This window comes from Sphaerodactylus townsendi, linkage group LG01 (genome assembly GCF_021028975.2).
Source record: "Sphaerodactylus townsendi isolate TG3544 linkage group LG01, MPM_Stown_v2.3, whole genome shotgun sequence".
Taxonomy (NCBI): domain Eukaryota; kingdom Metazoa; phylum Chordata; class Lepidosauria; order Squamata; family Sphaerodactylidae; genus Sphaerodactylus; species Sphaerodactylus townsendi.
In genome coordinates this window covers 185,928,647-185,996,670 of record NC_059425.1, presented here as the reverse complement: position 1 = coordinate 185,996,670, position 68,024 = coordinate 185,928,647, and the positions used below count along the sequence as shown (strand labels likewise).

General features: G+C 57.5%; 1 protein-coding gene and 1 long non-coding RNA gene across 2 annotated transcripts; both read right to left on the bottom strand.

The window, feature by feature from the left end:
• Window positions 1-35,090: 35,090 nt before the first annotated feature.
• On the bottom strand, window positions 35,091-59,229 carry LOC125435338. The gene is made up of 3 exons (XR_007244880.1): window positions 59,219-59,229; window positions 43,888-43,893; window positions 35,091-36,037 (listed from the first exon to the last, which is right to left on the bottom strand). It is a non-coding gene; the product is annotated as an uncharacterized LOC125435338 (long non-coding RNA).
• Window positions 45,692-64,968, bottom strand: SLC1A4 (solute carrier family 1 member 4). The gene is made up of 7 exons (XM_048501520.1): window positions 64,923-64,968; window positions 62,904-62,966; window positions 56,424-56,590; window positions 50,459-50,692; window positions 48,257-48,451; window positions 47,539-47,673; window positions 45,692-46,491 (listed from the first exon to the last, which is right to left on the bottom strand). The coding sequence occupies exons 3-7, from the start codon at window positions 56,561-56,563 to the stop codon at window positions 46,251-46,253; spliced, it is 945 nt and encodes a 314-aa protein (XP_048357477.1). The 5' UTR covers window positions 56,564-56,590; window positions 62,904-62,966; window positions 64,923-64,968; the 3' UTR covers window positions 45,692-46,250.
• Window positions 64,969-68,024: the final 3,056 nt, after the last annotated feature.

Sequence of the window (68,024 nt, the reverse complement as noted above, 5' to 3'; positions counted from 1 at the left end):
GGGGGGGGGGGGTGGGGGGGGGGGGGGGTGGGGGGGGGGGGGGGTGGGGGGGGGGGGGGGTGGGGGGGGGGGGGGGTGGGGGGGGGGGGGGGTGGGGGGGGGGGGGGGTGGGGGGGGGGGGGGGTGGGGGGGGGGGGGGGTGGGGGGGGGGGGGGGTGGGGGGGGGGGGGGGTGGGGGGGGGGGGGGGTGGGGGGGGGGGGGGGTGGGGGGGGGGGGGGGTGGGGGGGGGGGGGGGTGGGGGGGGGGGGGGGTGGGGGGGGGGGGGGGTGGGGGGGGGGGGGGGTGGGGGGGGGGGGGGGTGGGGGGGGGGGGGGGTGGGGGGGGGGGGGGGTGGGGGGGGGGGGGGGTGGGGGGGGGGGGGGGTGGGGGGGGGGGGGGGTGGGGGGGGGGGGGGGTGGGGGGGGGGGGGGGTGGGGGGGGGGGGGGGTGGGGGGGGGGGGGGGTGGGGGGGGGGGGGGGTGGGGGGGGGGGGGGGTGGGGGGGGGGGGGGGTGGGGGGGGGGGGGGGTGGGGGGGGGGGGGGGTGGGGGGGGGGGGGGGTGGGGGGGGGGGGGGGTGGGGGGGGGGGGGGGTGGGGGGGGGGGGGGGTGGGGGGGGGGGGGGGTGGGGGGGGGGGGGGGTGGGGGGGGGGGGGGGTGGGGGGGGGGGGGGGTGGGGGGGGGGGGGGGTGGGGGGGGGGGGGGGTGGGGGGGGGGGGGGGTGGGGGGGGGGGGGGGTGGGGGGGGGGGGGGGTGGGGGGGGGGGGGGGTGGGGGGGGGGGGGGGTGGGGGGGGGGGGGGGTGGGGGGGGGGGGGGGTGGGGGGGGGGGGGGGTGGGGGGGGGGGGGGGTGGGGGGGGGGGGGGGTGGGGGGGGGGGGGGGTGGGGGGGGGGGGGGGTGGGGGGGGGGGGGGGTGGGGGGGGGGGGGGGTGGGGGGGGGGGGGGGTGGGGGGGGGGGGGGGTGGGGGGGGGGGGGGGTGGGGGGGGGGGGGGGTGGGGGGGGGGGGGGGTGGGGGGGGGGGGGGGTGGGGGGGGGGGGGGGTGGGGGGGGGGGGGGGTGGGGGGGGGGGGGGGTGGGGGGGGGGGGGGGTGGGGGGGGGGGGGGGTGGGGGGGGGGGGGGGTGGGGGGGGGGGGGGGTGGGGGGGGGGGGGGGTGGGGGGGGGGGGGGGTGGGGGGGGGGGGGGGTGGGGGGGGGGGGGGGTGGGGGGGGGGGGGGGTGGGGGGGGGGGGGGGTGGGGGGGGGGGGGGGTGGGGGGGGGGGGGGGTGGGGGGGGGGGGGGGTGGGGGGGGGGGGGGGTGGGGGGGGGGGGGGGTGGGGGGGGGGGGGGGTGGGGGGGGGGGGGGGTGGGGGGGGGGGGGGGTGGGGGGGGGGGGGGGTGGGGGGGGGGGGGGGTGGGGGGGGGGGGGGGTGGGGGGGGGGGGGGGTGGGGGGGGGGGGGGGTGGGGGGGGGGGGGGGTGGGGGGGGGGGGGGGTGGGGGGGGGGGGGGGTGGGGGGGGGGGGGGGTGGGGGGGGGGGGGGGTGGGGGGGGGGGGGGGTGGGGGGGGGGGGGGGTGGGGGGGGGGGGGGGTGGGGGGGGGGGGGGGTGGGGGGGGGGGGGGGTGGGGGGGGGGGGGGGTGGGGGGGGGGGGGGGTGGGGGGGGGGGGGGGTGGGGGGGGGGGGGGGTGGGGGGGGGGGGGGGTGGGGGGGGGGGGGGGTGGGGGGGGGGGGGGGTGGGGGGGGGGGGGGGTGGGGGGGGGGGGGGGTGGGGGGGGGGGGGGGTGGGGGGGGGGGGGGGTGGGGGGGGGGGGGGGTGGGGGGGGGGGGGGGTGGGGGGGGGGGGGGGTGGGGGGGGGGGGGGGTGGGGGGGGGGGGGGGTGGGGGGGGGGGGGGGTGGGGGGGGGGGGGGGTGGGGGGGGGGGGGGGTGGGGGGGGGGGGGGGTGGGGGGGGGGGGGGGTGGGGGGGGGGGGGGGTGGGGGGGGGGGGGGGTGGGGGGGGGGGGGGGTGGGGGGGGGGGGGGGTGGGGGGGGGGGGGGGTGGGGGGGGGGGGGGGTGGGGGGGGGGGGGGGTGGGGGGGGGGGGGGGTGGGGGGGGGGGGGGGTGGGGGGGGGGGGGGGTGGGGGGGGGGGGGGGTGGGGGGGGGGGGGGGTGGGGGGGGGGGGGGGTGGGGGGGGGGGGGGGTGGGGGGGGGGGGGGGTGGGGGGGGGGGGGGGTGGGGGGGGGGGGGGGTGGGGGGGGGGGGGGGTGGGGGGGGGGGGGGGTGGGGGGGGGGGGGGGTGGGGGGGGGGGGGGGTGGGGGGGGGGGGGGGTGGGGGGGGGGGGGGGTGGGGGGGGGGGGGGGTGGGGGGGGGGGGGGGTGGGGGGGGGGGGGGGTGGGGGGGGGGGGGGGTGGGGGGGGGGGGGGGTGGGGGGGGGGGGGGGTGGGGGGGGGGGGGGGTGGGGGGGGGGGGGGGTGGGGGGGGGGGGGGGTGGGGGGGGGGGGGGGTGGGGGGGGGGGGGGGTGGGGGGGGGGGGGGGTGGGGGGGGGGGGGGGTGGGGGGGGGGGGGGGTGGGGGGGGGGGGGGGTGGGGGGGGGGGGGGGTGGGGGGGGGGGGGGGTGGGGGGGGGGGGGGGTGGGGGGGGGGGGGGGTGGGGGGGGGGGGGGGTGGGGGGGGGGGGGGGTGGGGGGGGGGGGGGGTGGGGGGGGGGGGGGGTGGGGGGGGGGGGGGGTGGGGGGGGGGGGGGGTGGGGGGGGGGGGGGGTGGGGGGGGGGGGGGGTGGGGGGGGGGGGGGGTGGGGGGGGGGGGGGGTGGGGGGGGGGGGGGGTGGGGGGGGGGGGGGGTGGGGGGGGGGGGGGGTGGGGGGGGGGGGGGGTGGGGGGGGGGGGGGGTGGGGGGGGGGGGGGGTGGGGGGGGGGGGGGGTGGGGGGGGGGGGGGGTGGGGGGGGGGGGGGGTGGGGGGGGGGGGGGGTGGGGGGGGGGGGGGGTGGGGGGGGGGGGGGGTGGGGGGGGGGGGGGGTGGGGGGGGGGGGGGGTGGGGGGGGGGGGGGGTGGGGGGGGGGGGGGGTGGGGGGGGGGGGGGGTGGGGGGGGGGGGGGGTGGGGGGGGGGGGGGGTGGGGGGGGGGGGGGGTGGGGGGGGGGGGGGGTGGGGGGGGGGGGGGGTGGGGGGGGGGGGGGGTGGGGGGGGGGGGGGGTGGGGGGGGGGGGGGGTGGGGGGGGGGGGGGGTGGGGGGGGGGGGGGGTGGGGGGGGGGGGGGGTGGGGGGGGGGGGGGGTGGGGGGGGGGGGGGGTGGGGGGGGGGGGGGGTGGGGGGGGGGGGGGGTGGGGGGGGGGGGGGGTGGGGGGGGGGGGGGGTGGGGGGGGGGGGGGGTGGGGGGGGGGGGGGGTGGGGGGGGGGGGGGGTGGGGGGGGGGGGGGGTGGGGGGGGGGGGGGGTGGGGGGGGGGGGGGGTGGGGGGGGGGGGGGGTGGGGGGGGGGGGGGGTGGGGGGGGGGGGGGGTGGGGGGGGGGGGGGGTGGGGGGGGGGGGGGGTGGGGGGGGGGGGGGGTGGGGGGGGGGGGGGGTGGGGGGGGGGGGGGGTGGGGGGGGGGGGGGGTGGGGGGGGGGGGGGGTGGGGGGGGGGGGGGGTGGGGGGGGGGGGGGGTGGGGGGGGGGGGGGGTGGGGGGGGGGGGGGGTGGGGGGGGGGGGGGGTGGGGGGGGGGGGGGGTGGGGGGGGGGGGGGGTGGGGGGGGGGGGGGGTGGGGGGGGGGGGGGGTGGGGGGGGGGGGGGGTGGGGGGGGGGGGGGGTGGGGGGGGGGGGGGGTGGGGGGGGGGGGGGGTGGGGGGGGGGGGGGGTGGGGGGGGGGGGGGGTGGGGGGGGGGGGGGGTGGGGGGGGGGGGGGGTGGGGGGGGGGGGGGGTGGGGGGGGGGGGGGGTGGGGGGGGGGGGGGGTGGGGGGGGGGGGGGGTGGGGGGGGGGGGGGGTGGGGGGGGGGGGGGGTGGGGGGGGGGGGGGGTGGGGGGGGGGGGGGGTGGGGGGGGGGGGGGGTGGGGGGGGGGGGGGGTGGGGGGGGGGGGGGGTGGGGGGGGGGGGGGGTGGGGGGGGGGGGGGGTGGGGGGGGGGGGGGGTGGGGGGGGGGGGGGGTGGGGGGGGGGGGGGGTGGGGGGGGGGGGGGGTGGGGGGGGGGGGGGGTGGGGGGGGGGGGGGGTGGGGGGGGGGGGGGGTGGGGGGGGGGGGGGGTGGGGGGGGGGGGGGGTGGGGGGGGGGGGGGGTGGGGGGGGGGGGGGGTGGGGGGGGGGGGGGGTGGGGGGGGGGGGGGGTGGGGGGGGGGGGGGGTGGGGGGGGGGGGGGGTGGGGGGGGGGGGGGGTGGGGGGGGGGGGGGGTGGGGGGGGGGGGGGGTGGGGGGGGGGGGGGGTGGGGGGGGGGGGGGGTGGGGGGGGGGGGGGGTGGGGGGGGGGGGGGGTGGGGGGGGGGGGGGGTGGGGGGGGGGGGGGGTGGGGGGGGGGGGGGGTGGGGGGGGGGGGGGGTGGGGGGGGGGGGGGGTGGGGGGGGGGGGGGGTGGGGGGGGGGGGGGGTGGGGGGGGGGGGGGGTGGGGGGGGGGGGGGGTGGGGGGGGGGGGGGGTGGGGGGGGGGGGGGGTGGGGGGGGGGGGGGGTGGGGGGGGGGGGGGGTGGGGGGGGGGGGGGGTGGGGGGGGGGGGGGGTGGGGGGGGGGGGGGGTGGGGGGGGGGGGGGGTGGGGGGGGGGGGGGGTGGGGGGGGGGGGGGGTGGGGGGGGGGGGGGGTGGGGGGGGGGGGGGGTGGGGGGGGGGGGGGGTGGGGGGGGGGGGGGGTGGGGGGGGGGGGGGGTGGGGGGGGGGGGGGGTGGGGGGGGGGGGGGGTGGGGGGGGGGGGGGGTGGGGGGGGGGGGGGGTGGGGGGGGGGGGGGGTGGGGGGGGGGGGGGGTGGGGGGGGGGGGGGGTGGGGGGGGGGGGGGGTGGGGGGGGGGGGGGGTGGGGGGGGGGGGGGGTGGGGGGGGGGGGGGGTGGGGGGGGGGGGGGGTGGGGGGGGGGGGGGGTGGGGGGGGGGGGGGGTGGGGGGGGGGGGGGGTGGGGGGGGGGGGGGGTGGGGGGGGGGGGGGGTGGGGGGGGGGGGGGGTGGGGGGGGGGGGGGGTGGGGGGGGGGGGGGGTGGGGGGGGGGGGGGGTGGGGGGGGGGGGGGGTGGGGGGGGGGGGGGGTGGGGGGGGGGGGGGGTGGGGGGGGGGGGGGGTGGGGGGGGGGGGGGGTGGGGGGGGGGGGGGGTGGGGGGGGGGGGGGGTGGGGGGGGGGGGGGGTGGGGGGGGGGGGGGGTGGGGGGGGGGGGGGGTGGGGGGGGGGGGGGGTGGGGGGGGGGGGGGGTGGGGGGGGGGGGGGGTGGGGGGGGGGGGGGGTGGGGGGGGGGGGGGGTGGGGGGGGGGGGGGGTGGGGGGGGGGGGGGGTGGGGGGGGGGGGGGGTGGGGGGGGGGGGGGGTGGGGGGGGGGGGGGGTGGGGGGGGGGGGGGGTGGGGGGGGGGGGGGGTGGGGGGGGGGGGGGGTGGGGGGGGGGGGGGGTGGGGGGGGGGGGGGGTGGGGGGGGGGGGGGGTGGGGGGGGGGGGGGGTGGGGGGGGGGGGGGGTGGGGGGGGGGGGGGGTGGGGGGGGGGGGGGGTGGGGGGGGGGGGGGGTGGGGGGGGGGGGGGGTGGGGGGGGGGGGGGGTGGGGGGGGGGGGGGGTGGGGGGGGGGGGGGGTGGGGGGGGGGGGGGGTGGGGGGGGGGGGGGGTGGGGGGGGGGGGGGGTGGGGGGGGGGGGGGGTGGGGGGGGGGGGGGGTGGGGGGGGGGGGGGGTGGGGGGGGGGGGGGGTGGGGGGGGGGGGGGGTGGGGGGGGGGGGGGGTGGGGGGGGGGGGGGGTGGGGGGGGGGGGGGGTGGGGGGGGGGGGGGGTGGGGGGGGGGGGGGGTGGGGGGGGGGGGGGGTGGGGGGGGGGGGGGGTGGGGGGGGGGGGGGGTGGGGGGGGGGGGGGGTGGGGGGGGGGGGGGGTGGGGGGGGGGGGGGGTGGGGGGGGGGGGGGGTGGGGGGGGGGGGGGGTGGGGGGGGGGGGGGGTGGGGGGGGGGGGGGGTGGGGGGGGGGGGGGGTGGGGGGGGGGGGGGGTGGGGGGGGGGGGGGGTGGGGGGGGGGGGGGGTGGGGGGGGGGGGGGGTGGGGGGGGGGGGGGGTGGGGGGGGGGGGGGGTGGGGGGGGGGGGGGGTGGGGGGGGGGGGGGGTGGGGGGGGGGGGGGGTGGGGGGGGGGGGGGGTGGGGGGGGGGGGGGGTGGGGGGGGGGGGGGGTGGGGGGGGGGGGGGGTGGGGGGGGGGGGGGGTGGGGGGGGGGGGGGGTGGGGGGGGGGGGGGGTGGGGGGGGGGGGGGGTGGGGGGGGGGGGGGGTGGGGGGGGGGGGGGGTGGGGGGGGGGGGGGGTGGGGGGGGGGGGGGGTGGGGGGGGGGGGGGGTGGGGGGGGGGGGGGGTGGGGGGGGGGGGGGGTGGGGGGGGGGGGGGGTGGGGGGGGGGGGGGGTGGGGGGGGGGGGGGGTGGGGGGGGGGGGGGGTGGGGGGGGGGGGGGGTGGGGGGGGGGGGGGGTGGGGGGGGGGGGGGGTGGGGGGGGGGGGGGGTGGGGGGGGGGGGGGGTGGGGGGGGGGGGGGGTGGGGGGGGGGGGGGGTGGGGGGGGGGGGGGGTGGGGGGGGGGGGGGGTGGGGGGGGGGGGGGGTGGGGGGGGGGGGGGGTGGGGGGGGGGGGGGGTGGGGGGGGGGGGGGGTGGGGGGGGGGGGGGGTGGGGGGGGGGGGGGGTGGGGGGGGGGGGGGGTGGGGGGGGGGGGGGGTGGGGGGGGGGGGGGGTGGGGGGGGGGGGGGGTGGGGGGGGGGGGGGGTGGGGGGGGGGGGGGGTGGGGGGGGGGGGGGGTGGGGGGGGGGGGGGGTGGGGGGGGGGGGGGGTGGGGGGGGGGGGGGGTGGGGGGGGGGGGGGGTGGGGGGGGGGGGGGGTGGGGGGGGGGGGGGGTGGGGGGGGGGGGGGGTGGGGGGGGGGGGGGGTGGGGGGGGGGGGGGGTGGGGGGGGGGGGGGGTGGGGGGGGGGGGGGGTGGGGGGGGGGGGGGGTGGGGGGGGGGGGGGGTGGGGGGGGGGGGGGGTGGGGGGGGGGGGGGGTGGGGGGGGGGGGGGGTGGGGGGGGGGGGGGGTGGGGGGGGGGGGGGGTGGGGGGGGGGGGGGGTGGGGGGGGGGGGGGGTGGGGGGGGGGGGGGGTGGGGGGGGGGGGGGGTGGGGGGGGGGGGGGGTGGGGGGGGGGGGGGGTGGGGGGGGGGGGGGGTGGGGGGGGGGGGGGGTGGGGGGGGGGGGGGGTGGGGGGGGGGGGGGGTGGGGGGGGGGGGGGGTGGGGGGGGGGGGGGGTGGGGGGGGGGGGGGGTGGGGGGGGGGGGGGGTGGGGGGGGGGGGGGGTGGGGGGGGGGGGGGGTGGGGGGGGGGGGGGGTGGGGGGGGGGGGGGGTGGGGGGGGGGGGGGGTGGGGGGGGGGGGGGGTGGGGGGGGGGGGGGGTGGGGGGGGGGGGGGGTGGGGGGGGGGGGGGGTGGGGGGGGGGGGGGGTGGGGGGGGGGGGGGGTGGGGGGGGGGGGGGGTGGGGGGGGGGGGGGGTGGGGGGGGGGGGGGGTGGGGGGGGGGGGGGGTGGGGGGGGGGGGGGGTGGGGGGGGGGGGGGGTGGGGGGGGGGGGGGGTGGGGGGGGGGGGGGGTGGGGGGGGGGGGGGGTGGGGGGGGGGGGGGGTGGGGGGGGGGGGGGGTGGGGGGGGGGGGGGGTGGGGGGGGGGGGGGGTGGGGGGGGGGGGGGGTGGGGGGGGGGGGGGGTGGGGGGGGGGGGGGGTGGGGGGGGGGGGGGGTGGGGGGGGGGGGGGGTGGGGGGGGGGGGGGGTGGGGGGGGGGGGGGGTGGGGGGGGGGGGGGGTGGGGGGGGGGGGGGGTGGGGGGGGGGGGGGGTGGGGGGGGGGGGGGGTGGGGGGGGGGGGGGGTGGGGGGGGGGGGGGGTGGGGGGGGGGGGGGGTGGGGGGGGGGGGGGGTGGGGGGGGGGGGGGGTGGGGGGGGGGGGGGGTGGGGGGGGGGGGGGGTGGGGGGGGGGGGGGGTGGGGGGGGGGGGGGGTGGGGGGGGGGGGGGGTGGGGGGGGGGGGGGGTGGGGGGGGGGGGGGGTGGGGGGGGGGGGGGGTGGGGGGGGGGGGGGGTGGGGGGGGGGGGGGGTGGGGGGGGGGGGGGGTGGGGGGGGGGGGGGGTGGGGGGGGGGGGGGGTGGGGGGGGGGGGGGGTGGGGGGGGGGGGGGGTGGGGGGGGGGGGGGGTGGGGGGGGGGGGGGGTGGGGGGGGGGGGGGGTGGGGGGGGGGGGGGGTGGGGGGGGGGGGGGGTGGGGGGGGGGGGGGGTGGGGGGGGGGGGGGGTGGGGGGGGGGGGGGGTGGGGGGGGGGGGGGGTGGGGGGGGGGGGGGGTGGGGGGGGGGGGGGGTGGGGGGGGGGGGGGGTGGGGGGGGGGGGGGGTGGGGGGGGGGGGGGGTGGGGGGGGGGGGGGGTGGGGGGGGGGGGGGGTGGGGGGGGGGGGGGGTGGGGGGGGGGGGGGGTGGGGGGGGGGGGGGGTGGGGGGGGGGGGGGGTGGGGGGGGGGGGGGGTGGGGGGGGGGGGGGGTGGGGGGGGGGGGGGGTGGGGGGGGGGGGGGGTGGGGGGGGGGGGGGGTGGGGGGGGGGGGGGGTGGGGGGGGGGGGGGGTGGGGGGGGGGGGGGGTGGGGGGGGGGGGGGGTGGGGGGGGGGGGGGGTGGGGGGGGGGGGGGGTGGGGGGGGGGGGGGGTGGGGGGGGGGGGGGGTGGGGGGGGGGGGGGGTGGGGGGGGGGGGGGGTGGGGGGGGGGGGGGGTGGGGGGGGGGGGGGGTGGGGGGGGGGGGGGGTGGGGGGGGGGGGGGGTGGGGGGGGGGGGGGGTGGGGGGGGGGGGGGGTGGGGGGGGGGGGGGGTGGGGGGGGGGGGGGGTGGGGGGGGGGGGGGGTGGGGGGGGGGGGGGGTGGGGGGGGGGGGGGGTGGGGGGGGGGGGGGGTGGGGGGGGGGGGGGGTGGGGGGGGGGGGGGGTGGGGGGGGGGGGGGGTGGGGGGGGGGGGGGGTGGGGGGGGGGGGGGGTGGGGGGGGGGGGGGGTGGGGGGGGGGGGGGGTGGGGGGGGGGGGGGGTGGGGGGGGGGGGGGGTGGGGGGGGGGGGGGGTGGGGGGGGGGGGGGGTGGGGGGGGGGGGGGGTGGGGGGGGGGGGGGGTGGGGGGGGGGGGGGGTGGGGGGGGGGGGGGGTGGGGGGGGGGGGGGGTGGGGGGGGGGGGGGGTGGGGGGGGGGGGGGGTGGGGGGGGGGGGGGGTGGGGGGGGGGGGGGGTGGGGGGGGGGGGGGGTGGGGGGGGGGGGGGGTGGGGGGGGGGGGGGGTGGGGGGGGGGGGGGGTGGGGGGGGGGGGGGGTGGGGGGGGGGGGGGGTGGGGGGGGGGGGGGGTGGGGGGGGGGGGGGGTGGGGGGGGGGGGGGGTGGGGGGGGGGGGGGGTGGGGGGGGGGGGGGGTGGGGGGGGGGGGGGGTGGGGGGGGGGGGGGGTGGGGGGGGGGGGGGGTGGGGGGGGGGGGGGGTGGGGGGGGGGGGGGGTGGGGGGGGGGGGGGGTGGGGGGGGGGGGGGGTGGGGGGGGGGGGGGGTGGGGGGGGGGGGGGGTGGGGGGGGGGGGGGGTGGGGGGGGGGGGGGGTGGGGGGGGGGGGGGGTGGGGGGGGGGGGGGGTGGGGGGGGGGGGGGGTGGGGGGGGGGGGGGGTGGGGGGGGGGGGGGGTGGGGGGGGGGGGGGGTGGGGGGGGGGGGGGGTGGGGGGGGGGGGGGGTGGGGGGGGGGGGGGGTGGGGGGGGGGGGGGGTGGGGGGGGGGGGGGGTGGGGGGGGGGGGGGGTGGGGGGGGGGGGGGGTGGGGGGGGGGGGGGGTGGGGGGGGGGGGGGGTGGGGGGGGGGGGGGGTGGGGGGGGGGGGGGGTGGGGGGGGGGGGGGGTGGGGGGGGGGGGGGGTGGGGGGGGGGGGGGGTGGGGGGGGGGGGGGGTGGGGGGGGGGGGGGGTGGGGGGGGGGGGGGGTGGGGGGGGGGGGGGGTGGGGGGGGGGGGGGGTGGGGGGGGGGGGGGGTGGGGGGGGGGGGGGGTGGGGGGGGGGGGGGGTGGGGGGGGGGGGGGGTGGGGGGGGGGGGGGGTGGGGGGGGGGGGGGGTGGGGGGGGGGGGGGGTGGGGGGGGGGGGGGGTGGGGGGGGGGGGGGGTGGGGGGGGGGGGGGGTGGGGGGGGGGGGGGGTGGGGGGGGGGGGGGGTGGGGGGGGGGGGGGGTGGGGGGGGGGGGGGGTGGGGGGGGGGGGGGGTGGGGGGGGGGGGGGGTGGGGGGGGGGGGGGGTGGGGGGGGGGGGGGGTGGGGGGGGGGGGGGGTGGGGGGGGGGGGGGGTGGGGGGGGGGGGGGGTGGGGGGGGGGGGGGGTGGGGGGGGGGGGGGGTGGGGGGGGGGGGGGGTGGGGGGGGGGGGGGGTGGGGGGGGGGGGGGGTGGGGGGGGGGGGGGGTGGGGGGGGGGGGGGGTGGGGGGGGGGGGGGGTGGGGGGGGGGGGGGGTGGGGGGGGGGGGGGGTGGGGGGGGGGGGGGGTGGGGGGGGGGGGGGGTGGGGGGGGGGGGGGGTGGGGGGGGGGGGGGGTGGGGGGGGGGGGGGGTGGGGGGGGGGGGGGGTGGGGGGGGGGGGGGGTGGGGGGGGGGGGGGGTGGGGGGGGGGGGGGGTGGGGGGGGGGGGGGGTGGGGGGGGGGGGGGGTGGGGGGGGGGGGGGGTGGGGGGGGGGGGGGGTGGGGGGGGGGGGGGGTGGGGGGGGGGGGGGGTGGGGGGGGGGGGGGGTGGGGGGGGGGGGGGGTGGGGGGGGGGGGGGGTGGGGGGGGGGGGGGGTGGGGGGGGGGGGGGGTGGGGGGGGGGGGGGGTGGGGGGGGGGGGGGGTGGGGGGGGGGGGGGGTGGGGGGGGGGGGGGGTGGGGGGGGGGGGGGGTGGGGGGGGGGGGGGGTGGGGGGGGGGGGGGGTGGGGGGGGGGGGGGGTGGGGGGGGGGGGGGGTGGGGGGGGGGGGGGGTGGGGGGGGGGGGGGGTGGGGGGGGGGGGGGGTGGGGGGGGGGGGGGGTGGGGGGGGGGGGGGGTGGGGGGGGGGGGGGGTGGGGGGGGGGGGGGGTGGGGGGGGGGGGGGGTGGGGGGGGGGGGGGGTGGGGGGGGGGGGGGGTGGGGGGGGGGGGGGGTGGGGGGGGGGGGGGGTGGGGGGGGGGGGGGGTGGGGGGGGGGGGGGGTGGGGGGGGGGGGGGGTGGGGGGGGGGGGGGGTGGGGGGGGGGGGGGGTGGGGGGGGGGGGGGGTGGGGGGGGGGGGGGGTGGGGGGGGGGGGGGGTGGGGGGGGGGGGGGGTGGGGGGGGGGGGGGGTGGGGGGGGGGGGGGGTGGGGGGGGGGGGGGGTGGGGGGGGGGGGGGGTGGGGGGGGGGGGGGGTGGGGGGGGGGGGGGGTGGGGGGGGGGGGGGGTGGGGGGGGGGGGGGGTGGGGGGGGGGGGGGGTGGGGGGGGGGGGGGGTGGGGGGGGGGGGGGGTGGGGGGGGGGGGGGGTGGGGGGGGGGGGGGGTGGGGGGGGGGGGGGGTGGGGGGGGGGGGGGGTGGGGGGGGGGGGGGGTGGGGGGGGGGGGGGGTGGGGGGGGGGGGGGGTGGGGGGGGGGGGGGGTGGGGGGGGGGGGGGGTGGGGGGGGGGGGGGGTGGGGGGGGGGGGGGGTGGGGGGGGGGGGGGGTGGGGGGGGGGGGGGGTGGGGGGGGGGGGGGGTGGGGGGGGGGGGGGGTGGGGGGGGGGGGGGGTGGGGGGGGGGGGGGGTGGGGGGGGGGGGGGGTGGGGGGGGGGGGGGGTGGGGGGGGGGGGGGGTGGGGGGGGGGGGGGGTGGGGGGGGGGGGGGGTGGGGGGGGGGGGGGGTGGGGGGGGGGGGGGGTGGGGGGGGGGGGGGGTGGGGGGGGGGGGGGGTGGGGGGGGGGGGGGGTGGGGGGGGGGGGGGGTGGGGGGGGGGGGGGGTGGGGGGGGGGGGGGGTGGGGGGGGGGGGGGGTGGGGGGGGGGGGGGGTGGGGGGGGGGGGGGGTGGGGGGGGGGGGGGGTGGGGGGGGGGGGGGGTGGGGGGGGGGGGGGGTGGGGGGGGGGGGGGGTGGGGGGGGGGGGGGGTGGGGGGGGGGGGGGGTGGGGGGGGGGGGGGGTGGGGGGGGGGGGGGGTGGGGGGGGGGGGGGGTGGGGGGGGGGGGGGGTGGGGGGGGGGGGGGGTGGGGGGGGGGGGGGGTGGGGGGGGGGGGGGGTGGGGGGGGGGGGGGGTGGGGGGGGGGGGGGGTGGGGGGGGGGGGGGGTGGGGGGGGGGGGGGGTGGGGGGGGGGGGGGGTGGGGGGGGGGGGGGGTGGGGGGGGGGGGGGGTGGGGGGGGGGGGGGGTGGGGGGGGGGGGGGGTGGGGGGGGGGGGGGGTGGGGGGGGGGGGGGGTGGGGGGGGGGGGGGGTGGGGGGGGGGGGGGGTGGGGGGGGGGGGGGGTGGGGGGGGGGGGGGGTGGGGGGGGGGGGGGGTGGGGGGGGGGGGGGGTGGGGGGGGGGGGGGGTGGGGGGGGGGGGGGGTGGGGGGGGGGGGGGGTGGGGGGGGGGGGGGGTGGGGGGGGGGGGGGGTGGGGGGGGGGGGGGGTGGGGGGGGGGGGGGGTGGGGGGGGGGGGGGGTGGGGGGGGGGGGGGGTGGGGGGGGGGGGGGGTGGGGGGGGGGGGGGGTGGGGGGGGGGGGGGGTGGGGGGGGGGGGGGGTGGGGGGGGGGGGGGGTGGGGGGGGGGGGGGGTGGGGGGGGGGGGGGGTGGGGGGGGGGGGGGGTGGGGGGGGGGGGGGGTGGGGGGGGGGGGGGGTGGGGGGGGGGGGGGGTGGGGGGGGGGGGGGGTGGGGGGGGGGGGGGGTGGGGGGGGGGGGGGGTGGGGGGGGGGGGGGGTGGGGGGGGGGGGGGGTGGGGGGGGGGGGGGGTGGGGGGGGGGGGGGGTGGGGGGGGGGGGGGGTGGGGGGGGGGGGGGGTGGGGGGGGGGGGGGGTGGGGGGGGGGGGGGGTGGGGGGGGGGGGGGGTGGGGGGGGGGGGGGGTGGGGGGGGGGGGGGGTGGGGGGGGGGGGGGGTGGGGGGGGGGGGGGGTGGGGGGGGGGGGGGGTGGGGGGGGGGGGGGGTGGGGGGGGGGGGGGGTGGGGGGGGGGGGGGGTGGGGGGGGGGGGGGGTGGGGGGGGGGGGGGGTGGGGGGGGGGGGGGGTGGGGGGGGGGGGGGGTGGGGGGGGGGGGGGGTGGGGGGGGGGGGGGGTGGGGGGGGGGGGGGGTGGGGGGGGGGGGGGGTGGGGGGGGGGGGGGGTGGGGGGGGGGGGGGGTGGGGGGGGGGGGGGGTGGGGGGGGGGGGGGGTGGGGGGGGGGGGGGGTGGGGGGGGGGGGGGGTGGGGGGGGGGGGGGGTGGGGGGGGGGGGGGGTGGGGGGGGGGGGGGGTGGGGGGGGGGGGGGGTGGGGGGGGGGGGGGGTGGGGGGGGGGGGGGGTGGGGGGGGGGGGGGGTGGGGGGGGGGGGGGGTGGGGGGGGGGGGGGGTGGGGGGGGGGGGGGGTGGGGGGGGGGGGGGGTGGGGGGGGGGGGGGGTGGGGGGGGGGGGGGGTGGGGGGGGGGGGGGGTGGGGGGGGGGGGGGGTGGGGGGGGGGGGGGGTGGGGGGGGGGGGGGGTGGGGGGGGGGGGGGGTGGGGGGGGGGGGGGGTGGGGGGGGGGGGGGGTGGGGGGGGGGGGGGGTGGGGGGGGGGGGGGGTGGGGGGGGGGGGGGGTGGGGGGGGGGGGGGGTGGGGGGGGGGGGGGGTGGGGGGGGGGGGGGGTGGGGGGGGGGGGGGGTGGGGGGGGGGGGGGGTGGGGGGGGGGGGGGGTGGGGGGGGGGGGGGGTGGGGGGGGGGGGGGGTGGGGGGGGGGGGGGGTGGGGGGGGGGGGGGGTGGGGGGGGGGGGGGGTGGGGGGGGGGGGGGGTGGGGGGGGGGGGGGGTGGGGGGGGGGGGGGGTGGGGGGGGGGGGGGGTGGGGGGGGGGGGGGGTGGGGGGGGGGGGGGGTGGGGGGGGGGGGGGGTGGGGGGGGGGGGGGGTGGGGGGGGGGGGGGGTGGGGGGGGGGGGGGGTGGGGGGGGGGGGGGGTGGGGGGGGGGGGGGGTGGGGGGGGGGGGGGGTGGGGGGGGGGGGGGGTGGGGGGGGGGGGGGGTGGGGGGGGGGGGGGGTGGGGGGGGGGGGGGGTGGGGGGGGGGGGGGGTGGGGGGGGGGGGGGGTGGGGGGGGGGGGGGGTGGGGGGGGGGGGGGGTGGGGGGGGGGGGGGGTGGGGGGGGGGGGGGGTGGGGGGGGGGGGGGGTGGGGGGGGGGGGGGGTGGGGGGGGGGGGGGGTGGGGGGGGGGGGGGGTGGGGGGGGGGGGGGGTGGGGGGGGGGGGGGGTGGGGGGGGGGGGGGGTGGGGGGGGGGGGGGGTGGGGGGGGGGGGGGGTGGGGGGGGGGGGGGGTGGGGGGGGGGGGGGGTGGGGGGGGGGGGGGGTGGGGGGGGGGGGGGGTGGGGGGGGGGGGGGGTGGGGGGGGGGGGGGGTGGGGGGGGGGGGGGGTGGGGGGGGGGGGGGGTGGGGGGGGGGGGGGGTGGGGGGGGGGGGGGGTGGGGGGGGGGGGGGGTGGGGGGGGGGGGGGGTGGGGGGGGGGGGGGGTGGGGGGGGGGGGGGGTGGGGGGGGGGGGGGGTGGGGGGGGGGGGGGGTGGGGGGGGGGGGGGGTGGGGGGGGGGGGGGGTGGGGGGGGGGGGGGGTGGGGGGGGGGGGGGGTGGGGGGGGGGGGGGGTGGGGGGGGGGGGGGGTGGGGGGGGGGGGGGGTGGGGGGGGGGGGGGGTGGGGGGGGGGGGGGGTGGGGGGGGGGGGGGGTGGGGGGGGGGGGGGGTGGGGGGGGGGGGGGGTGGGGGGGGGGGGGGGTGGGGGGGGGGGGGGGTGGGGGGGGGGGGGGGTGGGGGGGGGGGGGGGTGGGGGGGGGGGGGGGTGGGGGGGGGGGGGGGTGGGGGGGGGGGGGGGTGGGGGGGGGGGGGGGTGGGGGGGGGGGGGGGTGGGGGGGGGGGGGGGTGGGGGGGGGGGGGGGTGGGGGGGGGGGGGGGTGGGGGGGGGGGGGGGTGGGGGGGGGGGGGGGTGGGGGGGGGGGGGGGTGGGGGGGGGGGGGGGTGGGGGGGGGGGGGGGTGGGGGGGGGGGGGGGTGGGGGGGGGGGGGGGTGGGGGGGGGGGGGGGTGGGGGGGGGGGGGGGTGGGGGGGGGGGGGGGTGGGGGGGGGGGGGGGTGGGGGGGGGGGGGGGTGGGGGGGGGGGGGGGTGGGGGGGGGGGGGGGTGGGGGGGGGGGGGGGTGGGGGGGGGGGGGGGTGGGGGGGGGGGGGGGTGGGGGGGGGGGGGGGTGGGGGGGGGGGGGGGTGGGGGGGGGGGGGGGTGGGGGGGGGGGGGGGTGGGGGGGGGGGGGGGTGGGGGGGGGGGGGGGTGGGGGGGGGGGGGGGTGGGGGGGGGGGGGGGTGGGGGGGGGGGGGGGTGGGGGGGGGGGGGGGTGGGGGGGGGGGGGGGTGGGGGGGGGGGGGGGTGGGGGGGGGGGGGGGTGGGGGGGGGGGGGGGTGGGGGGGGGGGGGGGTGGGGGGGGGGGGGGGTGGGGGGGGGGGGGGGTGGGGGGGGGGGGGGGTGGGGGGGGGGGGGGGTGGGGGGGGGGGGGGGTGGGGGGGGGGGGGGGTGGGGGGGGGGGGGGGTGGGGGGGGGGGGGGGTGGGGGGGGGGGGGGGTGGGGGGGGGGGGGGGTGGGGGGGGGGGGGGGTGGGGGGGGGGGGGGGTGGGGGGGGGGGGGGGTGGGGGGGGGGGGGGGTGGGGGGGGGGGGGGGTGGGGGGGGGGGGGGGTGGGGGGGGGGGGGGGTGGGGGGGGGGGGGGGTGGGGGGGGGGGGGGGTGGGGGGGGGGGGGGGTGGGGGGGGGGGGGGGTGGGGGGGGGGGGGGGTGGGGGGGGGGGGGGGTGGGGGGGGGGGGGGGTGGGGGGGGGGGGGGGTGGGGGGGGGGGGGGGTGGGGGGGGGGGGGGGTGGGGGGGGGGGGGGGTGGGGGGGGGGGGGGGTGGGGGGGGGGGGGGGTGGGGGGGGGGGGGGGTGGGGGGGCTCTCCAGATGTTCAGGAACTACAATTCCCATCAGCCTCTGTCAGCATGGCCAATTGGCCATGCTGGTAGGGGCTGATGGGAATTGTAGTTCCTGAACATCTGGAGAGCCGCAGGTTCCCTACCCCTGGGTTAACCTATTTCCTTGCATGCTTTTGCCGTTTGAAAGTATTCTCCTCTGCACCTGACCACAGAGAGACCAAGCAATGATAAGCCAAGCCTTCTGGGACCTTAACATCTAACAAGACTTTTCCTGATACACATTTCTGTGGACTGTTTTAGAAAGACTCTTTTTGAAGTTTGCATGTATCTGCTGTTCATCCAGTTTTCCAACCTCATTACACTTTAGTTCAAAATTTTAAATGTCTAATCATCAGTGGCGTATCTGCCTAGGGACAAGGGGTACCCCTTGTCCCCGGGCGCCACTGTTCTAGTCACGTGGGGGGTGCAAAATCAGCCTCCCACGTGACCAGGAAGTCCTGCTGTCTCATCGTTTTCGCGTGCCTCGACCCCATCCGAGGCACGCAAAAATGACAAGGCAGCAGGACTTCCTGCTGCCTCCAGGTGCCCTCAACCCCACCCTGGACTCCCACCTCCCTTCCCCCTGCCGGCTGGGCTCCCAGCTGGCAGGGGGAGTCTGTTGGGGGGGAGGTGGGCACCCTAGCCCTTGCCCATGTCCATGGTGAAATGGGCGGGTTCTAGGACAGTGGGGGTGGAGCCTGGGGCATCAGGGGCTGAGCTAGGGTGGTGGGGGTAGAGGCGGGCGGCAGAGCCGGGGGGGGCATCCTGGAGACAATTTGTCTCCGGGCGCCATTTATCCCTGGTACGCTTCTGCTAATCATTCATATAAAGTTTAATAATTTCTCATCAATAGTGCCCTTAATGTCTTTAGTTGCCCAGATTGCAGTTTATAAAAATTTATTGTTCACTGATTTATATCATCCAAAAAACAACAACAACAGCCCATTCCATCTGCTCTTGTACTCTGGAGAATTTCGGTTGAATGATCGATAAGCTTGCTTATCCATTCCCTGAGTTCTGGGGTGACGTTCGGCTTTCCGCCTTGTTGCAAGTACAATTCTTGCTGCTGTTGCTATATATTTAAACAATTCATTATATACGCCTGTTACATTATTCAGCACAAGGATGAATAACATACATTTATTATCTGATACAAAATTTGTTTTCAGTATCTTTCGTATCTCGCCAGGAATTATAATCCATTATTTTCTTGCCTTCGGGCATGTCCGCCACATGAAAAAGTACCACCAGTAGTTTGACATTTCCAATGTTATGGCTTAAAACATTTATCTGCTTTAGCTATATCTTCGGCAGCCAAATCCAGAGATGGGGGCGCAGACCTACCTGTGGCACAGCCTTGTCCCAGATTCAATTCCTAGCATCTCCAGCTAAAGAAGAAGAGTTTGGATTTATATCCCCCCTTTCTCTCCTGTAGGAGACTCAAAGGGGCTTACAATCTCCTTGCCCTTCCCCCCTCACAACAAACACCCTGTGAGGTAGGTGGGGCTGAGAGAGCTCCGGGAAGCTGTGACTAGCCCAAGGTCACCCAGCTGGCGTGTGTGGGAGTGTACAGGCTAATCTGACTTCCCCAGATAAGCCTCCACAGCTCAGGCGGCAGAGCTGGGAATCAAACCCGGTTCCTCCAGATTAGATACACGAGCTCTTAACCTCCTATGCCTCTGCTGCTCCAGTAAGTAAGATTCAGTAAGTAGCTAGTGGAAGGCCTCTATCTGAGAATGGCTGTCAGTCTGAGTAGATACTACAGGTCCTGATAGATTTAAGATTCTCTGGGTCCGTAGAAGGCAGCTTCATGGGGGTTACTCATGTGTCAATGCTCAGGGTAAGAGCTGATCTGGAAAAATATTTCTGGCAAGCTGTTCTTTCCTTAGTTTGATTCTTTTTTCTCATCTTCCTTTCTCATGGTTTCCTCCATTCTTCCCTTCTGTCTGGAGGCTTCAGCTGTGGGAAGCTATTTCGTATGAGAAAGGGGAAGCGGATTTTTCCTTGTCCTGTGTGCCTACAATGGGCCACAGCCCTGGGTAGGAAGGAACTCTGCAGGGTATGCTCTGGCTATGAGTAAGAGAGGAAGGGAGCTGAAAGCTAGCTGGGGCAGGAAGTTGAATAATCCGAGATGACTTAGTGAGCCCTGTGGGGCAGAGTGGTCAGCTGCAGCACTGAGTTCGATCCCGACAGAAGTCGGTTTCGGGTAGCCGGCTCAAGGTCGACTCTGCCTTCCATCCTTCTGAGCTTGCCAGGGGTAAAGTATAGATTATTGGAGAAGGTAATGGCAAATCACCCTATTAAGGTAGTCTGCCTAGTAAACATCACAATGTGATGTCACCCCAAGGGTCACTAACAGAGGTGGGATCCAGCAGGTTCTCACAGGTTCCAGAGAGTAGGTTACTAATTATTTGCGTGTGCCGAGAGGGGGTTACTAATGGGTGATTTTGCCACATGATTTTTGCCTTAGTTATGCCCCTCCTCTCAGCAGAAGTGCGCAGAACTTGAAGCAGTCTAGCAGGAGGTACACTGGCGTGCGTGGCAGCCTGCGCCTGCGTGCATTCGTTTCCCACCCAAGGACCGGCGCAGCAGCTGCGTCCTTGCCAGAGCCCCGCCCAGGAATGCCCCGCCCAGGAATGCCCGCCCCCGCCCCCATCATGCCCCGCCCAGCCCCATTGGTGCTACGCCACAGTTTGAATCCCACCACCATGGGAACCTGTTACTGAATTTTTTGGATCCCACCACTGGTCAGTAATGACCCAGTGCTTGTTTAAATGCCAAATAAAGGTTGTTGTTGTTGGACCCAGTGCTTGCAATTATGTTTACCTTTATACTGTTAACCTTTGAGTCTCCTTATGGGAGAGAAAGGGGGGATATAAATCCAACTCTTCTTCTTCTCCCTGCACATTACAGCCCCAATCCAAATTAGGCACCACCACAAAAACGGAGAAGAATTTGCCACTCATATCTGGCGGTTACGAGACTAGGGAACACAAATCCAACTTGTGTTCCCTGGTACGTGTGAATTGTTCACTGCAGTAAACAGTGGGGTCTTGCTTGCCAAACTCCTGTCTTTAATAAGCTACTTTGAACTGTCTTCAGAAGACGTTGAACACTCTCAGGTCTCCAACAGACAACGCCATACTCACTGGGAACAAACTGATTTCTAAATTACGCCCTCGAGCACTAAACACTTCATGCATCCGACAGAGCAGCGGGAAAACGCTGCCACTATCGAGCACGCTCAGTTACCAGTATGAGAAGGCCTGAAAGAGACCTATTAAATGCTTCATAAATTTGACAGCGGTCGCATAATAAGAATATGGCTCAAGACACAGGGACTGGAAACACCGTCGGGGATCGGCAAGCCTCTGGGATCTGATAATCTCTTCATGCACAAATAGTCAAGCGACACAGCCCAATGAGGACCCATTATCACTTCATATGTACACACGCACGAATCACATGGGGACACAATGCAAGAATCGACCCCAAACAGCAGACAGAAATGTGGTGTATCAAAAGGCCTGTGTTTTACTACACAATCGATGAACCGCTGCTACAGTGCCGTTCTAGATCAGCGGCCCCCAACCGTTTTTTCAATGAACGGAGGAGTATTTTTAAAGCATCCTCCTCACACACACTCACACCAGATTTTGAGCTTTCTCCTTGCTGGCTGTCAATTCCCCCACTCAGGCAATAAAACGCTTGTAAGGTTCAAAGGATTTTATCTATTTATTTATCTAGGGAGGGAGGGAGGGAGGGAGGGTGGCTGGGTGGATGGATGGATGGATGGATGGATGGATGGATGGGTTTTTTATACCGCCCTATCCCCGAAGGGCTCTGGGCAGTGCACAGCACAATTTCTACATATAGCATATACAAACAAATCCCATTAAATTAAATTTAAATTTAAAACACAGCGGTAAATTCAACAAAGATGGCGTCAGCAATGAACCCCAATTAAACCCTCCCAAGAAGGGGGGAAGCAGAACAAAAAAGTGGGTCCCCTAGATGGCAAAGGGAACTCCAAACCGGAGGAATGGAAGGGGCACTTCAATCAGCGGCTGGACACTCCAAAAGCCCGGTGGAACAACTCAGTCTTGCAGGCCCTGCGGAATTCACCAAGATCCCGCAGGGCCCGGACAGCTGGAGGAAGAGTGTTCCACCAGGCAGGGGCCAAGGCTGAAAAGGCCCTGGCCCGAGTGGAGGCCAGCCGCATCATTGAGGGACCAGGAAGCACCAGCAAATTGGCCTCTGCTGAACGCAGAGGCCAAGCAGGGACATATGGGGTAATGTGGTCCCGAAGGTACGAGGGTCCCAGGCTGCGTAAGGCAAGTCAGGAACAAGAAAAAGACAGTTCTGGCGAAAGCACACCAGAACGGTTGATAATATGGATAGCACGATCCCCACCCCCAAATGGGAACAACAGAGTTATTAGTGTCCGGCTTGGTGGCTCTTCCCAGCTGCAAACCTCAAGGACAGAACTAGGAGATAATTAGGCACCTGCAAAAGTGAAAGCGCTCCCAGAGAATTCCCCCCTCCCAAATATAGCAACTTGACACCGGCACCCACTTGAGGGCTACATAATACAACTGTTCGGGACTTTCTTCAAATCTGCAAGAAGCTAGCCCATTAAGCAATGTTATCTTCCTCCTCCCAAATAAATGATGTGGGACTCTGTCATGGAAGCTGGCTGGGGGCCCTTGGGCCAGTCATATAATCTCAGACAAACCCACCGCACAGGGTTGTTGTGAGGATAAAGTAGAGAGGATAGCCACACGCCCCTGCGGATAAAGGTTTGTGTGTGGGACGTGTGCATGCGTAAATATATACATACTATTAGTTCAGAGCTAAGGATAGTATTTTTATTGCCTGCAAAGGCCCCCAAACCTTTCCACACTATGAAGTTATTTTGGAAAAACTGAGAAAGAGGGAGGATGGACTGCAGTTGGAAATGGGAGATTACTTTGCGGGGTAAAGGTTCATGCGTAAAGAACATGAAAAATATGCACAGTTGCTCCGTTCACACAAAATGGTGACTTCCCTTATGGAGAGGATTGTGGGTGCCAAGTAAGAGGTTGAAATATCAACTGTGTGGTAACGGAACATGGCTTCAAGGTAAGATAGTTTACACAATGAGAACCATCGTGTGCACTTGTAGTTTTGAAAGACAGATGCTGATAAGGAAGCAAAATGCTCACGGTAATTAAAGCAGACCCCTCAGCACAGTGATGGCGAACCTATGGCCCGGGTGCCAGAGGTGGCACTCAGAGCCCTCTCTGTGGGCACGCGCAAACAGAGTCCCTCCCCCATCTACTGAAGCTCGGCCTACCGGCCGCTGGGCTCGATTATTAGCATTAAACCTAAGACCTAGTTTTGGGGAAGCAGTGTAGGTAATTCTGTTAAACGCTGTTAAACCTCACTGATTTTCATGCGAAGAACTAAAGCACAATCCTTTACCTGGGAGTAAGCTCGGTTGCTGGCAATGGGGCTTGCTTCTGAGTAAACCCTCCTAGGGTCGTGATTCATCATTGGAAGAGTTGCACGGTTGCTTCAAAGCAAAGCCACCGACTACCACCAAGCTTACTCCCGAGTAACACATGCCTCGGAGCCAACCGCTTTTTCTAAACTAAAACCTCAGTATTCAGGTTAATTGCCGCGTTGGCACTTTGCGATAAATAAGTGGGTTTTGGGTTGCAATTTGGACACTCGGTCTCGAAAAGGTTCGCCATCACTGCCTCAGCACCATTAAGGATCATGGAGGCAACTGTGACCTGTGAGAAACGCACAACCTCGTCCAATTCTCACAGGCGAACGCACACTTTGAGCTGAAACAGAGAAACCAACCCACCACCGCCCCGTCCGCCGACTCTGCCTATCAGCCTCATTACTGATTAAAACCTGAACATGATGCCACAACGTAATAATCTTTTGGGCACCCAACATCTTGTTTAAATATGGGCACCCAGCTGTGTTCTGCATGCAACTTCAGTGCGACAGGTATTAGACATGCAAAGTTTTCAGAAATTTCAAAGCCAGGGAGTCATCTTCTATCTGGGAGAGATGACAGAATTTTGGGGGAAGAAGGCATGACTTGCTTGTCAACTCTAAACATGCAAGATTTCCTCATCAAAGCTAAACCTACTGCTTTAACCGCACAAAATGCACAATTTGTATTTTCCCTAACATATAAAAATTGTATTATCTGGCAACTGTGTAGAATTTACAAGGAGAAACACTTGCACCCTATGCTACCTTGGCACATGTATCTCAGTTTTTTTTGCAATCGGTGAGATAAGAAAATAAACAGAAGTTGAAATTAGAAAAAAATTCCACCGTAGCAAAAAAAAAGTGTATTATTGGGACAGAGAACTCTAGTGGGGTTGTGGCGTTAGTTTAATGTAGCAAAACACCTTGTTAGTTTTTATGATGCCCTGTGGTTTCTGTTTTATTGAACAAAACCATTTCATGCCGTCACAATAGATCCAAAGGCATCCCAGCCTTTTTGATCGGGCGCCTGTCTTTAATTTTGCTTGCTCTTAACTTTGTTAAGCAGCAGTGGCGTAGTGGCTAAGAGCAGTGGCTAAGAGCAGGTGCACTCTGATCTGGAGGAACCAGGTTTGATTCCCAGCTCTGCCACTTGAGTTGTGGAGGCTTATCTGGGGAATTCAGATTAGCCTGTGCACTCCCACACACGCCAGCTGGGTGACCTTGGGCTAGTCACAGCTTTGCGGAGCTCTCTCAGCCCCACCTACCTCACAGGGTGTTTGTTGTGAGTGGGGAAGGGCAAGGTGATTGTAAGTCCCTTTGAGTCTCCTACAGGAGAGAAAGGGGGGAATATAAATCCAAACTCTTCTTATTATTATTTAAATTTTAAGCTATTGCTGCTATGGAAATTTGTTTTAATGTGGTTAGTTTTAGTTATGTATTTTATGTGCTGTTATTGGAACAGCTGTATTGTGAGCTGCCGAGGCAGCCTATAAATCTAATAAATAATAATAATAATCTTAAGACTTTGAGTTAAACTCAGCAGCATTGAAAACACTCAGCTCAGTCCTCCAGACCCCAAACAGCCACAGCACTGACAAACTCTGCGCAAATAAAAACACAGTTTAGCCAAGATGCCAGCAGCACATTGGATCCTACAGATGAATTCTCCTTGACCACCAGTCCGGCATTGAAAACAGGCCTCGCATTTGCAAAACCCTGGCTCCAGGCCAATAAGGGACAGCAACCCATTAAACGCGCGGCCTGGTCTAAATTTAAGTATTGTCTTTTTAACGCATTCCAGCGCCAGTCCTCCTAGACTGATGAGCGCCAACACTTTGATGTGCTGGTGCTCAGACTCCTGCTTTTATGTCCTGCTTCTTCAACGTCCTTGAAGCATGCAACTTATCCTGCCGAAACCTGGTGCCAAGCCATACCAGCGGCTCCGGACAGTGTACAGCGAGTTCCGATTGTAGCTTTTTACAGAAGTGCCACAAACCCATATGGAAAGGCAGCAGTTGAAAAAAAGCAATTCAGGATCTGACCACGCTGAGCCACAGTGGTGTAGTGGTTAGTCTAGAGACCCGGTTTCAAATCCCTGCTATGCCTTCGACACTCTGCTCTGGACACTCAGCCTCCCTCACAAGGTTGATGGAATGAGAATGATGGAAAGCGTTCTCTGGGGAGGACGGTGGGGAATTAAGGTGGAATGGGATCTGAGAATCCCAGGTTTGAATCCTCCCCCTGCCATGGGAACTTTGCTAGCGGACCTTGGGCCGGCTGCCCACTCTCAGCCTCGACCCTAGCAAACATTTGGACGGGAGATCTCCAAGGAAGTTTGCGATGGCCTCGTCACAAGCCGGCTGTGAATTGACGGCCAAAAAATTTCCAATCGTTACCAATAATCAATTACTTGGCTAGTTCATGAGGCTGAATCAAGGTCATTGGAACTGTCTCTTCAACATTTGTAAAGTCAAGTGTGCAGAAATCAGCTGGGGGTGGGGGTGGGGATAAAATATAGATCGTCCCTTTGGTCAAAAGCAACAGGTGATGCTAACCTCGCCATTTCCTGAATGTTTGGGGGAGGGGCCTGGGGAAGGGGTTTCCCTACCCATTTTGGAGAGCTTTGCTTTCTATTAAAATAACCCTGCTGTAGCCCAAACACGAACATCCGGGAGGGAAATCCCAAGGGCTGGAATTGATCCTAAGAGCAACCCGAGGAGGAAGGAGACAGAGAAGGCAACCCGACTTACCCTGATGGGGAAGGGGCAGACCCCTGAAGCAGGCTTGGGCTTTGGAGGAGAGGCCTCCTCCGCAGGGCTCCTCGCCACGCAGGGCCCCAGCCGGGCAACGGGTTTGAATGGGCGGCTTTGTTCCCAACAACAGAAGCAAAGGAGGTCAACAAAAGGAAAGGAGGGAGGAAAGGAGGGAGGGAGGGAGGGAGGGGAAAAGCAGGTTTCGTGGCGGAGGGGCCAGAGGGGTGGCGCCCAGCCACTTTGCCGGTTGCAAGCAATGCTGCGGGGAGCAAGAAGCCTGCAATAGCCGGCGGGACCCCTCCCCAAATCCTGCAGCGCCGGGCCCGATCCTGATCTCTCCAGCACTGGGCTCCCGCTTGCAAGCACAGCGAGCCCATTCCGACGGGCCCCGAGGAAGGAAGGGAGGAAGCAAGCAGGACCTACCAGCCGTGGGGCTCCTCGGATCCGGCTCCCGCGGTCTCCTCCGGATCGCCCCCCAAGCGCGGCGGCTGCAGCACAAAAGCAAGCCGATGCTCCCTTTCCCTTCCCAGGCCCGCCGCTCCGACCAATCAACGCCCCCCTGTGGCTGGAATGGATACATTGGGGAGAGCGCGCCGCAACCAATCGAGAGGCCGGAGTGGGTACTTTACAGCGCTCGCCTCAGCCAATCGGAAGGCTGGAATGGAGACATTTGGAAGCGCGCCTCAGCCAATCGGGATCCGCCTCGGCTGTTTCGTGAGCGCTTGCTTGGAATGTTGGCTCCGAGCTGGGGAGGGGAGGGGAGAGAGGGGAGGATTCAACTATGATTGTATGATTTGGACTGAGCAAGCTAGATCAATTGCATACACTCTTTGTGGTATTTATTTCTTCAGTTATTGTCGAAGGCTTTCACGGCCGGAATCACTGGGGTGCTGTGTGGTTTCCGGGCTGTATGGCCGTGTTCTAGCAACATTCTCTCCTGACGTTTCGCCTGCATCTGTGGCTGGCATCTTCAGAGGATCTGATGTTGGGAAAGCGAGTGGAGTATATATATCTGTTGGAGTGTCCAGGGTGGGTGGGGAAACCTTGTCTGTGAGTCACAAAGGCGGCAACCAGGTCAATAGTTGAGGGCATCTGAATAGAAGTATGAGTAACAATGAAGACTATAGCCTGGGAGTAACCCTGTAGATAGCAAGGTCACTGGTGGGAGCATCTGAATAGAAGTATCCTGGCCTTTGTTTCTTTTGTCTATGGTCATCCTGTGTTTGTGTGGAGCTGGTTTGACACAGTCTTGACCCTAGTATTTTTCAACACTGGCAGCCAAGTTCTGTTCATTTTCATAGTTTCTTCCTTCCTGTTAAAATTGTCCATGTGCTTATGGATTTCAATTGCTTCTCTGTGTAGTCTGACGTAGTGGCTTTCAGAGTGGTCCAGAATTTCTGTTTTTTCAAATAATATTCTATGTCCAGGTTGGTTTATCATGTGTTCTGCTATTGCTGATTTTTCTGGCTGAAATAGTCTGCAGTGCCTTTCGTGTTCTTTGATACGTGTCTGTGCGCTCCGTTTGGTGGTTCCTATGTAGACTTGTCCACAGCTGCATGGTATGCGATAGACTCCTGCAGTAGCTAAAGGATCCCTCTTATCCTTTGCTGAACGTAGCATCAACTATTGACCTGGTTGCCGCCTTTGTAACTCACAGACAAGGTTTCCCCACCCACCCTGGACACTCCAACAGATATATACTCCACTCGCTTTCCCAACATCAGATCCTCTGAAGATGCCAGCCACAGATGCAGGCGAAACGTCAGGAGAGAATGTTGCTAGAACATGGCCATACAGCCCGGAAACCACACAGCACCCAAATATTTCTTCAGTTGCTATAAAAGCTTTTACTCTATGTTTGCAAGACTGTTCTTCAACCCATGTTGTTTTCCTGAACACTTACAACCTATTATTTTTGTTGTAATATAACTGCACTTCATTCATTTCCAGTGAGTTTAGAATTATTTCCATTGTTCTTTACTTGTTACCCTAAACTTGCCTTTTGTTTTTTGGGTCCCCCCCCCCCCCAGTTTGGAAACGACTTCTAAATGGCTTGAAAGCTTTGCTTTTACTAGTGAGGAGTCTGATAGAATTGTGGCCAGGGTCAGTCTGGATGATCATGAGGATTCCCATGCCGGACAGACTGATTGGCCTCAGCTCTTATACCTCCAAAAGAGAAGAAGCAAAATGCATTATCATTCAGTCTCCTTGGCAGAATATTTTAGAGCCAAGTGTATCCCCCGGAGACTGAGAATTCAAAAGATGCCGTCCTTATTCACTCAATGTGAAGAGTTTAAAATTAAATGGGCAAACATTCTCAATAAGTGGTCTATGGATTTGATGTGACTGGTAATTGACCTAACTACTCAGGAGAAAGATACTGAATTTAGAAATTGACAAGTTAGAGTCAGATTTAAAGAACACAACCACTACTAATATATTGTCGAAGGCTTTCACGGCTGGATTCAACTGGTTGTTGTGGGTTTTCCGGGCTGTGATCTGGTAGATCTTTTTCCTAATGTTTCGCCTGCATTTGTGGCTGGCATCTTCAGAGGTGTATCACAGATGGAAGTCTGTTGCACTGTGTAACAGAACTTTCCTCTGTGATACACCTCTGAAGATGCCAGCCACAAATGCAGGTGAAATGTTAGGAACATGCTCTACTAGAAGACCATGGCCACACAGCCCGGAAAACCCACAACAAGCACTACAAATATGTTAGAGGATAAACTTCAAAAAATAGAAGCAAGCCTCAGAAGCTTTAATGAGAAACTAAGGGAAATGAAAAACAGGAAATTTACTAGAGATATAAGGGACTATGAGTCTGAGACAAATAATGGTCTATAAATGGTCTAAAGAGGGTAAAAAGAAAAAGGTCACTTGGAAAGATCAAAGTAGAGATTCCTCTGATCTAGAAATAACAGACAGAGATGAATTGGCTACTACCTCCGAGGAGAGGTCAGCACAGGTTTACTCCTGATAGGTGTATTTCAGGCCTCTTCCTCTTCACGTTGACTGCAGGCCCAAATATCTGCTGCTAAGAAGCCTCAAACAAAGCCCATCAAAGCTGGGGGGGGGCCCTTCAAAGCTGTTTGCCCCCCTCCCAGCACATTTTCGAGACTGTTGGACTGTGCCAAAAGCTATGCAAAGAAGTTTGCTCTCCCCACCCCCACCCCGCTCCCCCAGAAGAAAAGAAACCCTAAGTTGCCAGATGTCCTCCGGGCACCCTGCTGGCAGCAAAAGGAGTTTTTCATCCCCAGACAAAAGGATTCAGATAGTTAGCAGCCCACCCACCCCCCACCCACCCCCCACCCCCAACTTCTGCATTCACAAAGCAAACAAAACCACGGAGACCCGGCCCTGCTGCATTCAAGTCTGGGAACCGTGCAGTCACAGCTGGCTCACAATTAGGCATGCATGCGCATGCGCTTAGGGGATCATTACCAGAAGGTGCTTTGCAAATACGGCTACATTTTATACCGTTCGGTAGGGTTGCCAGCTCCAGTGCAGGGAATTCCTGGAGATTTGAGGGGCAACCTTTGATGGGCTCCGGGATTCATCTCAGTTTCTCTGCCCAGGAGGCAAGTGAGACATGGTGTGTGTGAAGGATGCTTGTGCAAATGGGCTGACAATTTAGGGCTGCCAGATGTGGACTGAGAAATTCCAGGAGTTTTGGGGTGTGGAGCCTGTGGGGGGCAGTGGGATGTAACACCACCCTACAAAAGCTGCCATTTTTTTCCTCAGGAACTGATCTCCATAGCCTGGAGATCGACTGTCATTTCAAGCGATTTCCAGATCCCACCTATAGGCCAGCAACTGAATGAGTTTAGGGGTTGTCATGCCCTAAAGTTCCTATTGATGATGATGATGATGATGATGAAGATGAAGAAGATGAAGAAGATGATGATGATGATGATGATGATTTGGATTTCTATCCCCCCTTTTTCTCCTGCAGGAGACTCAAAGGGGTTTACAATCTCCTTGCCCTTCCCCCACAACAAACACCCTGTGAGGTGGGTGGGGCTGAGAGAGCTCCGAGAAGCTGTGACTAGCCCAAGGTCATCCAGCTGGCGTGTGTGGGAGTGCACAGGCTAATCTGAATTCCCCAGATAAGCCTCCACAGCTCAGGTGGCAGAGCTGGGAATCAAACCCGGTTCCTCCAGATTAGATACACGAGCTCTTAACCTCCTACGCCACTGCTGCTCTTAACCTGCTACGCCACTGTTGCAACTGAGAAAAATTAGGGGGCACATTTTATCCTTCTCCCCTTATTGATTTCTATACATTGTAATGTACAAATGTTGAAAAGATATCTCAAGGGAACTTTTATTAAGCATTATTTTTTGCCGTCAAGTCCCAACTGACCTATGGTGACCTGGTAGGTTTTTTAAGGTAAGAGATGTTCACAGGTATTTTGTCGTTGCCTGCCTCCGCCACTAATATTCCATGGAGATCTCCCATCCAAATATTTGCCATGGTCAAGGTTGAGACTTGCTCAAGGCGGCAAGCTTCTATGGCCAAGTAGGGTTTAGAACCTGGGTTTCCCAATGCTGTTCCAACACTTTAACCACTATACAACCCAGCCCTCTTTTTCCCCCTCCCCAGATACTGGTCTCCAGTTTAAAGCACTTTGGTTCTTTCTTACAAACCAGATGTACACGTTTACTTGCAGGTTGTAGACACTGTAACATGTGAACGTTTGATGCCATGCATTAACACTGGCTTAAAAGAGAATTGCTTGACGCTTTCTCCAATTTTTTTTCTGGCTTCGGGTTTGTCTTTTCCTCCAACTGGTTCCAAGATCAGATCAGATCGCGGCAAAAGGGATGAGAAAACACGGGGGAGAGAATCATAAAATTGAATCTGTGGGTGAGAACCTCTCCCATTAAGCAGGAATGTTGCTTCTGCTTGAAGAAACCTTTCTGCTTGGAAATTCAAGAGCAGTACAGAAGCAGACGTCTGGTGTAGTGGTTAGAGCATCCGACTCGGGTCTGGGTGAGCCAGAGTTGAATTCCCATTCAGCCGTGGAAGCTCGGTGGGTGCCCCTGGGCCATTTGCACACTCTCAGCCTAACATATACCTCACAGGGTTGTTGTGAGGAAAGAAGAAGAAGAAGAAGAGGAGGAGGAGGAGGAGTTTGGATTTATATCCCCCCTTTCTCTCCTGCAGGAGACTCAAAGGGGCTTACAATCTCCTTGCCCTTCCCCCCTCACAACAAACACCCTGCGAGGTAGGTGGGGCTGAGAGAGCTCCGAGAAGCTGTGACTAGCCCAAGGTCACCCAGCTGGCGTATGTGGGAGCGTACAGGCTAATCTGAATTCCCCAGATAAGCCTCCACAGCTCAGGCGGCAGAGCTGGGAATCAAACCCGGTTCCTCCAGATTAGATACACGAGCTCTTAACCTCCCACGCCACTGCTTTGGAAGAGGTGAACAGATGTGAATGAAAACAACCCACAAGCAGAATTGCACTTCTGTTGTTTAACCACAAGATGGAAATCTTGCTCTGGCCTTTTCCTTTGGTGCAACTGATTCAGAAGTTGCTCAGACAAGTTGAGAAGTTCAGAAATTATCTCTACATATCAGGTGTGAAAGAGCCCAGGGATTTAGCCTATTGCTCGGTAACCCTCTATAAATACTAAAAATGGAACAAACTTGTAAGATTCTTGCATTTTTATGACAGGAAGGGAGGAAAGCAGGAGGAAAAAAGGCTTGTCTATTTCACAGAAGATTAATGGGGTATTATTTAGTAGGTTACATCAAGTACTTTTATGCCAGTGCAACCCTTACCTAGAAATGGGATGAGCAAGAACGGGGTTGAATCTGTAGAGGAAGGAGGGGGAAGAATGTGTGGAAAGCAGCAGCAGCAGCAGAAGAAGAAGAGTTTGGATTTATATCCTCCCTTTCTCTCCTGTAAGGAGACTCAAAGGGGCTTACACACTTCTTTCCCTTCCCCCCTCACAACAAACACCCTGTGAGGTAGGTGGGGCTGCGAAAGGGAAGGAAAGCTGCCTGGATGGGTGGGAGTTTGAAATGGGTGGGAGTCTGAAATTTAATTATAGGCCCTTAGCACTTAGTTTAAGGTTACTATGATATTTGTATGGCTCCCAGTAGAGTTCCGAATCATCTTCAAGGTGTTGGTGCTGACCTTTAAGGCTTTACACAGCCTGGGACCCTCGTACCTTCGAGACCGCATCACCCCATATGTCCCTACACGGCCTCTCCGCTCGGTTGAGGCCAATCTACTGGTGGTCCCTGGCCCCTCAATGATGCGGCTGGCCTCCACACGGGCCAGGGCCTTTACAGCTCTGGCCCCGGCCTGGTGGAACGCTCTTCTTCCAGCTGTCCAGGACCTTGGCGAGTTCCGCAGGGCCTGTAAGACGGAGTTGTTCCGCCGGGCCTTTGGAGGGACCAGCCGCTGAAGGTGCACCCCCCGCCCCTTCTAGCTCTTAATATCTAGGCTTTTTCCATCAAATGGGACTCGCTGCTCCCTCCCTCCTGGGGAGAATTTAAAATTAGGGATTGTCGGACGCCTCTTGTTATTTTTACTGCTGTTTTTAAAAGGTTTTAATTATATTTATATCTGTACAGAGATTCTATGTTGTACACCGCCCGGAGCCCCTCGGGGATAGGGCGGTATAAAAGTCTCAATAATAAATAAATAAATAAATAAATAAATAAATAAAGGTGGGAAACTTTCATTTTGAATGGCTGATTTTAGAATTGTCGAAGGGTTTCATGGCCGGAATCACTGGGGTGTTGTGGGGGTTTCCGGGCTGTATGGCCGTGTTCTAGCAGCATTCTCTCCTGACGTTTCGCCTGCATCTGTGGCTGGCATCTTCAGAGGATTTTTTTTTTTTTTTGTAAATACTTATTTCTGAACCAAGTTAGCCCTGGTTAGCTCAATTTCATCAGATCTTGGAAGCCAAGCACAGGTGGCATGGGTGAGCACTTGGATGGGAGATCATGAAGGAAGTCCAGGGTTGCTACACAGAGGCAGGCAATTTCAAATCACACCTGCTTTTTTCTTGTCTGAAAAATCACACAGGGCTGTCGTAAGTCAGCTGTGACTTGATGGCATTTTTCACTATCTCTATCTCTATCTCTCTTTTTCTCTCTATCTCTCTCTATCTCTCTTTTTCTCTCTTTCTCTCTCTCTCTCTCTCTCATCCATCCATCCATCCATCCATCATCCATCTATCTATCTCTCTATCTATCTGTCTATCTATCATCTATCTATCTATCATCTACCTACCTACCTACCTACCTACCTATTTTTCTCTCTCCTTGTCAAGTCGCAGCTGACTTATGGCGACCCTGTAGTTTCCAACGCAACAGACATTCCCTCGTGCTTTGCCATTGTCTGCCTCCACATCACGGACCTGGTATTCCTTGGAGGTCTCTCATCCAAATATTTACCAGGGTTGAGGCTGCGAGTGTGTGGTCGTCCAGCAAGTCCATGGTCGTCCAGCAAGAGTCCAGTTCTGTTGAACCAAAAACATTGCTGTCTAGATTACAGCCCGCTGAAAGGGTTTAGGTCAGTCTAGCTTGGTGTAAACTGAAAAGCCTCCACTCACAATGTGATCCTGGTTTATAACCGTTTGGGAGCTGATCCGAAGAATGGATTTCATAACCCCAGGGCTCGCTGTCAAAAAAAGATACATGTTTGGCAGTAAATCTAGACCCACTGTAGTCTCCCATCCATCCTTTTACAGGAGATTTGCTCTCTTTCAGATACCAAGATAAAATCATAGCAATGTTTCATACATTGCGAAGAGACCATTAAAATAAAGGAAAGCAAATATTCTAATCTCAAAGGGCATCTGTCTATCTTGAAGGATTAAAAGCGCTGTTCAGAGAGCAAAACTGGATTACAACTTGTCTTTAATACCTCACCGCAATGTTTTCCTTACTATCAATATGTGTGTGTTGGGGAAGGGGGAGAGGAGAAAGTACCGTTTTTTAAATTATCATATTTGGAGAAGGCTTTGTATGTATGCCTAGCTATAGAGCACATAATAGATATTTCTGTCCAGCCTTTGGAGCACAGCTTGTCTACTAATGGCCTGACTTCAGCTTGGATCCTGCCCATAAAGTGGTATTTTGACATTAAAGCGGCACCATAAAGTATTTTGGTGGTAAAAAGCTTGCTTGCCATTTCACTCACAAGGAGGAAAATGTTTGGGTTGCGAGACAGGCGTTCAAAGCACTCCCGACATATGTTCATCCGTCTTCTGTTTAAAAATCTCCAAAGAAGGAGACTCCACCACTCTCCGAGGCAGTGAAGTCCACTGTCGAACAGCCCTGACAGTCAGGAAGTTCTTCCTAATGTTTAGGTGGAGCAGGTTTAGGGAGCAGCAGTGGCGTAGGAGGTTAAGAGCTCGTGTATCTAATCTGGAGGAACCGGGTGTGATTCCCCGCTCTGCCGCCTGAGCTGTGGAGGCTTATCTGGGGAATTCAGATTAGCCTGTACACTCCCACACACGCCAGCTGGGTGACCTTGGGCTAATCACAGCTTCTCGGAGCTCTCTCGGCCCCACCCACCTCACAGGGTGTTTGTAGTGAGGGGGGAAGGGCAAGGAGATTGTCAGCCCCTTTGAGTCTCCTGCAGGAGAGAAAGGGGGGATATAAATCCAAACTACTCCTCCTCCTCCGCCTCCTCCTCCTCCTCTTCTTCCTCTTCTTCTTCTGCACCTTGAATCCATCACTCCGTGTCCTAGTCTCTGAGGCAGCAGAAAACAAGCTTGCTTGCTCTTCGACATGGTAACCCTTCAAGTATTTAAACATAGCTATTTTATTTTATTTTTTATTTATATTTAAATTTTTAAACCTCCTTCCCCAGAAGGGCTCAGGGCAGTGAACAATAAAAATGCAATAAATTAATTCAAGTATGACACATTCAATCATCATGATTAAAACAGTAACCACAATTAATACTATTAAAAAAACTATACAATGGCAGATGGCAATAACCCCCCCCCCCAACTGTGCCCACAGGTTATCATGTCACCTCTTAACCTTCTCTTCATCAGACTAAACATACCCAGCTGCCTAAGTCTTTCCTCGTAGAGCAGACCTGGGCATTATACGGCCCGCGGGCCACATCTGGCCCACCGGATGACCCTGACTGGCCCCTGCAATGTTGGGAGCGAGAGACTCTACAGAAGCCGTTGCCTTGGCTGGCCGGATTCTGTGGGCTTTCTAAAGCCAGCTCGTGCTGGGGGGCGGTGATCTTTAAACCCTGAAGCCCGGTTGCCTTGGCTGCGGATTCTCGCGAGACTTTCCGCCTAACCTACTTTGCTGGCCCGGCCCTCCACAATATTTTCTGTTTCTTATGTGGCCCCATGGAAAAAATAATTGCCCATCCGTCGTAGAGCATGGATTCTAGACCTTTTACCATTTTTGTTGCCCTCTTCTGGACCTATTCCAGCTTGTCAATATCCTTCTTGAATTATGGTGCCCAGGACTGTACACAATATTCCAGGTGAGGTCTAACCAATGCAGAGTAGAGAGGTGCAATTACATACCTCGATCTTGACACTATACTCCTATTGATACAGCCCAAAATTGCATGGGCTTTCTTGGCCGCTGCATCATAGAGATGACCCTGAAAACAGTACTTTACTGCTATTAGCGATATCACGCTCTATTGAATTGTCTGAAATAAAATATGGCAGGCATATTGTAAGATGGGGAGGGAGAGAGATTTGCAGTTTGCTGTTTTATGGTTCGTTTTAAACTGAAAATGTATTTTACTATTGTTGTAAGCCGCCTTGAAACATGAGGAATGGTGGGATATTAATGTTGTAATAAATATATATCCACATAAGAAAAGGGGGTGCAATTATTAATAATAATAGAACTATTGCACTCTGGCTATAACTAATATTTCAAATACGTATATCTATATACATGAGTTTATATCATTGTTTATATTTTTTATATTTCATTAGTTATAAATACAATCATTTCTTGTCGACTACATCCAACAGGTAAGTTCAACTTATTTTTAACAATTATAACAAATAGATTCAGGGTCATCCGTATTAATTCAGGTAAGTATTTAGTTCATACTCTCCCATCAGAATATTATACATTATAATAATGATAGATTTATTTGAATGTTATTTGAGTTTACCTTTACAGAGTACCCATATGAAGCCAATATAAATACAACCTGTGAGGCTGATGAAGCCATCGAAAAACGCGGATTAGGCGCAATGCGTTTTCCTCCTTGTGTTTAAAAGAATTTGGACTTATGCCTGTGCACAATTTTGGACTTATCATTGAATACGTACAGAATACTTACCTGAGTGGATTCATATAAAATGTTGATGAACCAAGATGGACTGAATATATTTTTGTATATACATGTTTTCGCATTGATTGAATACTTACCTTAAGGATGTTGAACTGATGGGAGAGTATGAACTAAATTTGAAATATTAGTTATAGCCAGAGTGCAACAGTAGTGGTAGTTCTATTATTAGTAATAAATATATAAAAATGTGACACCCTCTTTGTTCTTCAATTCAGGACCCAGACCCATATGGCTAACTTAATCTCTAGGATTGAGAAAACCAGAGTCTGCAGGTCAACCTTGAACCCCTTGGCATACTATCTGACCACAAATGGACGCCGTGTGTTTTTTAAAACACCTTTATGAACATTAATGAATCTTGTTGAGTAAAAAACCAGAAACAGCAACGGATTCAGTCAAAAGTCATTTTATTTCAGATTCAGGGGGAAAAAAACAACCAGTAAATGAAAAAAACAAAGTTGCAATTGGGAGTGAGAGTATTCTTTGTACATCAAATTATCATTCAGCCATCATGACCTGGTCCACCAGACAGGAGCTCCGAGCTCAGGACGGTAAGTGGGAATCAGCTTATGTACAAAAGACGACAAACAAATGAGAATGGTAACATCAGCTGTACAATCACGGAACTACATCTGGCACTACTATCTTTATTTACACATCACACGCACACACTTAAACATGTTCGTGACACTAGCAATCCCAACATGACAGAGCTGCTTAGAAAAATATATTAAAGAAAGTTTTGTGCAGAATCGTGTAAGAAAGGAAACTAAAAAAAATGGAGTGGTTATCTGTGCTGTCGACACAGGTTTTTCAGTGTACCATGATGTATCTGAGAACAACTCCTTTTTTAGGGATAAGCTCAAGATTCCCGTTAAATGGGCTACTGTGGAATGTGTGGGCCAATGTTCATTGGTGTATATCCAACCACACGGTTCCTCACATGGAATGGTATTTTCATTTGAGGAAGAGGGAATGGCAATTGCCATCCAATTCCTACTCCAACTTCAGACTCCCTACTCTTTCCCCTGTGCTGTTGTTGAGATTCCACTGATTCTCCTTTTGTGGGGAGGCCAGAAGGAGGCGAAAGTCCTATTCCATGAAAAATTAGAACAGAGGTCCCAAGACAGTGCCCACTAATACCTTTTCGGGACCCTGTCAAATGTTTTTAGAAAGTAGGCAGCACCAGATAGGACAGCTGAAGATTTGATTTGACTGTGCAGAAGCAAAAAAAAAAAAAGAGTTGGTTTGGCAGTAGCTGCGACCACAGCTCAAGTATCTTTACTGTGTGACTGAAGGGAAGATGTGGCAGCCATTTTGTGGCTGCATTCACCACACTGCATTAGAATTCCAGAGGTGTCCACAGGCTTAAAAAGGTTGGAGATCCCTGTGTTACCGAACTGACCTATGGTGGGTGAGGCTCTGTTTTGAAAGAGCAGCACCTCTACCCATCCTTCCAAACCCTTGGGGTGCCTAGCAGTGCCATGCCAAAGGTCTCTCAGGGTCCAGGCCTTAGAGATCCAACTAGGCCCTTAAAGGTCCCTTATTTCACTGGTACCCTGGTATGTTGATAACTGCAATATCACCAACTGGCCACCTCCAGAGATAGTGCTGTAGAGCGGCAGACAGCAGGTCAACAATTCTCTCATCTGGCAGACTGGTTGGTTATTAGGGTTTTTATTGTTAGAACACCCAATATAAGAGACTACCTGCTCTGAAAAGACAAAGGACTTGTTAATATATTTGCCCCAAGTGTTCCTGCCAGTATTGTACTAATCCAAAAACGTCTTCCGCTAATATTTCTCCAACCACCATTTTATTTACATAGCCAGTGTTTTGCAGCTATGATTGATTCAGCTCACAGCCCACTTCTGGGCAATCCCATTTTAGCCCATTGGGCTAAAACCTCAACCATTAGATTAACGACTCAACACTTAAGGTTGATGTCTGCCTCTTGTCTTTCCCCAGAAAGGCAGAATTTCCCTTTGTCCTGGAAGATTAAGAACAACTCTGCCTAAATCTGATGGTCCCTTTTCCCTATAAGTAGCCCCCTCTCCCAATAGTCAGTGTTCAATATCTCCAGACACCTCTCTGTCTGTTGATATCATCCCTAACACATTGTTCTTTCTTCTGCCAGAGTTAAGCACAGTTCACTCAGCTCTGTTCCTCAGACGTTTCTGCTACAAGATTGTGACTAACTCTTACTCCCTAATTCCCTTAATCGATTCCAAATCTATCCTCTCAACATTGCTTATATCCTAAGACTGTGTGTGTGTTCTGCTGCTTTGATTATTGTATGCTTGTGTACCCTATTATCACTGAATAAAATTATTAAACTTTTTTTGCTCTCGTGTGGATTTCTTGCAAAGCTAACCTTGGTATGCATAGGCAACAAAGATTTTGGGCTTCCCCAACCTTTTGCTAAGCCAAGAGTCTGCTCTCATCAATTCCCCACTCTAAAAGGGACAGACTCCCACCATTTCGGGTGACACCTGTATTAAGATACATACCATTGAAATAAAAAGCTGCATAAATAATTACTTTAAAAATAGTTTGACTCTGTTCTCTCACTAAATGCACCCCAGAGGAGGCAGAAATGTATGTTTACCAGCAAAACAATAAAGATGCCATTCTCCTAGGATACTGGCCCAAGTCATTGTTAGCAACAACAGACATCATTTCCTGTGGTCTTAACTATGATTCTTAGCGAGGATGAAAGTTAAAACGATCAGAGGTGAGCAGGCCAAGGCATCTCCGTATAAAATAAGGCAGGTGGTGTTATAGTTCTGCTTTGAAATCTCAGTGTTGACTCCCTTTTGGTCAAAAATACATCTTTGCACTAACAAGCACTTCACTGCCAGATTAGGAGCACTTTAAGTAAAGAAGTGAATTTTCTCCCCTTAAAACCAATTTTTCAGAAAAGCGGCATTGTTGCATAGAAGGATACAGTGTCTGGAAGATGGTATAGTCGCCTCAATGTTTTAAGGAAGGTACACACATATTTCTTCTGCTGAGGCACAATTAAAGCCTTTTTTTTAAAAAAGGAAAACAACATTCTTTAAGGAGAGCCCCTTACCTACATAGTGCAGGCTAGCCCAATTTCATCAGATCTCGGAAGCTAAGCAGTGGTTCAGCTTTGAAAGGGAGACCTCCAAGAAATACCAGGGCAATGACAGGGAGGCAGGCAAAGGCCAATCACACCCAATGTCTCTTGCCTAGAAAACCCCATGGGGTTGCCATTAGAAGTGCCTTGATGCCAAAAAGAGAGAGGATTTTAACGAGAGGACCACTGATATCATGGTGAGAAGGAAAACCAGGGAGACCTTAGCAATTTGGTAAAATTATAAGGCATGGAAACACTGCTTTGAATCTTAGGATTACACGTCCACCTCTCAAGAAAATGAAAGATAGAACATTATTCCAACATTCGTGAGCTGAGGTGCATTCAATGAAGAAGAAGAGTTGGATTTATATCCCCCCTTTCTCTCCTGTAAGGAGACTCAAAGGGGCTTACAATCTCCTTGCCCATCCCCCCTCATAACAAACACCCTGTGAGATGGGTGGGGCTGAGAGAGCTCCAAAGAACCGTGACTAGCCCAAGGTCACCCAGCTGGCATATGTTGGGAGTGTACAGGCTAATCTGAATTCCCCAGATAAGCCTCCACAGCTCAAGTGGCAGAGCTGGGAATCAAACCCGGTCCCTCCAGATTTTACACGGTCAAAATATCCCAGGGTGAGCACAGAAAATATCCTTTGCAGCCGGGAATTCCGCACGGCTCCCGAAGCTGCACAGAGTCTGCCCTGGTGTCCCCCTGCAATATTTACCATAGCCCGAGATTTTCAAATAGCCAGTTTGGAGGTTCTTTTAAAAAGTCCCAGTGTGACACTTCTTGTGCCTGTGCAGTGCAAAAACCAATCAGGAGCAGGACTGGTTTATTTTTCCTGCCCAGCCGGCTGATCTCCCTGCCTGACATTCATTCAAGCTGCCACTCAAAAACAGCAGCCAATCAGAACGCGGGATACCGAGCAAGCTCACAGGTGCTTGCAGCTGCCACTCAAAAGCAACAGCCAACCAGAAAAATCACTTGGTCTATTTTCCTCAGTACAAGCTTTATTTTAAAACAATCAGCAGACTATTCACTAGTTTTCTCCCTCTGACAGCAAAATCTTATTTTGAAACCATTAAAAACACAGATCAATTTCTTCCATTCCCACAGCACATACACAAAAACATCAACTGGGGGCAGACGAAGTGTATTGTTCCTGCCCAGCCGCCTGATTTCCCTGACACCCATTCAAGCTGCCACTCAAAAGCAACAGCCAATCCGAATGGGGGACACTGGGCATGCTCAGAAATGCTTCCGAAGCAAATACAGAAATCAGGGTCGTGCGGAGCAAACTGGAGCATTACTAACTCTGCTCCTGGGCAGAAGCGGGGAACCGTGCATATACAGAATCCAGGACAAGATAGCCCAGGTACATGTGATCCCAGCTCAACCCCGATGTAATTTTGCCATGCAAAAACGGCCCTGGATCATCCAGGTCATGGCAGAGGTGGTTTATCATTGCCTGCCTCTGCACAGCAACCGTGGTCTTCCTGGGTGATCTCCCATCCAAGTACTAACCAGGGCTGAACCTGCTTACGTTCCAAGTTTGCATGAGATCGGGCTAGAGAAGGCTAAAAAATATAACACATTCTTTCATAAGTCTATTTACCCCTGCACGCGTCTAGTTGTAAGCTCTGGTCTAGGAAGGCTGTGATAGGCACCAATAAAACACTCTTGGAAAAATTGCAGCAAATCGGGAGGGCGGAGGGCTCTGCTCAGAGTTTTCACCGCATGGTTACAACAAATACATGTTAAAGCAGTCCTCTTCTTTACTTAGATAATACAGGTCTGCACCATACCTCCAACAGCTACGCAATATAATATTCTGTCATTAATATTTTTCACAGTTCACAAATACTGATTAACACTGAACACTCCCCCCCCCCATACACTTGCTATTTATACAGCTATCATACAGTTTTTCTACAGCAGCACTCAAGGATGTACACACATGTTTTGTGAACAGCTAAATCTGGGAACTGCAACACTTTAGAGACCAATGAAGGATGCTGAGATTCTTGAAAGCACCCCCCCCCCCCAAAAAAAAATACAGCCGGCCTCAAAGGTGCTACTGGACGTCAGTCTAGTTGTTCTACAGCAGACAGACATAGCTACCCTCTGCAAGGTTTGTTAAGTCTCCCCTGCGTAACTGCCCTTCAGAAAATGTTATTATTATTTATTACATTATAGGTTGCCTTTCCCATCACGGGCCCTTCTCCTTACAGGCTTCTCAGTAGTTTCACAATCTCTCCTATACCGATTTGTCAAGTCAGCGTTGTTGTATGTGTTAGGCTTGTCAGATAATTTCAAATATCAGCAATCCTATTTAAAGGGAGGAGAATGCAAATAAAAAAATTGGCAACACTCATCTAGGTCCACATATCAGGATCAGAGCAGATGCATGCGATTTGTTAATGTGACCAAGGCCCTTTCTGCACAAACTTTTTAAAAAGTTTTGAGGCAGGAAATAAAAGTGTTTCCTCCATGGAGTTCTGCATTGTTTTTCCCCCTCTTACATTCAGAAAATGTTTTATTTCCAGCCTCAAAAAGTTTGAAATGAATCCCCTTTCAAACGATTCTTTGGTTGAAACGTTTTCAAAACGTCTTCAGTTGCTGTGCAATCTATTGACTGGTGTGATCTATTGACTGTGTTTCCCATGCTTCTTTGCTTCCCTGAACTTCCTCCTAAACCAACCAGGTGCATCTGCATCCCCTTAAGTCTCTGTATGACTTTTTTTGTCATAAAATGGTGCTGGGGAACCCAAAAACCTAAGAGGAAATGCATGTGTGTGCATGTCTGAAGTATTCCAAGTCACAGGTCAATTCCGCACTTGTGTTATCGACCTAAATTCGAGCTGCGTTTGACCTAAGTGCTCCGCACAACCACTGGGATTGACGTGGTTTTGTACCAGCTTCGCGCTGTGTAATGATCAAATTTCCGACTCCAGTTGGGAACTACTACTTTTTCAGGGAACCATGCTCGAACTCAGCTCGATTCCAGTAAAGTGCGGAATCTCTGGTGCCAGGAGTCCCCCATTCAGCCAATCACAGCTGAGTGTTTCGGGCACGCGTACAGCTGGCCAATAAAAAATGCCACCTTCGTCCCTCCATTCCTGTGGCAGTTTTTTTATAACGTGTGTGGGGATAGACAGAACACGGCCGTAGAACAGTAGCCAATCGGAACGGAGCGGCGAAGAGGCACAGGATGATTCTGCCCTCTGAGCTGGGATTTTCGACCTAGGTCAGTACCCTTCTCAGGGAACTGGGTCGAACCTATTTTACTCGTGTGCGGAATCGCCCACAGTCAACTTCTGACAACCCTCTCAAGGGGTTTTCAAGCCAAAAGATGTGGTGTGTCATTACCTGCCTCTATGACCCTGGATTTCCTTGGCGGTCTCCCACCCAAGTCCTAAACAGGGCCAACCCTGCTTAGCTTCCAAGATTTGATGAAATCAGGTTAGTCTGGGTGAAAAAGGACTCTGACCAACCTGGAAGATCTTGGACTAACCCCATCCTTTCCAACCAGACACCTAACAGACAAAATAAGGGATGAAAGCAACCTTTCACATTAATGATTGTCTAAACGGAAAGGCAACAGAATTATTTACAGATTTATCAACATTGCAAAAGAGGACACAGCGATTTGTTCTGGCAGCAGTGGGCCTGGCTTTACTGAGATGGTTTTTGCAACTACAATGGTGCTTTTTGTGAATTGGCATATGGGGTTTTTGCTACAGTAGGAGGAAAAGGGTTCGAAGAAGAAGAAGAAGAAGAAGAAGAAGAAGAAGAAGAAGAAGAAGAAGAAGAAGAAGAAGAAGAAGAAGAAGAGGAGGAGGAGGAGGAGGAGGAGGAGGAGGAGGAGGAGGAGGAGGAGGAGGAGGAAGTTTGGATTATATCCCCCCTTTCTCTCCTGCAGGAGACTCAAAAAGGTTTACAATCTCCTTGCCCTTCCCCCCTCACAACAAACACCCTGTGAGGTAGGTGGGGCTGAGAGAGCTCCGAGAAGCTGTGACTAGCCCAAGGTCACCCAGCTGGCATGTGTGGGAGTGTACAGGCTAATCTGAATTCCCCAGATAAGCCTCCACAGCTCAGGCAGCTGTATAGCCGTATAGCTGGAGGGAGGGCACAGAGTGGCCTGTCCTTTGGCTCTGGGCACCATTCAGATGAATTCTAGCTGCTCTGCAGTGCAGGGGATTGTTGGCTGGGACTCAGCACAGCTCTGTGTAGAAAATAAATATAGTGTCTGTCCGTGTCCCTTTTTTTTTAGCAGGAAATTAGATTTTAAAATATGTCGTTCTTTCCGCAAGTCAAGAAGAAAGTACGTGAAAGGAAGAGCATAAAGTCCTCAACTTCCTCACACAAAGGATGAGAAAGTCTGAAACAGTAGGAAAACAATACCCTGTTTCCCCGAATATAAGACATCCCCTGAAAATAAGACGTAGTAGAGGTTTTGCTGAAGTGGGAAATATAAGGCATCCCCCGAAAGTAAGACATAGCAAAGTTTTTGTTTGGAAGCATGCCCGACGAACAGAACACAGAAAAATAAGACATCCCCTGAAAATAAGACATAGCGCATCTTTGGGAGCAAAAATTAATATAAGACACTGTCTTATTTTCGGGGAAACACGGTATATGCACGGGGCCTTTTTCAAAGGTTTGATCTGAAGCAGAGGTGTCCAACTCTGGCGCTTCAGAGGTTCATGGACTACAGTTCCCATTCCCAATTGGCCATGCCAGCAGGGACTGATGGGATTTGTAGTCCATGAACATCTGAAGTGCCAGAATTGGACACCCCGGACCTAAAGTATTGTTGCCACAGAGAGAAACATCTTACCATGACAGGCCTCTGAAGATGCCAACCACAGATGGGGGTGAAAAGGTGGGAGCAAAAACTACCACTCAGCCCGGAAAACTCACAACACCCATTTGACCTAAAGCTTTCTGCTCCGATAACAGAGTACAGTTTTATATATTGGATCTTTTCTACCGTAAAAAAGCAAACAGGAACATGGCCAAGGCTATCTTTGATACACATTTATCAAATGGCTAGGTTGCTATTTTAGATGGCTGAACCTCTGAGTGACTTAAGAATGCTAGTATTTCTCAATAATTGTGTCTGTGCGTGCACATTTTTCCTTCATGAATGGACAGTTTATCTGTAGGCCTGGGGCATTAAATGAGAAATGGTTGGCTGCAGTCTGAATTTAACCTGACCTGAGATTTTGTCAGATCTCCCAAGGTAAGCAGGGTCAGTCCATGGATAGGAGACCACCGAAGAAATCCAGGGTCGTCGTGCACAGACAAGCAATGGCAAAACATCTCTGTTTGTCTCCACTCTGTCCTGGAGAGCCCATGCTAGTCTGATCTGATCAGATCTTGGAAGCTAAGTAGAGTCACTCCTGGTTAGCAGAGACATGTGGGGGAGGGGGAGGAATGGCACCTAGGGCAAAACCTGCTCCTATTGGTTGCCACCGAAGGCCTCCTGGCCCTACCTCTACTAGACTGCTCCTTTGGCTCACATACAAGCATGGCTAAGGGGAGGGGTGTGTGGGGCAACTCTTCACCCCCCACACGACCAGCTGGGGTGTGCCCGGGGACATGTGATCCCCCATGTCCCCGTTGAGTGCTCCGCCTCTGCTGATTAGTACTTGGATGAAAGACCACTAAGGAAGTCCCGGGTTGCTATTGGTAGGCAGATGATGACAACCCATTCCTGAATTTCTTTGGTCTTAAAAATCCTGCAGGGTCACCACAAGTTGTTCGGGCCTCGATGGCAAAAATGTCTGTATTGAATTGTCCTTCAAGCATGCAGCAGCTCTTTTGAGGAACTAATAAAGGGTGAGCCGCTGCAATGCTTATTTATAAGGAATGTATTTGCCTCCAATTTACTAATGGACTTGCAAATAGAACAGGCGCAACAAGAAGACATCGCAGGTATCCTCTTCCTTTCCAAATGCAAACTAAACTTGTCGCGTGGACAACTTGAAGCTTTGGTTTTAGGGGATGCTAACCTATCCTAGGAATAAACAGGACCTAGGAATGTTTTTCAAAGGAAAGTTTGAAGGGCTCTTGTTTAAAACTGGGTCCTAATGCAAAAGGGCACCAGCAGCCTGGGGATGCTACACTGGTCTTTTCTCTACATATAGAGGGAGGAGTTTGGATTTCTGCCCCGCTTTACTTGTAAGGGGCTTACAAACTCCTCTTCTTCTCCCCACAACAGACACCCTGTGAGGTAGGTGGGGCTGAGAGAGTTCTGAGAGAACTGTGACTAGCCCAAGGTCACCCAGCAAAATTGTAGGAGCGTGCAAACAAATTCAGTTCACCAGATAAGATCCCACCGCTCACGTGGAGAGGTGGGGAATCAAATCCGGTTCTCCATAACCCACCTGCTCCTAACCACTACGTCATCCGGGCTCTCTGGATTTCTGTCATCCAGTTGTTCACAAATAACCAAGAGATGGCCAACAGACTGCGGCATATTAGAAGAAACTTGAATGCTATCAATGACATAATGACATGTTCTGGTCAATGATAGGAGGAATGTTAAGTCTGTGGCCATGTCTGATTCACGTCTGTAACATTCTTTTAAAATGCCCAGTTTTCAATGCGTGTGGAGGCTTGGTATGGCTTGGGCTGGGGTGGGGAGGACAAAGCTTAAACAAAACTAGTAACTTTAGATAATTAGGACTAATTAAGAAGAAGAAGAAGAGTTTGGATTTATATCCCCCCTTTCTCTCCTGCAGGAAACTCAAAGGGGCTTACAATCTCCTTGCCCTTCCCCCCTCACAACAAACACCCTGTGAGGTAGGTGGGGCTGAGAGAGCTCTGAGAAGCTGTGACTAGCCCAAGGTCACCCAGCTGGCATGTGTGGGAGTGCACAGACTAATCTGAATTCCCCAGATAAGCCTCCACACCTCAGGCGGCAGAGCTGGGAATCAAACCCGGTTCCTCCAGATTAGATACATGAGCTCTTAACTTCCTATGCCACTGCTGCTCTCTTGGTACCAACATCTCTTGGTACCAACTTGATGCCAACATCTTTCACACAGGTTAGTTCAGTCACAGTCTATATTTCCCAGAGCTCCATGTGCGGGTCAGCAATACAACGCAGCTACTGATCCCGCAGTCTCCACTTTTGCAAAAGTCACTCCCAATTCTTCCTACCACTGCTGGACAATAAGAGACAAAAGGTCTGGAACTTTTTTTTCCCCTCAGAGAAGGGATGGGAATGATTTTTCACCAATACATGGCAGGCAATGAAAAGATTTTAAAAGACTGTCGCTCCACCCTGATCTTGTACTTCAAAACTGCAGCCTCAAAGAAATGGGATCTCCAAACAAACTGGGGAATAAGGACCGAAAGAAACTCGTGACGCACATATGCTGCTCTGTGGCTATATTCTATACATTTTTGATACATATAAGCATACACATACAATGTACAATACTGAGTGCTAATACACTAAAATGACAGGTAAGTCTCTTTGGGAGAAGTCAAACGATTGTAATGATCAGCGCAAGGCTGTGCCGTTCATAGTATTAAAGGATACAGTCTTATTATTATTTCCATTCGCTGTATATCTTGTATCCCATGTGCAATTCTTTTTCTTTAAGTCTATAATCAATTTGCTGCTCTCAGGACATGTATCTGTTCATAATATCTGCATCTCAAGCAAATCTGTAGCACTCAGTATTGTATATTGTATGTGTATGCTTATATGTATCAAAAATGTATAGAATATAGCCACAGAGCAGCATACGTGCGTCACATGTTTCTTTCGGTCCCTATTCCCCAGTTCTTAAAGGGCGCATGTACTTTCATTCATTATCTCCAAACAAACCACAAAGCTGCACGTTGCATGGAGTTCTCTTCTGGCCTTTTCACTTCTCCACGGGCAACTAGTGCAAGCAGAAATGCGGCCTAAGACGAGCATCCCTGAATTTGAATTCTAAAAATCAAGACAAATCAGAAAGAGGTCCTCCTTCCAAATACACAGCATCCTGGGCTTGATGCAATAATTGGGGGGTCAACTGAGTGAGCGGGACATACGTCACAAGCCAGACAGAACAAGAGGGCCTTATTTGTACCTTCTGAGTTTTAAAAACCCACCTTGCAGAGTAGGCCTCCAATATTAGTTTCAAACAAAAGGAAGGAGCCTTGCTCAGATCACTTTCATTCACGTGTTTCACACACGTGCATAAATAGGAAGCCTTTTCACCACTAAACAAAAATAGTGTCTGTTCACATATATACACACATACACACATGCACTCGACAGGTAGGCTGGCGAATTTTTCCAAGGCGTTCATATATCGCTTTTTGAAACATAGAAAGAGGGATATCGGCTCAACTCCATAATGGCTAGATCAGCTTTCCTAGAGTTAGGTTTCTAAAACACAGCGTCAGGAAAGGTGCCCCTATTGCCCAGAATCCTCCTCCTACTTCAGAGGACTGATTCTTTCGATTCAATATCTGTCATGGTAGGCGTCGGAGTGGCAACGGCTTGGTCCTTATGCATTACCAGAGGCGAGGTTTCCGCTTCGGCCTTGCAGTTCGGAATGGCTTCCACGTAGACTTCGCTGAGCTCCGACTCTTTCTCCTTCATTTCCTTTTGATTCAGGTAATGGAGGATGCCTGCTCCAAACGCATCCCCTTCGACATTCACAACAGTGGTTGTCCGGTCCCTGGGAAAAGACACCAACAGCTTTAACCTGGGGCATTATCTTTACACAAACAGAATATACATCCCTGCTATGACACAAAACACAAAGAGGCAATTGCTTTCTCAGTCCTATGGAAGAGTGTAAGACATTTTTCAGCCGTACCGGTCACAATCTGATCTAGGACAGTTTTAAAGGGTTGCTGTTTTGGTCTGCAGCTGGATTAAAGTCCAGTAGCACTTGAGAGACGAACAAGATTTTTCAGGATATAAGCTTGCAAGAGTCAAAACTCCTTTAGTTATATAATGGTACTTTGGCTTGAAAAAGTTTATGTCCAGAAAATCCAAGGTTCTATTCAGTGGTGGGATTCAGCCAGTTCACACCAGTTCGCTAGAACTGGTAGCTAACTGGTTGTAATCCCACCACTGGCCCCACCCCTCCATCCTTAGTTCAGGCTGGCCTGGGGAGGGGGGGGAGGCGGATAGGCTGTGAACTCTCATCTGCCCAACCAATGGGAGATGAGGGGAGAGTAAACCCGGCCAGGGACAGGGGACAAACAAGGTCTCTCGGCACACACCTAATGATTCCCAGGACACCCATCTTGCAAAATAACGCATTACCAGATAAGAAACCCTTTTGCCGTTTCAACAACTAAATTTGTCCAAATTCTTTAAAGGGGTCTTGAACGTTTCTAACAGTAGGAAGTTAGTCACAGAACTGAGCATAAGGATGCTTAAAACATTCCTCTCCCTCTCAGATTCCTTTTAGTTAAAAGCTCCTCGCTTTCTGTATTATGTACTATTTACTCTGCATCTCTCTCATGAGCAACAAAAGTCCAATAACCAGCCAGCATCAAAACACAGAATGAGAAAGCCAGTCTTAAATTAGTCATGGTTAACAAAATATCTACATTTTGAAGTATGAAACTAAAAAGTTGCTTATTTCTAAAAAGGTGTATCTGTGCCTATTCAGTTATTCTGAAGCACGGCAGGTATCCAGTTCACACCGTCCACCACCCGCCAGTGATGTGTTCCTATCTACATAAAAAGCCAACAGAAGTTCAGTACTTACACAATCCAGTCCACTGCCAAAATGAGGGATATATCGTTGGTGGGAAGTCCTATGGCTTCCAAAATAATAGCAATGGTTAAAACTCCTCCCGCTGGGATTCCAGCTGCTCCTACACTGGATGCCGTGGCAGTCACACTGTCAACATGAACCAGTATAGGTTATTGAGGTGCTCCAGTTACAGACATACATTATTTTCCAAAAATCTAAATAGATCCAATTTTTTTCCATGGATGTTTTGGGCAATCACAACCAGGGGTGCAGAGCCTCCCTTTACCCTGGGCGGGAGACGATGGGCGGTGCCTTCCCCCACCTGCCGTAACTGCACCCAGTCCTGAACTCTCCATGGAGTTTGGGACAGGGCACAGTTGAATGCTAGACTCGAGGGGGAGCTGGGGTGGGGGGTGGAGTGAACAGTATAAAGCTGCTGGTCTCTTTTCCCAGGGACTGGACAACCAAACTTGGGGGGTACCATCAGGACAGTCAAATAAAAGCACATCCGAAATTCTCAGATGTTCCCGCAGATTCGGGGCAGTCCGAATCTGCAAGGTTCGGAATTTGGCCAATCCGAGACCATTGATCAGAATCTGGTCCGAATCTGAATCCGAACAAATCTGGCTGGTATCGACCAACTCTATTAACCAGTACACCACACTGAATTTACATCAACACTGCATTTCGCTGTTGAAGAAAAGCAGACTTAAGAGGCGCATAAACTTACAGAATGGTAAAAATCTGTCCAGCATTAAGGTCGAAGTTGTTCAGTTGAGCAATGAATACGGTGGCCATACACTGAAAAATAGCAGCACCGTCCATGTTTACAGTCGCCCCAATTGGCAGGATAAATCTGCTAATTCTCTTGTCGACTCCGTTGTTTTCTTCAATGCACTTGATCATAGAGGGAAGAGTGGCAGAACTACATGCAGTGAAGGGGAGAAAGAAAAATAGGCCTGAGGACATCGTCTGTAACCCAAATAAGCATCCATTGTGAAATGTTCTGGGTACGTGACATTCCAGGAAGCTGGAACACTTTTACACATCCAAAAGACACATCCAAATTATATAAACAAAATAAAAATGTCTGGAATACGTTTAGAACTATTATTTTAGCTGCAGTGTTAAGAGTGAGCCAGAGTTTAAAAACCAGATTATTTAAGTTGGAATGGATGTCAGTGTTTACACAGGTAGCAAAAACAGACTAGGTTTAAACAGATAGACCCATCTCTGCGACTGAAGCTGCATATCTCCAACCTAGCCTACAACAGAGATATTTACAGTCAGCCATTTAAGTCCTGACACCCCTGTATCAAAGCAGTGGACTTCAACCTTTTCCAGAGCCAGGATTCACTGACCTGCAAGCATGTGACAGGAAGTTGGGTAACATCAGAGTCTCCTGACAGGAAGAGGGGGAACCAGAGTTATGATTCCACTGGTGTCCAGATCAAACCAGGGCTATAGGCAGTAGACTGAAAGAGATGGGGGCAAGAAATGCAGGCCAAATGCCACAAGGGATATTGTGGTAAGAAACAAGTCAAGAGTCAGAGCCAAGGACATATCCTCGTTGCCACTGAGTGATCCACATTTTGCTATGCTGCTCTTCTCAACATTCATGGAAAGAGACCCTTGGTCTCTATGCAGAAGGTTCTTTCAGAAATCATATTCAGATATGCATTGTTTTCACGACCGGATTCAACTGGTTGTTGTGGGTTTTCCGGGCTGTGTGGCAGTGGCCTGGTAGATCTTGTTCCTAATGTTTCACCTTCATCTGTGGCTGGATCTTCAGAGGTGTATTACAGAGAGAAGTCTGTAATAAGAGAAGTCTGGACACAGTTTATAACACACTTCTCTCTGTGATACACCTCTGAAGATGCCAGCCACAGATACAAGCGAAACGTTAGGAACAAGATTTATCAGACCACGGCCACACAGCCCGGAAAGCTCACAACAACCATATTCAGAAGCCTTGGTCCCAAAGCCATGTAAGGCTTTAAAGGGCAAAACCAACACCTTGAATTGGGATCAGAAGCAGATTGTTTGCCAGTGTAATTCAGGGTAATTTGAAGCAATTCGCAGTGGCATACCGCCCATTGGGCAAAGTGGGCAGTTGCCCAAGGCGCAGAAATTTTTCGTCACATGGGGGTGCCTGATTTCTAAGCCCCGCCCACTCTGTATGGTGGCCCACAAGCCAGAAACAGAGCAGGAAGATGGGGAGCTTCATCTCCGGTAAACTTGGGCTGCTGGGGCCATCCGGGAAGGGTGAGTGCTGCGGGCGGGCTGCTCCGCCCATGGGGAGGCATCAAACTCAGATCTTGCCCAGGGTGCCAGTTTGCCTAGGTATGCCACTGGCATTCAGACTAGCTCAGGATTTCCCTTGGGCACCATGATGCCTGCCAACACCTTTTCCAGCACACACCAAGTGTTTTTAGGAAGGGGGGGAGGTAGAGCTTTTGCCCAGTTTAATGGAGATTTGATTTTTCGACTGCCAGTGTTGAAAAATACTAGAGTCAAGACAGTGTCTAACCAGCTCCACACAAACACGGGATGACCATAGACAAAGGAAACAAAAGCCAGGATACTTCTATTCAGATGCTCCCACCAGTGACCTTGCTATCTCCATTGTTACTCCCATGCTATAGACTTCATTGTTACCCACACTTCTATTCAGATGCCCTCAACTTTTGACCTGGTTGCCTTCTTTGTTACTCACAGACAATGTTTCTTCACCCACCCTGGACACTCCAACAGATATATATACTCCACTTGCTTTCCCAACATCAGATCCTCTGAAGATGCCAGCCACAGATGCAGGCGAAACGTCAGGAGAGAATGCTGCTAGAACACGGCCATACAGCCCGGAAACCACACAGCACCCAATTTGATTCTCGTTTTAGAAAATAAACTTTTAAAAACAAAATTAACCAACCTGGAACAAGTAGCAAAGGCTGTTGTAAGTGGGGTTATAAGCCCCAGCAGAAAAGAGAAAGGGTTTTTGCGTGTGAACGCAAAATAAATAAGGGGTAAAATGATTCCGCCATGGATGATGTGGCCCAGAATAGATGCAAAGATGTATTTTCCGAGACTTGTCACTAGCAGTACAACATCTTCCATTTCCACAATCTTGCTTCCGACGAGGAACATAATTCCCAGAGGCACATACCTGAATAAAAATATCAGTTAGAACAAGATCTTTAAAATGCCACATGCAACACTGATCGTCTATCATAGAAGAGAAGGGAAAAAATGCTATAACCCAGTTGCACAAAAGCTGATGCAATTTATAAAGACCAGATGCGTCGCAATCATACAAATAATGCAAATTCCACTTCACGTGCAAACCTATGATTATGCCAGCAATCACAAATCAATAATACCATGATGTACACGTTAACACAACAAGTGCTGTAAATCCAACAGAGCAGACCAAAAATCCACCGCAATTCTGTCACAGAGTAACAACAGACACTGTATGGCTGTCTGACATAAAGTACAGTCTGAATGAAGAGAAGGCAGGTGCTTCGGCTTTGCACAAGTTTTGCTGAAACTTGGTCATTGCTCCTTGTCAATACCTAAATTATGGATCCTATTCTTATGTTAATTCTCTAAAGCGACCCCAAATGCTACTGCTCCGGGAACGCAAACTCTCTTAGGCAAAGCGGACACTGACCTGCTGCCAAACTCTTGACGGAACATTCAGTCCGGGCAAAATTATCACCTCATCCAAATTATCAAATACATCCAGTTTCATTCATCCATTCTGTCCGGGCAAAATTATCACCTCGTCCGAATTATCAAATACATCCAGTTTCATTCATCCATTCTGTCCGGGCAAAATTATCACCTCGTCCGAATTATCAAATACATCCAGTTTCATTCATCCATTCTGTCCAGGCAAAATTATCACCTCGTCCAAATTATCAAATACATACAGTTTCATTCATCCATTCTGTCCGGGCAAAATTATCACCTCGTCCGAATTATCAAATACATCCAGTTTCACTCATCCATTCTGTCCGGGCAAAATTATCACCTCGTCCGAATTATCAAATACATCCAGTTTCATTCATCCATTCTGTCCCGGCAAAATTATCACCTCGTCCGAATTATCAAATACATGCAGTTTCATTCATCCATTCTGTCCGGGCAAAATTATTACCTCGTCCGAATTATCAAATACATCCAGTTTCATTCATCCATTCTGTCCGGGCAAAATTATCACTCCATTAGAATGAGAGGAATAGGCTGTTGAGTATCAATGCTGGAAGTGGTGGACCAAAGAATATCATGCTATTTTGAAAAACAACAACTGTATGGTGGGGTGGGGACAAAGCATTGTCAAGTCAGACCTGATTTATTTATCTTTTTAGATTTATTCCCCACCCTTTATGACAATCTCAGGGTGGGTTGCAATAAAAGCCATAATAAAATCCCACACAATAAAAACGAGTTCTAAAACTGTAAAACATTCTAAACTCTAAGACTCCCCCCCAAAGGAAGGACTGTACCGGACACCTTGAAACCTCCCTCCTATTCCAGTAAGGTGGGGGGGGGGTAGATCAGCCAAACATCCAAGAGAAGAGGTGGGTCTTCGCCAGACGCCAGAATTGCAGAAGAATAGGTACCTGGCGGGCCTCTGGTGGGGGGACATTCCACAGAGCAGGGGCCACTGTTGAGAAGGCCCTCCAGGCTGATCTCACCCCATCTCACCTCTAAAGGGGGTAGAATAGACAGGACACCCCCCAACCCCCAGTGCTCGGGCAGGAATTTATGGGCAGATGTGTTCTCTCAAGCGCCATTATTTAGAGTTTTCAGGGCAAGAGACATTCAGAGGTGGTATGTCACTGGCTGCTTCCATTGTAGCAACCTTGGACTTCCTTGGGCTGACCCCGCTTATTTTCTGATATTAGATGAGACCAGGTTAGTCTTGGGTCATCCAGATCAAGGCAGAGAGGGTTTGCCGTTTCCTGATTCGGTGTAGCAACCCAAGATTTCCTTGGTGGACTTTCATCCAAGTATTAGGGCTGACCCTGGTTAGAGCTGGCCCTTCTTAGCTTCCAAGACAGTGTTTCCCAACCTTTTCGAGGTCAGGGTACCCTTGACCTCACTCTTCATATCTCACGGTACCCCTGCCGCCACCCTCCACCTTCCCCTCCCATTGCCCCTGCTTGCCACACCCCCCACCTTCCCCTCCCAGGGTGAAGGGTAGCACGGGGGTGTGGAGTGGGTGGGTGTCTGCTGACCTTGTGGCAGGCCCTGCCCCATGGGCCAGCTCCATGTCCTTGCTGGCGCCGGTGGGAGACACCACAAAAATGAGGGGGGGCGGTAGTGTTGCCACGGTACCCCTGGGACATGCTCACGGCACCCCAGGGTACCAGGGAACCCTGGTTGAGAATGGCTGTTCCAAGATATGACAAGATTGGTCAGTACCAGTGTTGAATGAGCAGGATGAGGAATATCGATTGGTTTTTTAAAAAACTGTTTGGCATGCCCTCAGAAATACAGGAACGAAAAGACCGAGAAAAGGCTCCTGCAGGAAAGTCTGTGCTTGTGTGTGAAATAAGACCCCTCCCTTCCCCCAATAGCTGGTTTTCGTCTTAAATTATCTGAACCTTTAATCGAGGAGAGGTTTTTTTCTAAAGACTGCTAATTAGGATTTCAGAGAGATTCCAAATACCAGAAAAATTAGCACGGCAGTACTGAGAATTCCTATTCGCGGCATTGTCCCAAGTTGAAAAACAGGTCTATAATCTACAAAGAGGAGGATTATACGGTGGAAGATTAGCTTCAGTGTTGCCTCAAGAGGTCAGAAACAAGAAGGCGTCACCTGCCCCATTTGTAGCATATCACATAAATGACACTTGGGAGCGAGAGCCTTAACCTGATTTGAAACAAATCCCTAGCGACAGGTGTTAACACAAAGGCCTGATTCCTGTGTGCATTTGGTGCCCTGTCTCAAACAGCATTTGTGAAACTCTCACATATTACGTGCAGCAGGAGAGGGGAGGCTGCATTGTACAGGCTGATCTTCTCAGATCTTGGAAGCTAACCAGGGCGGTATTTGAAGAGATACCAACAAAGAAGACTCCACAGGGGAGGAAGAAGAGTTGGATTTATATTCCCCCTTTCTCTCCTATAGGAGACTCAAAGGGGCTTACAAACTCCTTGCCCTTTCCCCCCTCACAACAAACACCCTGTGAGGTGGGTGGGGCTGAGAGAGCTCAGAAGAACTGTGACTAGCCCAAGGTCACCCAGCTGGCGTGTGTTGGAGTCTACAGGCTAATCTGAATTCCCCAGATTAGCCTCCACAGCTCAAGTGGCAGAGCTGGGAATCAAACCCGGTCCCTCCAGATTAGAGTACACCTGCTCATAACCACTACACCACTGCTGCTTAGCAGGAAGGCAATGGCAAACCATTTCTGCTTCTCTCTTGCCCCTGGCTGGGATCATTGTAAGTCAGTTGAGCCTTGATGGCACTTATATATTTACTTGTATACAAACTAAGGGAGGAATCGAACTGCATTCTCCAGATTAGAGTCCACATGCTCTTAACCAATACACCATGCTGACACTCAGAAATAAGTCAAGAATAATCTTTCATCATCATCATCATCATCATCATCATTATCACAACAACAATAACAATAATGAAGAAGAAGAAGAAGAAGAAGAAGAAGAAGAAGAAGAAGAAGAAGAAGAAGAAGAAGAAGAGTGCCATCAAGTTGGAACCAACTCCTGCTAACTCCAAGACCACAGGGGAAAAGCAAGAAACCTTCAGAGGTGGTTTGCCATTGCCTGCCTCTGCGTAGTGATCCTCCTGTCCCAGTACTGATGAAGGCCAACCCCGCTCAGCTAGATCCTGCTAGCCGGGATTACCCAGGCTGCAGAATAGCTTCTAATGAGAACGCAAACCTTGCCCGTATGAATTTCAAATGCAGGGAGAGCACATCTGACTTTTTCTGTCTGTTTCTACCAAGAAGCTTAAAGGTAGTTCCTTTTCACGAGTCAGCAACCTGGTTTAAAGGAACTGCTTGTGGAATGTGTCAGGCCTGGCTCCCGCTGGGCCTGGCATCCCATGCCTGGAGCCAAGGCCGCACCAGGCCTTGTTGTTATCAGTAGCTTGAGGCCTTGATGGCAGAGCCGTAGCTAGACCAGAGTGGCCCGGTACACACTCTGGCTATTGCCCCCCCCCCCCCCGCTGCAGGTGCCCCAGTGCCCCGCAAGACACACCCCTGGCAAGCACCCACCCCACTTACTTTTAGGAAAGGAGCAGGCCGGAGAAGAAGGCCGGAAGCCTGCCTGCGTTGCCTGGGCCTGGTGGGAACTACATTTCCCAGGAGTCCCAGGGAAATGTAGTTCCCATCAGGCCCAGGCAACACAGGCAGGCTTCTGGCCTGCTCCATTCCGAAAAGTAAGTGGAGTGGTGCGCAGCAAGGGATGGGCACCGCGGGGGGCCTGCAGGGGGGGATTTTTCCACCCCCACGTGACTAGAAATGGTGCGTCCGATGCGTCACGCACCCCCGGTCCCCTGGTGGCTTCGCCACTGCTTGATGGTTTTCTACAGCTTGCTTTGTAACTCAAGAATTATGCAAACCTTCTCTACTATCTCCCATTTCCTGGAGAAGGAAGGATGCCTGTCACGGCTTGGGATCTCACAACAATGTTGCTTTCACACTGTCCTTTCTTATGGGAATTGTTTGGGGAATGGTTGGGAGGGGGGATTGTCTGAAGGAACAATATTTGAAGATATATGCCCGGGGGGAGGGGCAAAAGACAGAGCATCAGCTCTGGCTTTCTGAACCTCAGGTTCTGGCACAGTTCAATAAAGCTCTAGAAATTTCCTGAGTCTCAATTATTGACTGGTGTAACAAACCCTTATAGAATGAGAAGGAGGGGTTGTGGCTCAGGGGCAAAGCATCCGCTTGGCATTCAGAAGATACCAGGTTCAATCCATAGTATCTCCAGTTAAAAAGATCAAGTCATAGGGGACATGAAAGACCTCCGCCTGAGACCCTGGAGAATATCTGCTAGTTTGAGTAGACAATAGGGACTTTGATGGTCAGATGCAATATAAGGCAGGTTCAAGTGCCCATGTGTATCCATGTGCAAACACAACCAATATGAATTCCATGGTCTGTAAACACCGAATTGGGGAAATACTGCATGAGAGATTAAAAACAGTCCTGTTGCTTGTGCAACTCTCCCCTCGGGACCAAGAGAATGAGATGGCGTTGAGCTGCCAGTACTGGTGGGGGTATGTTGGTCCAAAGCAGTGATTCTCAACCAGGGTTCCGTGGTACCTTGGGGTGCCATGAGCATGTCCCAGGGGTACCATGGCAACGCTACCAGCCCCCCTCACTTTTGCGGTGTCTTCTGCCGGTGCCAGCAAGGACATGGAGCTGGCCCAGGGGGCAGGACCTGGAGAAGGGGGTGGGGGTGGGAAGCAGGGGCACTGGGAGGGGAAGGTGGGGGGATGGCAGGGGTACCGTGAGATATGAAGAGTGAGGTCAAGGGTACTGTGACATCGAAAATGTTGGGAAACACTGGTCCAAAGGATGCAAGAAGCAGAGTCGTATACTAGTGAAATGGCCCGATCGCTGCCCTTGAGTTGGCTGGAAGATATGCTGTGACCACTTCTAGGGCTGACAACTGCGGCTTGGGAAACTGACTAACCCAGGTTTATCACTGGCAAACCTGAGAAGTACACAGAATCATGTCAGTTTTCACATCAAGTAAACCCCTGCAAGCTTTTATCTGTTCTGTAGAACTCCACCTTCAACAATTGTGTAGCACATTGGAATGACAAATGCAAAACACACACACACACACTAGCAGCTTTGTGTGGTTTCACAAACACAGTCATTTTTGCCAGGGCATTTTGAAGGACTACTTACCACATAATCCAAGACACTAAAACCATGGTTGCCTCATTGAACGAATTAAAGAAACGAATGAGCTCTTCTCCTTCGGGGCCAAGTTTTTTCAAGGCCACTCCCAAAAACAGAGCGAAGAGGACTAGGCCAAGAATGTTCATTCCTTCAATTTCAGTACCAATAGGGATCTGTGGAACACAAACAAGTCTCATAACTCTGGGCTGAGTTCATCTTACTCTCTTCACAGGTATTGGCTTACTGGATGAAGACATCACAAAAATATTATAAGTCACATGGGCCAAGCTAAAAGTAGCAGAAGAAGAAGAGTTTGGATTTATACCCTGCTTTTCTTCTACCATTAAGGACACTTAGGGCGATTCCGCACACAAGTAAAATAGGTTCGACCCAGTTCCCTGAGAAGGGTACTAACCTAGGTCGAAGCCATTGTTGTTCCCCACTGCAACCAGCTTGATCCCAGCTCGGAGGGCGGAATCATCCTGTGCCTCTTCACCGCTCCGTTCCGATTGGCTACTGTTCTACGGCCATGTTCCGTCTATCCCCACACACGTTATAAAAAAAACTGCAACAGGAATGGAGGGACGAAGGTGGCGTTTGTTGATTGGCCAGCTGTACGCATGCCCGAAACACTCAGCTGTGATTGGCTGAATGGGGGACTCCTGGCACCAGAGATTCCGCACTTTACTGGAATCGAGCTGAGTTCGAGCGTGGTTCCCTGAAAAAGTAGTAGTTCCCAACTGGAGTCAGAAATTTGACTGTTACACGGGGTGAAGCTGGTACAAAACCACATCGATTCCAGTGGTTGTGCGGAGCACTTAGGTCGAATGCAGCTCGAACTTAGGTCGATAATGCAAGTGCGGAATCGACCTCAAAGTGGCTTACCAACTCCTTCCCTTCCTCTCCCCAGAACGGACACCTTATGAAGCAAAGGGGGTTGAGAGTTTGGAGAGAACCGTGAGTGGCCCAAGGTCACACCCAGCAGGCTTTATGAGGAGCAGCAGAGAAACAAACCTGGCTCTCCAAATTAGAGTCCACCTGACCTTAACCACTAAACCATGCTATCTCCATGACTGGACACAGAAAATGGTCTTTTGAGAAGAGACCACAGAAACAAAGATTGTGAATCCGCAATCATCTTTAAATTCCATGTTGGGGTGAGGGAGAGCGAAACAGTTGCTTTGGAACAGTTGCCCAAACTCCCCAAGTTTTTCCGTCCTCCATCAATCCTGGTCAAAGGGTCAGGGAGCAGAAGCATCTCCCTTTTATGCTCTGGAAATTACAGGTGTTGAATGTGTGGGCTTGGCATGGAGAGCTAAGGAGAATTTAGCTAGCTCAGTGATGGCGAACCTTTTTGAGACCGAGTACCCAAATTGCATCCCAAACCCCACTGATTTACCGCGAAGTTCCAACATGGCAATTTAACCTGAATACTGAGGTTTTAGTTTAGGAAAAAATGGCTAGCTCCGAGGCGTGCATTACTCGGGAGTAAGCTTGGTGGTAGTTGGTGGCTTTGCTTTGAAGCAACCGTGCAACTCTTCCAATGGGTGAATCATGACCCTAGGAGGGTTTACTCAGAGGCAAGCCCCGTTGCCAGCAACCGAGCTTACCCTGCTGAGGCTACTGAAGGTGGCGGTGGCCCAGGCCTTTTATGTTCCCCAGGTGTTGGTTTGGGGGGATTTCAATGCCCATGTGGACAACAGTGCCTTTGATCAGGCCTTGGGCCTGATGTCTTCCACGACAACACTAGGACTCTCTCAATTTGTAACAGGCCCCACACATACAGCAGTCCACACTTGGATTTAATTTTGAGGGTGGGGTTAGAAGTGGATCCAATCACTAAAATTCAGGGGCCCTGGTCAGACCACTATGCTCTGATGGCCCACTTAAATATTCCAGTCCCTCCCCGTCTGGGCAGCCGGCGGAGACTTATGGATCCTGATGGATTCCAGAATGCTCAGACCACTATGGATCCTGCTGGATTCCACAATGCTCTGTAGGATCCAATGTCTCCCAGTGACTCATTAGATTAGATGGCTGGAATAGTCAGCTCTTGCTGGCCATCGATGAGATCGCTCCCCGACACCCTCTTCGCTCCTGTACCAAACTAGCTCCGTGGTATAACCTGGAGCTACAGGGGGGAAAGCGAGAGCTAGCACAGCTAGTTGGTGGAGGACTCAGGACATAGTGGTAAGACCATCTTATAGGATGCTTATGAACGCCTATGAGATGCTTAAGTAATTTCCAGTAAAACCTGGAAGAGACGTCTACAGACAGTCTAGCACTTTTAAAAAATACTCTTGTGGTTTCACTACAGCAGTGATGGCGAACCTATTGCACGGGTGCCAGAGGTGGCACTCGGAGCCCTCTCTGTGGGCACGCACACACAGAGTTCATCATGTGGAGGGTGGAAAATCACCCCCCCCCCACACACGCACATACATCTAGGCTGGCCTGGGCCACTGAGTACCTTAATGCAGCACCACAGTGAGCAAGGGAAGACCGGGCTGGTGGGCCTGGTGCCTAGCGTTCCAGATGGCTAAGCGTCTGGTGGGGGCACAGAGGAGGCAGAGATGCTAGAGAGGCACAGAGTGGTGCACGCGGGACTTGCTGGAAGCTAGAGCAGGTTGGCCCCTGCTCGAGCAGGTGGGGTGGAGAAAGAGGGAGCAAACCGGTTTTTCCTAAACTAAAACCTCAGCATTCAGGTTAAATTGCTGGGTTGGCACTTTGTGATAAATAAGTGGGGTTTGGGTTGCAATTTGGGCACTCGGTCTCAAAAAGGTTCGCCATCACTGCACTACAGCCTTTTTGTAAAATGTGAGAGCGTCCACTATGTCACTCCCAATTTTTTAAACCAGGAATGATGTGATCGTGTTGCTTGTGAAACTCTGCCAGTGGGCACTCCATGCCAGCCATGTCCTCCCACTGGCACCTGAGTAGCAGTCCCAGTTCAGCAATCTCTTCTCTCCAATGCCAACTGCCAATGTCCAAGTACGCTCTGTCACCGAAAAGTCCGCAACAGTTTTCCATACAAGAGGCTGCAGTATGACATGTCGTTTGTGCCAGAGAAAACTGCTTGGGTTGGAAGAGAACTGTTAAATTCACAAGTCCTTTCTCCAACATAAACTACGAAGACAGACAGAAATCCTACTCAAAAGGTGCATCCAAGATCCAGGCAGGACAGGCCCGAAGCAATTCTTGACTTGTACAGATACAACTTCTTTTCATAAAGTGGTTGAGCTTAACAGAACCCTTCAGCCTGTGGAGCGGTTGGCGCTTTTTTTTTTTTTGGTATCTTGAGAAATGTTTTTAAGATCCATTTTTCAGTATACCATGCTCTTTCATGCTCTTGCTATTTTTCTTTTTAGTTTTTAATTTTTTTATTGTATCATTTGAATATTCCATTTTCTATTAATACTTTTCTTCATTCGTTTTCAAACAATACATTTTCCCCTTTTTTCCCCTCCCCCCTGTATTTTCTTCATAGTTTTATCAAACAGCAGTAAGTTCATTCTTTGTAATCTCTTCTCCCATATCTACTCATTGACTCCAGCTTCTTTCATCCAGTCCGCATATATTGTCCATATCTTCAAAATTTCACTCTGTTTATCTTGCCACAGTTTATTTTTTTGTTATTGTATTGCAAAATGTCCAGTGTCACTTGTTCCTGTGATATATTCCAACCATTTCTGGACATTCCATTTTTTCTTTTCTTTCCAGCCTAAAGCTATTAGTTGCATGTGCTGCTTTGATCATTATTTTATACATATAGCTTTATTTTTATTCCAATTCTTCTATCCCTCCATTACACCCATGAACATTATATTATTATTTATCCCAATATTAATCTTCACCAGTTTCTTGATATATAACAACACGGTTGTCCAAAAATTTTTCACTTCTATACATTCCGTCCACATATGGCTATAATATGCCTCCTGTTCTCCGCAGTGCCAGCATTTAGGACTAAGTCCTTTAATCATGTATGCTAGTTGTTTTGGTGTTCTATACCATTTCAATATCACTTTTCTTTCCATATATTTCTCAATCTTTATATTTTTCCAACTGTCTATTAAATTTTCAGTTTTCCCAAAGTCTAGAAAACCTTCCTTCTCCCATTTTTGATTCAATGTTCTTATCATAAAGTCTTTGTCATCAACCATATACTCATGTACATGTCCCAAACTCTTGCTATTTTTCAATACTGGGTTTTGGAAACTTTTAGGATGTTTTATGTTTTATATTGCAAGCAGCCTCAGGCAAGTAAATGCAGTGAAACCCCATTCAAATATCGCATGAGACTCTTCCACTAAATTAACCGTGCAGAGTGGATAAAATCAAATTTTATTTGGAATACACAAGGGAGCGTGTTTTGGACAAGACATGAGATTGTTTGCTAGTTGTATAACATGGAAATGGTACAAAAATAAAATAGGATCTTTTGCACAGTGCCTTTAAGAAGCACGCAAGGCTTTTGGACAAACTGTTGAAATGGATTCATTTAAAGCTTCATCTCTATACAGTGCTCAAGACAGCTTATAATGCAAATAAAATAAAATAGATAAAATCCACAGGAAATTTTAAAAATCAAGGCTTAGGACTGCTAATAATAAATTAACCACATGGGGTCCTAAACAGAACTGTCTTCAACTGTCTCCTAAAGATCAAAAGTGAAGAACTCTGGGAGGTTGTTCTAAAATTGTGAGGCTGGTGGACTTAATGCCCTCGCATAAATGCACAATCAATGTGACATTCTAGATCAGGGGTCTGCAACCTGTGGCTCTCAGCTGATGGGAATTGTAGTCCATGAACATCTGGAGAGCCACAGGTTGCAGACCCCTGTTCTAGATAATATCATCCCACAAATCCCCATGCAGCTAACTAGGGAGCAGAACAGAACAGCATTTCATTTGCTGTGGCTATTGTGTAAGATTTGCTCTTCCTTGTACTACAAATAAAGTCAAACACTATTTCCAAGCAGTGGCAAAGGCTAAACAGAAAAGCTAAGGACGTGCAGACAGAATTCCCAGTCACTTTCCCCCCTGCTTTTATTTTTAATCACTTTTTTTAACACTGTCCCGAGAGTGCTTTAACACCTTCTGTGGGGCGGGGGGTGGGGTGTCGCACACAACATCTCTTGGAGTATTATCACACCCCAAGCCAAATTCCAATGTACCTTGGTGTTTAAAAAGATTGTTTGCAGTGGCAGTTCGCAGTAGCCGAAGTAATTGTGTTTCCTGGTAGTCCAGTAACCAGTGCGTGAAAACATACTTTCCCAAGTAACTGAACGCATGTCTGTATCTGGAGTATTGTTGTACCCTGAAGAACACCTCTGTGGAGAGGTAGATTTTCTCTGGATTATCAGGAGGAGCTACATCTCTCTAGAGCACTCAGAAATGCTTCCCTGGATTAACTTTTTTTGGGAGGAAGTGCACAGTGCATTTTTCTTACCCCAAATACATTGTATGTAAAGGGAACAAACAGCACCCTGTATGGCAAAAATCTATAGATTTCTGGGGTTGTTTTGGATCCAGGGGGGGAAAAAGGATGCATCCGATCAGCTCTTCCAATCAATCCATTCCAGTGCCCTTCCACACTACAGCCGCCGTTCCAGAGGTGGGATCCAGCAGGTTCTCACCAGTTCCCGAGAGTGGGTTACTAATTATTTGTGTGTGCCGAGAGGGGGTTACTAATTGGGTCCGCTTTTCCGTCTCCACGCCCTCGCCTCCCCGAGAGGCATACTGCCTTTGAACATGAAGGTTCCATATAGTAATTGTGACTAATTATGTAACTCCCTGAACTGGGTTAATCCCTTCCAGGTACTGCAATTCATTGATTCTCAGCCTTTCGTACCTTTTATCTCACCAGTCTCTATCAAAGAACCTGTGTGTTTCACCATTGCTGTGTTCAGATTTGTGAGTTGGGGCATTTTCTATAATGTGATGATGATTTAGAAATGACCTGGTGCAAAAAAAAAATTTGGGGGGTCGTGGTGGGGTGGCTGCCCATGGGGGGGGCATCCAACTCAGGTTTTGCCCAGGGCTCAGCTTTGCCTAGGTACGCCTCTGCCTCCTTTGCTGAGGGGGGGGGGGCTGGCGAGGGAATCTGTTACTAAAATTTTTGGATCCCACCACTGCGCCATTCCATATGGTTTTTGCCCTCAGAAGTTCTACAATGTCCACCAGATTTAAAAAAAAACCTTTTTCAGATTAAAAAAAGGGGGGGTTCCACTCTTCCCAATTTAACCAAAGGAAAAAAGCTAGGGATGCATCCAGTTCTTTACTAAAATGGGGGAGACAACGTCCTAGAAGGATAAAGCCACAGCGATGTTTCTTGATGCGTTCTGCCCAAAAACAGTGCAACTGGGCTAGGATATTTACCCTCAGCATAATTACTAACAAACAACGCGCATTGCGAAGATGTTAACCAGGAAGGCCTCTCTTGCACGTATGAAGAGGATATTGAAGCAAAAGACTGTTTGCATACCTTTTCAAAGGTCACGTTCCCAACAGTCGCGTTTCGCACTATCGTTGTATAGTCTGTGGCATACTGTAAATATAATAAACATTTTGATTAATATTCGAGGCATCGTTGGACAGGTACATACGTTTGTTATTTTACAACCTGCATTTGGGGGTTATCTTCCCCCAATATCTGAGTTGGGAAACTGCCGGGCAATTGAAGAAGGAATATAGATTAAGAGACGGGATTTTGTTATTACAACAGACTTCCTGGAACAAGCAGTGTTTTGTCCAAGTACTTATCTCCCCCAGTCCCAAAAAGCTTAAATAAACTTGTATTAATTATTAGCATCTTCCTGAAGTCAGTGGGATTTCCTATATATGGCCCCTTCCATATGGACCAATAAACACGGGTGTGGGACGGTTAAAAAAACTGTTTTTTGAGGGGGGGGGACTTCGCACAGATCCCGCCCCTAAAATGAGCCTGCCCCAGTTTATTTTCCCCAAACCGGGTTTTTTGAGACTCATACTACCAGCAAGTATTTTCAAATATCCCTACTAGCAATCATACTACAAGCAAGTATTTTCAAATACTACATTTCCCAGGAGACCTTGCAAGCCCCAAGGTCTCCTGGGAAGTGCAGCTCCCGCCAGGCCGTTTTCAGCCTCAAGTGAACAGGCCGCTTTTTCCAACCTGCACTTTCAGGCTAAACTAAGGTAAGTGTGTGTGGTGAGGGGTGGGGGTGCCGCAGAACCCCCCCCCCAAAAAAAGGAGAGTGTGCACCGGGCGCGGTATGGCCCAGCTACGCCTCTGACATAGAGCTATCTGTGGATGTTCGATCGAGTGCATGGATACTGCAGCCAGAGTTAGTAGCCATGATCTAACTCTCTCCTTAGAGGGCTTTTCTGCACAAATAATAGGGTTGCAGAATGTACAAAATGTTTCGCAAACTTACTTGGATAAACTATTAGGGAATGTAGTCTATACTGATATATAGCTTACTGCAAGGATCTTCAAACTATGGCCCTCCAGATGTTCATGGACTACAATTCCCATCAGCCCCTGCCAGCATGGCCAAGTGGCAGGGCTGATGGGAACTGTAGTTCATGAACATCTGGGGGGCCATAGTTTGAAGATCCCTGGCTTACTGTAAGGAGAATCCTGTTTATGTAAGCTATGAACCACTAAATGTGGAACATTAATACTTATGCTACGCTTCAGTTCTATTTTTCAAATTTCTGGTTGGTTCCAACCCTAGCTCTACTGCACTGTTTACTGAATGTCCCCTTCTGTTGATCGTATTGACTCGCTATGCGTAATCTAGCTTGATTTCCTGCAAGAAAAGCAAAAAATATATATATTTGTACAAGGTTGTTGTTTTCGACTATCAACAGAGCCCTCTAGTCAGTTACAGAAAGAGGACTTGTAAACTGAATGAACAAACGAACGAACGAACGAACGAACGGGGAAATTCAGCTGCATTCAAGACACAAAGCTTCCAGAAGCATTGTGTTCTACGGCTACAGTCAAGACACACGACAAGTACTGTGCTCTATGGCTACTGTCCCATTCAGTTACATATAGAAAAAGAGGTTGAATTTATATCCCACCTTTCTCTCCTGTAAGGAGACTCGAGGTGACTTACAAGCTCCTTCCCCTTCCTCTCCCCACAACAGACACCTGGTGAGGTAGGTGGGGCTGAGAGAGTTTCGAAGCACTGTGACTAGCCTGAGGCCACCCAGCTGGAATGTAGGAGTGCGGAAACACATCTGGTTCACCAGATAAGCATCAGCCACTCAGGTGGAGGAGTGGGAAATCAAACCGGGTTCTCCAGATTAGAATCCACGTTGGCTCTCAGCCTGCTGTCTTTGAAGAGGGCATTACTTGCTTCTGTGCATTTAAGGATCAGGTTGTTTTACCCCCCAAAGGGCATCAAACAGTTAGTGATGAAAAAATGCCTCTTGAAGATAAGTGTTCCAGAAATTTCAGACTTAAAAGAAAAAAAAATCACACAAACACACAAAACAAGAGCAACAACTTTACCGATCGAAAGGCTGCCACAACGAGGTTCGATGGAAATAAGTTTCTGCAAAGGAACCAGAGACAAAAAAGCAAAGAAACAGAGATTAGGTTTTAATTACCACTTATAAAGCTTCGTTATTTGTTTTTTGCTTTAGGCCAATATTATTTCTATAACACGATTAAAAGCTAATGCAACAGCTAAGAGGCACAGTGCTGTGTAAGCATTTTTCTGCCTCGACAATATTGGCCACTTGCCACTAGAGAACATATCAATGAATTCTGAGTGAATAAAAAGAGTATTTGCATCAAGCGACCCAAAAGATGTCTGGCTGGCCTCAACCAGGGCTAGGGTGTTTTTTACCCTGGGCCAAGCCTGCTGGAACTTTGCCTGGTGAGACCTGGACCTGGTGGGATTTGAAGAAGAAGAAGAAGAGTTTGGATTTATATCCCCCCTTTCTCTCCTGCAGGAGACTCAAAGGGGCTGACAATCTCCTTGCCCTTCCCCCCTCACAACAAACACCCTGTGAGGTAGGTGGGGCTGAGAGAGCTCCAAGAAGCTGTGACTAGCCCAAGGTCACCCAGCTGGCGTGTGTGGGAGTGCACAGGCTAATCTGAATTCCCCAGGTAAGCCTCCACAGCTCAGGCGGCAGAGCTGGGAATCAAACCCGGTTCCTCCAGATTAGATACACGAGTTCTTAACCTCCTACGCCACTGCTGCTCTTTGATGCAATCCCTCAGGGCCCGTAAGACAGAGCTATTCCACCAGGCTTATAGTTGAGGGAGCTACACTTTACCACCTACTCACTGTCTCAATGATGAATGTTTCGTCGCCATCCAGATTCAGAATTGTTTCATTCTGATTTTACTGTATTTACTGATTTTACTGTATTTATTATATGTCAGAAGCCACACTGAGCCCATAGAGGGGACAGACAAATCGAATAAAATACATTTCCCTCAACTACAAAATGCATCGGTGGTGAAAAGCGTGATATATAAATTAGGGGTGTTAGACATGGCAGCCCGGGGGGGCCTGGATCGGGCCCTTGGGAGGGATTATCAGGTCCGTGAGCCAGCTGGGGCAGACACCCTCCCACCCCCGATCTGGGCTGGTGAGCCCGCTGCAGGCTCGGCCGTCCTTGTACCCACCCCACCCCAATACAGGCTCATCAGTACAGACAAACACAGCCTGCTCTTCATTTGGCCCAGCTCACCAGTCCAGGCACCTGCACCACCACACTGCTGATTGGTCCTGGAGAGCCACCCCTCCCCCATACACACATGCCAATCTAAGCTGGCAATCCCACTGCAGGCTCGCCAGCTGACACACACACACACACACACACACACACACACAGTGATGATCTGGACTAGCAAGTCTGCTGTGGGCTCACCAGGTGAGGCAACGCCCCCTAATTTGGCCCAGCAAGCCCACCATAGGTTCACCAGTCCAGCCTCCCACCCTCGCGTTCCTGATCTGGGCTGGCAAGTCCACTGTCTGAAGGCTTGCCAGCCAAAGTAGCCACCCTCCCAGTGCCTATCTACGTTGGTGAGCCTGCTACGGGCTTGCCAGCTGAGGCAGCCCTTCCCCCTCCAGCGCCAACCACCTCCCCCAGTGCTGTTCTGGGCTGTGGGATCAGTGGCCGAAGCAACCACCCCCTTCCCTGAGCCCAGCCTGACCAAGTCACATTTATGTCATATCTGGCTGTCGTAATAAATTATTTTGACACCCCTGACCTAAAGTATGATAGGCCCCTTGGAAGAAGGCCCCATTTCCATCATGTCATTTAATTAATGCAGACTGTCCCAGTTCACAGTAAATAACAGACAATCCAGGTTACAAGGTTGAGACACAATGACCAGCAACCTCAAGAAGTGAATACACTGCCTAGGCCTGTTGTGGCGAACCTTGGGCACTCCAGAAGTTATGGACTGCAATTCCCATCAGCCCCTGCCAGCATGGCCAACTGGGGCTGATGGGAATTGTAGTCCATAACATCTGGAGTGCCAAAGGTTCACCACCACGGGCCTAGGAGTTTAAGAAAGCTAGACTGAAAGCCAGATTCGAGTCCAGTAGCATCTTAGAAACCAACAACAGTTTTTGGGGTATGAGCTTCCGCGAGTCAGAGCTGCCTTTGTCAGACACCTGGCCCCTGCTGTGAAAACCAGTCACACTGAGAGCCGGTGTGGTGTAGTGGTTAGAGCTCTGGACTAGAATTTAAGAGACACGGGTTCAAATCCCTCCACGGAAGCCTGCTTGGGCCAGTCACACACTGTCGCAGGGCTGCTGTGAGTATAAAATGAAGGAAAGAGAGAACAGCATGAGCCACTTCGGGTTCTCACTGTGGAGAAAGCCGGGATGTAATTGAAGTAAAATATTTTTGAAATCTTTGCCTGCGAATGTACCCCTCCCCCCGCACACCCCTGGATTAATCCAAGAAATTCATATCATGCAGCATAAAAAATGGAGAACCAGTGCAAACCAGGGAGAAGGGGGGAAATCCCAACAGAGGAAATAGTTCCAGTGTGCCACTGAGACCTTAGACAAAAGTCCCTAAACAAGGGGAGAGATATAATAAGCTTCCAATGCCCATTGTACGTAAAGGGAAAGTGAGCCAGAAAGACTGGGCTGACAAAGAGAAGAGTTGTTATCTGTATCAGCAATAAACTGTTTGATCCCCGCAGCTCTCCAAGCAAGTAATAGGATATGAACTTTCCCACAGTCACGACGATAACACAAAGTACACAACAAGAAAGGGTACTGCTGCTATTGGTGTCTTTCGGCCTCTCTGTTGCTTTATCCCTTTCCTTGCGGCTGAACTAGACACGAACAAAAATAATTCAGTCTTTTTAAACACGAGAGTCCCAGGGCGTACTGTTTTGAGTACAGTTGGCTTAGGATCTAAGAGACCCAAATTTGAATGGCCATTCAGCCACGTAAGCTTGCCGGGTGACCGTGGGCCAGTCACAAACCCTCAGCCTAAATCATCCCACAAAGTTGTTGTAAGGATAAAACGGAGAACAATAAATGGCAGGGTATAAATGAAGTGAAAATTTTAAAAATCATTTTCCCGTACAGCAGTGGTTTCCAACAAGGGGTACGTGTACCCCGAGGGTTACACG

Coding starts and splice junctions, on each gene's coding strand:
- SLC1A4 (XM_048501520.1), bottom strand. CDS start 56,563: ATGAACATTCTTGGCCTAGTCCTCTTCGCTCTGTTTTTGGGAGTGGCC. Junction 48,452..50,458: donor GCCTTTGCTACTTGTTCCAG/GTTGGTTAATTT, acceptor CACTGCATGTAG/TTCTGCCACTCTTCCCTCTA. Junction 46,492..47,538: donor TTGGCAGTGGACTGGATTGT/GTAAGTACTGAA, acceptor GTCTTTTCCCAG/GGACCGGACAACCACTGTTG.